Source organism: Salmo trutta, chromosome 17 (assembly GCF_901001165.1).
Source record: "Salmo trutta chromosome 17, fSalTru1.1, whole genome shotgun sequence".
Classification (NCBI taxonomy): Eukaryota; Metazoa; Chordata; class Actinopteri; order Salmoniformes; family Salmonidae; genus Salmo; species Salmo trutta.
The window spans coordinates 1100707-1171634 of NC_042973.1; the positions used below are offsets into that span (position 1 = coordinate 1100707).

Sequence of the window (70928 nt, forward strand, 5' to 3'; positions counted from 1 at the left end):
TGGTCACTAAAGATCCCATGGTACTTATCGTAAGAGTAGGGGTGTTAACCCCCGGTGTCCTGGCTAAATTCCCAATCTGGCCCTCATACCATCACGCCCACCTAATCATCCCCAATTTACAATTGGCTCATTCATCACCTCACCTCTCCCTGTAACTATTCCCCAGGTCGTTGCTGTAAATGAGAATGTGTTCTCAGTTGATTTACCTGGTAAAATAAAGGTAAAATAAAAAATAAAAATCTGTATATTTATATGTACATATTCTCATTCACCCTTTTAGATGTGTGTGTATTAGGTAGTTGTTGTGAAATTGTTAGATTACTTGTTAGATATTACTGTACTGTTGGAACTAGAAGCACAAGCATTTCGCTACACTCGCATTAACATCTGCTAACCACGTGGTGTATGTGACCAATAACATTTAATTTGATGATTTCATTTTACATTTTACCTCAATTACCTCGACTAACCTGTACCCCGCACACTGACTCGGTACCGGTATATATAGCCTTGTTAATTGTCATTCAAAGACTCAATCATGGACACTCTTACTGACAGTTGTGGCTGCTTCCAGTGATGTATTGTTGTCTCTACCTTCTTGCCCTTTGTGCTGTTGCCATGCTGTGGTGTCATGTTGTGTTGCTACCGTGCTGTGGTGTCATGTTGTGCTGCTACCATGCTGTGTTGTCTCTTGGGTCTCTCTTTATGTGGTGTTGTGGTGTCTCTCTTGTCATGTGTGTTTTGTCCGCACAAGTCATGTTGTGCTGCTACCATGCTGTGTTGTCTCTTGGGTCTCTCTTTATGTGGTGTTGTGGTGTCTCTCTTGTCATGTGTGTTTTGTCCGCACAAGTTCTTTTGTATTCTGGTAGGCCGTCATTGTAAATAAGAATTTGTTCTTAACTGAGAATGTGTTCTCAGTTAACTTGCCGAGTTAAATAAAGGATAAAAAAAATGTTTTGCAATACGGGCTTTTATTTTGAAGGTTTCGTCATTACTATAGGACAGTGACGTCATCGTTAGCGTTGCATGGAGACAGCTAGCTATCAAAATACAAAAATGAACGGCGGAGAGCTGAAAAAAAACAAATTCATTCATTGCAACGTGTTCTGATGCATAAATAATGCACGCAAAGATTAATTTCTCTAGTTTAGTATCATAACTTCAAGGGACGTGCCTTTAGATATCCCTTGTTGACGTTTGATTGCTGGAGCTCTTTCCTCGTTGCTAACGCGTAGCTAGCTAGCTAGCTCCCACTGTTTCCACTGAATGAATTTCAACGTTACGGCCAGCTAGTAAGCTGGCTAGCTAATTTGAAAACATTTAGCTAGCACTATCTGACGATACAGCATCAAGTATTCAGCTATCAATACATGCAGTTTCGTCGTTGGTGAATTTACAGCACAGTGAATGTTTTTAGCTTTGCTAACTAGCTAGCTAACGTTAGCCTAAATTGACCACAACAATGTCACAGGCGCACTGGACCAAATTCGAAAAGGAGACCGAGGAAGAGGTGAAGAACCTGGTCAAACAGATCAGTGGGATTCAGGATGAAGAAGACCAGAACTTTCAACTGGCACTGAAATTTACCTGGTCCAATTTCAGGTAAGGATGCCACATTTTTAATGATGATTACACAGCTGTTTTAGAAAAGGTGATATGGTTAAAGATTGACCGTTCTGATGGTCATCGTGGGTTTGTCTCTGTGTCTTGGCAGGTTTCACCGTTTCCTAGATGCCAATAGTCATAAAGTTCAACGCAGTGTGAATGGGTGAGTTGGCAAACATGTTATATGATCTGTGTATGTAGAATGAACGTTTACCTGTTAATTATGAGCATGATGAAATACCGCTGTTTCAGGATCTATGAGAAACTGATGGTGCATTCAGACCTGAGTAAAGCAGAGAGCTGGGTCAGACTGACAGAAGAGTTCCTCAACTCACCTCTACCGAACACAGATGGAATTAAGGTATGGTTGGACAAGAAACATACTGCACACAGACTGTATAATTACAAGTAGAGGGGGGGCAGGTAGCCGAGCGTTGCGCCGGTAACTGAAAGGTCAGTGTAAGTAGTCCAGGTGGCCATTTCATTAGTTTAATTGTTCAGCAGTCTTATGGCTTGGGTGTAGAAGCTGTTAAGGAGCATTTTGGTCTTAGACTTGGCGCTCCGGTACCGCTTGCCGTGCGGTAGTAGAGAGAACAGTCTATGACTTGCGTGACTGGAGTCTTTGACAATTTTTTGGGGCCTTCCTCTGACACCGCCTGGTATAGAGGTCATGGATGTCAAGAAGCTTGGCCCCAGTGATGTACTGGGCCGTACGCACTACACTCTGTAGCGCCTTGCCGAGCAGTTGCCATACCAGGCAGTGATCCAACCAGTCAGGATGCTCTCGATGGTGCAGCTGTAGAACTTTTTGAAGATCTGAGGACCCCATGCCAAATCTTTTCAGTCTCCTGAGGGGGAAACGGTGTTGTCGTGCCCTCTTCACGACTGTCTTGGTGTGTTTGGACCATGATAGTTTGTGGTGTGAAAATGTCAGTGAAGACACTTGCCGGTTGGTCCACGCATGCTCTGAGTACACGTCCTGGTAATCCGTCTGGCCCCGCGGCTTTGTGAATGTTGACCTGTTTAAAGGTCTTGCTCACATCGGCTACGGAGAGCGTGATCACATAGTCGTCCTGAACAGCTAGTGCTCTCATGCATGCTTCAGTGTTTCTTGCTTCAAAGCGAGCATAAAAGGCATTTAGCTCATCTGGCAGACTCGCATATAATCAACATAATCCACACAGCCTGTATCATAAAATGAACCTGTACGCTTAGTTTGCAGTGCAGTGAATGACCTACCTTGTGTCCTCCTGTGTTTTGTTAGTTTGCAGTGCAGTGAATGACCTACCTTGTGTCCTCCTGTGTTTTGTTAGTTTGCAGTGCAGTGAATGACCTACCTTGTGTCCTCCTGTGTTTTGTTACAGACTGACGTTCATCACAGTCTCCTGGACCTTCTCCTACACCTCTCAGATTCTCCCCTTAACTCCAACTACAGCGAGACGCCCAGACTGAAGGAGACTGGTGAGTACATAACCCATTTCATTCCTCTGATAAGTCCTCTTACTCCTGATGTGTTCTCAGTCTGGACTACATGATCCCCGTGTCTGTGTAGAGAAAGAAGACGACTTTGACTGGTTTGGATATTTACAGGAAGGAGAACTAGACACAGGCCCATACCCAGACACCCCAGTGAGTAAAACATGCTTCAACCCTTCTTCTGCTTATTTTCCATTTCAAACATGTTCTGTGATGTTTACCCCTTTTCATTATATTATTACCAGAATATACTGTACTGTTTTGAAACCGTGGTGGCCTCCAAACGCCACCTTGTTGACCAGAGCCATCTCTCTCCAAGCCCGTTCTAATGGGACGGCTGATTTGCTGTAGTCTAGTCCTTCCTCCTGCCTGGCCTTGTTTTGATGTTAACTATTAACTGTCTCTAACAGGAGTCTCTCTCTACTACTACTGAGTGATTAGTGCTTTTTGAGATTGGTTTCGGTTCCATTATTTAAAAAGATTATAGATTATTTCTTTTTTTAAACATCAAATGCATTATAAAATGATGACATTAAAATGATTTCAGAGCTTTTTAATGGAAATTCCAAAGCCAAAAATAGTGAAAGAAAATATTCCTTTGTCTTTGTCAGGTCCACATCAATTGAAAAATAGGAAATTCATATGAAATAATACAATATTTCAGTTGTGTATATTGCTTTTTTTATTTTATTTGATGACTTTAATATTTTTCATTCCTTCAAGTCATCATCTCATCTCTGCTAAGGCAGTAGCAGCCAGCCAGACCATCTAACGTAATGTCTGCTCTCCCCGTGCTGTCTTCAGTCATCCTATTTAGCTAGCCTGCCTAAGTACGCTTCAGAGCTGTTTGACCAAATCATTTGACTCGTTCTTCAAAGTAGATGAGGCATACTCTACCATAGGAGAGGTCTGTTAAACATCTCTACCATAGGAGAGGTCTGTTAAACATCTCTACCATAGGAGAGGTCTGTTAAACATCTCTACAATAGGAGAGGTCTGTTAAACATCTCTACCATAGGAGAGGTCTGTTAAACATCTCTCTACCATAGGAGCGGTCTGTTAAACATCTCTACCATAGGAGCGGTCTGTTAAACATCTCTACCATAGGAGCGGTCTGTTAAACATCTCTACCATAGGAGAGGTCTGTTAAACATCTCTACCATAGGAGCGGTCTGTTAAACATCTCTACCATAGGAGAGGTCTGTTAAACATCTCTACCATAGGAGAGGTCTGTTAAACCTCTCTACCATAGGAGAGGTCTGTTAAACCTCTCTACCATAGGAGAGGTCTGTTAAACCTCTCTACCATAGGAGAGGTCTGTTAAACCTCTCTACCATAGGAGAGGTCTGTTAAACCTCTCTACCATAGGAGAGGTCTGTTAAACATCTCTCTACCATAGGAGAGGTCTGTTAAACATCTCTCTACCATAGGAGAGGTCTGTTAAACATCTCTCTACCATAGGAGAGGTCTGTTAAACATCTCTACCATAGGAGAGGTCTGTTAAACATCTCTACCATAGGAGAGGTCTGTTAAACATCTCTACCATAGGAGAGGTCTGTTAAACATCTCTACCATAGGAGAGGTCTGTTAAACATCTCTACCATAGGAGCGGTCTGTTAAACATCTCTACCATAGGAGCGGTCTGTTAAACCTCTCTACCATAGGAGCGGTCTGTTAAACCTCTCTACCATAGGAGAGGTCTGTTAAACCTCTCTACCATAGGAGAGGTCTGTTAAACATCTCTACCGTAGGAGCGGTCTGTTAAACATCTCTACCGTAGGAGCGGTCTGTTAAACATCTCTCTACCGTAGGAGAGGTCTGTTAAACATCTCTCTACCGTAGGAGAGGTCTGTTAAACATCTCTACCGTAGGAGAGGTCTGTTAAACATCTCTACCGTAGGAGAGGTCTGTTAAACATCTCTACCGTAGGAGAGGTCTGTTAAACATCTCTACCGTAGGAGAGGTCTGTTAAACATCTCTACCGTAGGAGAGGTCTGTTAAACATCTCTCTACCGTAGGAGAGGTCTGTTAAACATCTCTCTACCGTAGGAGAGGTCTGTTAAACATCTCTCTACCATAGGAGAGGTCTGTTAAACATCTCTCTACCATAGGAGAGGTCTGTTAAACATCTCTCTACCATAGGAGAGGTCTGTTAAACATCTCTCTACCATAGGAGAGGTCTGTTAAACATCTCTCTACCATAGGAGAGGTATGTTAAACCACTCTCTACCATAGGAGAGGTCTGTTAAACATCTCTACCGTAGGAGAGGTCTGTTTCAGCCTACCATCCCGTTAGCGGGATCATTTTCCAGCGAAAACTCCTAGCGACATTAGCATAACGAAATTCAATATTTTTTTTTTTTCAAATATAGGGCTGTCTCATATCGTTTTATAGATACACCTCTCTTGAATCGACCCTCGTTGTCCGATTTCAAAAAGGTTTTACAGGAAAAGCACAATATTAGATTATGTTAGAGGAGTACATTGTAAAAGTCGCAACATATGAATTTCCCGAGCAAGCACACCCATCACATATAACCAAAAAACAGCTAAATGCAGCACTAACCTTTTACAAACTTCATCAGATGACACACCTAGGACATCATGTTACACACAGCATGCAATCTTTTGTTCAATAAAGGTCATATTTCTATATAAAAACAGCATTTTACATCGGCACCTGAGGTTGACTAACTATTTTCCCATATAATGCGTCCCGGGAAACAGTGCTACAATTTTATAAATTACTATTCGAAAACGATTTTTTTAATATATATTGTCAATCTAAGATTTATAGATGAATATCTCTTGAAAACACCTGTCAAAACAGATTTTAAATTAACTTTACAGGGTAATCACACTTTGAGATCAAATGGGATGCGATACCCAGAAATTGAGCTCGAAAACCTAGCTCGGCGCCATCTTTGAACATTTGAGCAAGTAACATCTGATATTGTATAATATCGCCAATAATCCCTCACCTTTAGTTGTCTTCATCAGAAAACACTTCCCGATGTCCCAGGTCCATGACAAATGTATTTACGGTCGAAAAAGTCCATGCTTTATGTTCCATTAGCTTCCTGTCGTTAGCGCGTCCTAAGGCTGTAATCAAATGTTGTTCCGTGCGCGGCACCTGTCTAACGCAAAATGACTGTTTACGGTAAGTTAGGGTCGTTCAAACATGTCAAACGTTGTATCAAGTAATCGTCAGGGCCTGTTTCAACAAGAGAGCCAATCAGATTCGAGTGGGACGATGTCATTGTGTTTCAAAAGGCTTCCAAAGGTGGGGGCAGACACGGCCGCCGACGTCACAATGCTCATGGCCCTACTACTCTGACCAATTGCCACATCGTCTCTTTCACTGAGTTTCTACCGCAGAACCCTCAAAACACTTTGTAAAGACTGGGGACATCTAGTGGAAGCACTGGAAAGTGCTCAATTTTCATTTTTTTTACGTTGTGATTTATAGGTAAGGCTGTGAAGTCGAGTCCACAATTCAGATTTCCACTTCCTGGTTCAATCGGTCTCGGGGTTTTGACTGCCATACGAGTTCTGTTATACTCACAGACACCATTCAAACAGTTTTAGAAAATTTAGGGTGTTTTCTATCCATATAAAATAAGTATATGCATGTCTTAGCTTCTGACTTTGATTAGTAGGCCGTTGAAAATGGGAACGATTTTTTTCCAAAATGCGCTGTGGCGCCCCCTATCCTAGGGTAAATCCAACAGGTTAAACATCTCTATCTAGGAGAGGTCTGTTAAACATCTCTATCTAGGAGAGGTCTGTTAAACATCTCTATCTAGGAGAGGTCTGTTAAACATCTCTATCTAGGAGAGGTCTGTTTAACATCTCTACCATAGGAGAGGTCTGTTAAACATCTCTACCGTAGGAGAGGTCTGTTAAACATCTCTACCGTAGGAGCGGTCTGTTTAACATCTCTCTACCATAGGAGAGGTCTGTTTAACATCTCTCTACCATAGGAGAGGTCTGTTTAACATCTCTCTACCATAGGAGAGGTCTGTAAAACATCTCTCTACCATAGGAGAGGTCTGTTAAACATCTCTCTACCATAGGAGCGGTCTGTTAAACATCTCTACCATAGGAGAGGTCTGTTAAACCTCTCTACCATAGGAGAGATCTGTTAAACATCTCTCTACCATAGGAGAGATCTGTTAAACATCTCTCTACCATAGGAGAGGTCTGTTAAACATCTCTCTACCATAGGAGAGGTCTGTTAAACATCTCTCTATCTAGGAGTGGTCTGAGGAGGAGAGCGAGGACGAGGACAGTCAGCAGCCGCTCAGCAGAGAGGATTCTGGGATACAGGTGGACCGTACCCCTCAGGAAGACCAGGAGAAGACTGTCCCTGTTACCTGGACAGGTACAGATCATATCCTCTCAATACCTGAAGTCCAAATGGCACCCGATTCCCTGTATCGTGCACCCATAGGGCTCTGGTCAAAAGTAGTGCACTATGTAGGGAATTAGGGTGTCATTGGGGACGCAAAATACGACGTCAAATATTTCACACCAAAAATCCTCAGACATTTCTTGATGCAAAATATCAAAATATCATGTTTCATTACAGTGGGTTTATTGTGTTGTGGGTTTATTGTGGTTACAGTGGGTTTATTGTGTTTACAGTGGGTTTATTGTGATTACAGTGGGTTTATTGTGTTTACAGTGTGTTTATTGTGATTACAGTGGGTTTATTGTGATTACAGTGGGTTTATTGTGTTTTGGGTTTATTGTGTTTTGGGTTTATTGTGTTTTCGGTTTATTGTCTTGTGGGTTTATTGTGATTACAGTGGGTTTATTGTGTTGTGATTACAGTGGGTTTATTGTCTTGTGATTACAGTGGGTTTATTGTGGTTACAGTGGGTTTATTGTGGTTACAGTGGGTTTATTGTGGTTACAGTGGGTTTATTGTGGTTACAGTGGGTTTATTGTCTTGTGGGTTTATTGTCTTGTGGGTTTATTGTGGTTACAGTGGGTTTATTGTCTTGTGGGTTTATTGTGGTTACAGTGGGTTTATTGTGGTTACAGTGGGTTTATTGTGTTGTGGTTACAGTGGGTTTATTGTCTTGTGGTTACAGTGGGTTTATTGTCTTGTGGGCTTATTGTGGTTACAGTGGGTTTATTGTCTTGTGGGTTTATTGTCTTGTGGTTACAGTGGGTTTATTGTGTTGTGGGTTTATTGTGTTGTGGTTACAGTGGGTTTATTGTGTTGTGGTTACAGTGGGTTTATTGTCTTGTGGTTGCAGTGGGTTTATTGTCTTGTGGGTTTATTGTGGTTACAGTGGGTTTATTGTCTTGTGGTTACAGTGGGTTTATTGTGTTGTGGTTACAGTGGGTGTATTGTCTTGTGGTTACAGTGGGTTTATTGTCTTGTGGTTACAGTGGGTGTATTGTCTTGTGGTTACAGTGGGTGTATTGTCTTGTGGTTACAGTGGGTTTATTGTGTTGTGGTTACAGTGGGTGAGCCTGATGCCAGGACCTGGTTAGAGCAACATGTGGTTACTCCGTACTGGCAGGGCCACACTCCCCGCTTCCCTCACAGCCTCCATCTACACTCCAACCTGCTCAACGTCTGGTATGACCCCTGAACCCACAATGCAACCTGGGTCGAGTCCCAAATAGAACACTATTCCCTATATAGTACACTACTTTTGACCTGGCCCAAAGGGCTCTGGGTAGACCTGGTTATCTGTGCATGCTGTGTTGATATTTTGTGAAGAGATTATAATTGAAATCCTAAAGTCTTATTGCGTTGGTTTTTCTCCACAGGGACCAACACCTGTACAACACTGACCCATTGTATCTGCCTGAAGAGAAAGCCTTTGTCACGGAAACCCAAGTGATCCGAGAGACACTGTGGTAAGATGGGATGGTTGATCTGGGTAGACACTGTGGTTAGATGGGATGGTTGATCCTGTGGTAAGATGGGATGGTTGATCCTGTGGTAAGATGGGATGGTTGATCTGGGTAGACACTGTGGTTAGATGGGATGGTTGATCTGGGTAGACACTGTGGTTAGATGGGATGGTTGATCTGGGTAGACACTGTGGTTAGATGGGATGGTTGATCTGGGTAGACACTGTGGTTAGATGGGATGGTTGATCTGGGTAGACACTGTGGTTAGATGGGATGGTTGATCCGGGGAGACACTGTGGTTAGATGGGATGGTTGATCCGGGGAGACACTGTGGTTAGATGGGATGGTTGATCCGGGTAGACACTGTGGTTAGATGGGATGGTTGATCCGGGTAGACACTGTGGTTAGATGGGATGGTTGATCCGGGTAGACACTGTGGTTAGATGGGATGGTTCTCTTGGTAGTGACTGTTGACATTTCCATGCTGGCAGGTTGTGTAATTCCACTGAGACCTTTTGTTGTCGTCGTGGTCCTATTTCCATGCTGATGCTAGCAGGCAAGACTCAGGACAGTCTTTACCATGGTAACCTTCTGAGACGGTGAGCTGTGGACTCCTTCAGCCTTTATACTGGAGAGCATATTTTCCTTCTGGACTATATGAGCAGGAAAAAACAAATGGTCTGGTGAATGGCCTCTATAGTGGGGACTGGTGAATGGCCTCTATAGTGGGGACTGGTGAATGGCATCTATAGTGGGAGCTGGTGAATGGCCTCTATAGTGGGGGCTGGTGAATGGCCTCTATAGTGGGGGGTGGTGAATGGCCTCTATAGTGGGGGCTGGTGAATGGCCTCTATAGTGGGGGGTGGTGAATGGCCTCTATAGTGGGAGCTGGTGAATGGCCTCTATAGTGGGGACTGGTGAATGGCCTCTATAGTGGGAGCTGGTGAATGGCATCTATAGTGGGAGCTGGTGAATGGCCTCTATAGTGGGGGCTGGTGAATGGCCTCTATAGTGGGGGCTGGTGAATGGCCTCTATAGTGGGGGGTGGTGAATGGCCTCTATAGTGGGGGCTGGTGAATGGCCTCTATAGTGGGGGCTGGTGAATGGCCTCTATAGCGGAGCTGGTGAATGGCTTCTATAGTGGGGACTGGTGAATGGCATCTATAGTGGGGTCTGGTGAATGGCCTCTATAGTGGGAGCTGGTGAATGGCTTCTATAGTGGGGACTGGTGAATGGCCTCTATAGTGGGGGGTGGTGAATGGCCTCTATAGTGGGAGCTGGTGAATGGCTTCTATAGTGGGAGCTGGTGAATGGCCTCTATAGTGGGAGCTGGTGAATGGCTTCTATAGTGGGGACTGGTGAATGGCCTCTATAGTGGGGGGTGGTGAATGGCCTCTATAGTGGGAGCTGGTGAATGGCCTCTATAGTGGGGACTGGTGAATGGCCTCTATAGTGGGGGGTGGTGAATGGCCTCTATAGTGGGAGCTGGTGAATGGCCTCTATAGTGGGGACTGGTGAATGGCATCTATAGTGGGAGCTGGTGAATGGCCTCTATAGTGGGAGCTGGTGAATGGCCTCTATATTGGGGGCTGGTGAATGGCCTCTATAGTGGGGGCTGGTGAATGGCCTCTATAGTGGGGGCTGGTGAATGGCCTCTATAGTGGGAGCTGGTGAATGGCCTCTATATTGGGGGCTGGTGAATGGCCTCTATAGTGGGGGGTGGTGAATGGCCTCTATAGTGGGAGCTGGTGAATGGCTTCTATAGTGGGAGCTGGTGAATGGCCTCTATAGTGGGAGCTGGTGAATGGCTTCTATAGTGGGGACTGGTGAATGGCCTCTATAGTGGGGACTGGTGAATGGCCTCTATAGTGGGGGGTGGTGAATGGCCTCTATAGTGGGAGCTGGTGAATGGCCTCTATAGTGGGGACTGGTGAATGGCATCTATAGTGGGAGCTGGTGAATGGCCTCTATAGTGGGAGCTGGTGAATGGCCTCTATATTGGGGGCTGGTGAATGGCCTCTATAGTGGGGGCTGGTGAATGGCCTCTATAGTGGGGGCTGGTGAATGGCCTCTATAGTGGGAGCTGGTGAATGGCCTCTATATTGGGGGCTGGTGAATGGCCTCTATAGTGGGGGGTGGTGAATGGCCTCTATAGTGGGGGGTGGTGAATGGCCTCTATAGTGGGGGGTGGTGAATGGCCTCTATAGTGGGAGCTGGTGAATGGCCTCTATAGTGGGGGGTGGTGAATGGCCTCTATAGTGGGGACTGGTGAATGGCCTCTATAGTGGGGGGTGGTGAATGGCCTCTATAGTGGGGACTGGTGAATGGCCTCTATAGTGGGAGCTGGTGAATGGCCTCTATAGCGGAGCTGGTGAATGGCCTCTATAGTGGGGACTGGTGAATGGCATCTATAGTGGGAGCTGGTGAATGGCCTCTATAGTGGGAGCTGGTGAATGGCCTCTATAGTGGGGGGTGGTGAATGGCCTCTATAGTGGGGGCTGGTGAATGGCCTCTATAGTGGGAGCTGGTGAATGGCCTCTATAGTGGGGGCTGGTGAATGGCCTCTATAGTGGGAGCTGGTGAATGGCCTCTATAGTGGGAGCTGGTGAATGGCCTCTATAGTGGGAGCTGGTGAATGGCCTCTATAGTGGGAGCTGGTGAATGGCCTCTATAGTGGGGGGTGGTGAATGGCCTCTATAGTGGGGTCTGGTGAATGACCTCTATAGTGGGGACCAGCCTCTATAGTGGGAGCTGGTGAATGGCCTCTATAGTGGGAGCTGGTGAATGGCCTCTATAGTGGGGACCAGCCTCTATAGTGGGAGCTGGTTAATGGCCTCTATAGTGGGAGCTGGTGAATGGCCTCTATAGTGGGGGGTGGTGAATGGCCTCTATAGTGGGAGCTGGTGAATGGCCTCTATAGTGGGGGGTGGTGAATGGCCTCTATAGTGGGGGCTGGTGAATGGCCTCTATAGTGGGAGCTGGTGAATGGCCTCTATAGTGGGAGCTGGTGAATGGCCTCTATAGTGGGGGCCAGCCTCTATAGTGGGGGCTGGTGAATGGCCTCTATAGTGGGGGCTGGTGAATGGCCTCTATAGTGGGGACTGGTGAATGGCCTCTATAGTGGGAGCTGGTGAATGCCCTCTATAGTGGGGGCTGGTGAATGGCCTCTATAGTGGGGCTGGTGAATGGCCTCTATAGTGGGAGCTGGTGAATGGTTTCTATAGTGGGAGCTGGTGAATGGCCTCTATAGTGGGGGCTGGTGAATGGCCTCTATAGTGGGAGCTGGTGAATGGCCTCTATAGTGGGGGCTGGTGAATGGCCTCTATAGTGGGAGCTGGTGAATGGCCTCTATAGTGGGAGCTGGTGAATGGCCTCTATAGTTGGGACCAGCCTCTATAGTGGGGCTGGTGAATGGCCTCTATAGTGGGAGCTGGTGAATGGCCTCTATAGTGGGAGCTGGTGAATGGCCTCTATAGTGGGGGCTGGGGAATGGCCTCTATAGTGGGAGCTGGTGAATGGCCTCTATAGTGGGAGCTGGTGAATGGCCTCTATAGTGGGAGCTGGTGAATGGCCTCTATAGTGGGGACCAGCCTCTATAGTGGGGCTGGTGAATGGCCTCTATAGTGGGAGCTGGTGAATGGCCTCTATAGTGGGAGCTGGTGAATGGCCTCTATAGTGGGGACCAGCCTCTATAGTGGGGCTGGTGAATGGCCTCTATAGTGGGAGCTGGTGAATGGCCTCTATAGTGGGGGCTGGTGAATGGCCTCTATAGTGGGAGCTGGTGAATGGCCTCTATAGCGGAGCTGGTGAATGGCCTCTATAGTGGGAGCTGGTGAATGGTCTCTATAGTGGGGGCTGGTGAATGGCCTCTATAGTGGGAGCTGGTGAATGGCCTCTATAGTGGGGGCTGGTGAATGGCCTCTATAGTGGGGGCTGGTGAATGGCCTCTATAGTGGGAGCTGGTGAATGGCCTCTATAGTGGGAGCTGGTGAATGGCCTCTATAGTGGGAGCTGGTGAATGGCCTCTATAGTGGGGACCAGCCTCTATAGTGGGGCTGGTGAATGGCCTCTATAGTGGGAGCTGGTGAATGGCCTCTATAGTGGGAGCTGGTGAATGGCCTCTATAGTGGGAGCTGGTGAATGGCCTCTATAGTGGGAGCTGGTGTATGGCCTCTATAGTGGGAGCTGGTGAATGGCCTCTATAGTGGGAGCTGGTGAATGGCCTCTATAGTGGGGACCAGCCTCTATAGTGGGAGCTGGTGAATGGCCTCTATAGTGGGGGCTGGTGAATGGCCTCTATAGTGGGGGCTGGTGAATGGCCTCTATAGTGGGGGCTGGTGAATGGCCTCTATAGTGGGAGCTGGTGAATGGCCTCTATAGGGGGAGCTGGTGAATGGCCTCTATAGTGGGGGCTGGTGAATGGCCTCTATAGTGGGAGCTTGTGAATGGCCTCTATAGTGGGGGCTGGTGAATGGCCTCTATAGTGGGAGCTGGTGAATGGCCTCTATAGTGGGAGCTGGTGAATGGCCTCTATAGCGGAGCTGGTGAATGGCCTCTATAGCGGGGCTGGTGAATGGCCTCTATAGTGGGAGCTGGTGAATGGCCTCTATAGCGGAGCTGGTGAATGGCCTCTATAGTGGGGCTGGTGAATGGCCTCTATAGTGGGAGCTGGTGAATGGCCTCTATAGTGGGGACCAGCCTCTATAGTGGGGGGTGGTGAATGGCCTCTAGTGGGAGCTGGTGAATGGCCTCTATAGTGGGGACTGGTGAATGGCCTCTATAGTGGGAGCTGGTGAATGGCCTCTATAGTGGGAGCTGGTGAATGGCCTCTATAGTGGGGGCTGGTGAATGGCCTCTATAGTGGGGGCTGGTGAATGGCCTCTATAGTGGGAGCTGGTGAATGGCCTCTATAGTGGGAGCTGGTGAATGGCCTCTATAGTGGGGACTGGTGAATGGCCTCTATAGTGGGGGCTGGTGAATGGCCTCTATAGTGGGAGCTGGTGAATGGCCTCTATAGTGGGAGCTGGTGAATGGCCTCTATAGTGGGGGCTGGTGAATGGCCTCTATAGTGGGGGCTGGTGAATGGCCTCTATAGTGGGGGCTGGTGAATGGCCTCTATAGTGGGAGCTGGTGAATGGCCTCTATAGTGGGGCTGGTGAATGGCCTCTATAGTGGGCGCTGGTGAATGGCCTCTATAGTGGGGGCTGGTGAATGGCCTCTATAGTGGGGACCAGCCTCTATAGTGGGGGCTGGTGAATGTCCTCTATAGTGGGGGCTGGTGAATGGCCTCTATAGTGGGAGCTGGTGAATGGCCTCTATAGTGGGGAAAAAACCCTGGTCCCTATTGGTGGCAAAGTTCTACACATTTTGCCATGGGGCATAGAGAACATTTGACCGTTTTTTTACAAGGAGCCTTGTGCTGCTAAGTAACATATTTTTTTTTTTATTACTTAAACTGCAGCTAGACATCAGTCAGAGCTGTCTGCCGATCGAATGCCTGTCCTGAATTCTCCTCCAAGTCTAGAAGTGCTACTGAAGAACAATATGAGTCTGATGCCGAACAGAAATTACATTTAAGAAGCTTTTTAGATCTGGGTTTATTAAACACAGCAAGATATTTGTTATGTGTTTTATCTTTATTTTCCTGCTTGAAAAACGCAGAACGTGTTAACACGACCCTTTTTAGTTTAAGTTGCTAAGTAAGTGGCTGAATTAATAAGGTGATGATGGGGCATCGTCTTGTGTTAGCTTTCTGCCATGTTTGAGAAGTCAAAGCCCCTTTGGATCAGTTATCTGTACAATACTATGTAAATAGCCAGGTAAATTACACTTCAATGCCTGTGTGCTTCTAAGAATTCATCGTTCAGCACTTCACTCACAGTTCGCACACATCTATTTTTTGTCGCAAATGCGAGTAAAATGGTCGTACTTTAGAGCCCTGGCTCCAGAACTTTGGCGTCTACTTAAGTATTTTTATTTTTTTTAAACCTCATGCTTTGGTCTGAATGTTTCAATGTGTAGTTCATACATGCGTAATCTATGAGCAGAATTACGGTTTTACCTCAATTAGCCACCAAATCCTTAGTTTGAAAGTGACTGTTTTTTGGAAGCTGTGCAGTGCCACTTTCCCCCTCGTACGCCAGCCCCCGAGTTCCAGCCAATGAGCTTCAGCCCCTCGCCATTTGAGTGACAGTAGGCAAGATGCACACACAGCGGAGAAAGAGGGAGCCAATGACGTGCTGCACAGATATGACACAGTACTCCCATTTTGGCTCTTCAGCGCTACAGTCAAAGCTACTGGTTAAAATTGATGCAAATCTTCCGGAAAAGTCTCTTTTAGGGCTTTAATCCATGATTGTTTGTCCCCAGGCTGCTCTCTGGGGTGAAGAAACACTTTATATTCCAGCATCAGGATGGGAAAGTGGTGGTCAGGAATGATGTGGTGGTCACCCACCTGACTAACGTAAGACTACAGTCTAATCATTACATGTTTATATTAACAATCTGGAACAAATTGGTCTCTAACATTGGAGTTCCCTGTCTAACCCCATCTCTCTCTCTCCTCTCTCTGTCCCTCTCTTTTTCTCTCTCTCTCCTCTCTCTGTCCCTCTCTTTTTCTCTCTCTGTCCCTCTCTCTGTCCCTCTCTTTTTCTCTTTCTCCTCTCTCCTGTCTCTCTCCTCTGTCCCTCTCTTTTTTCTCCTCTTTCTCGTGTCTCTGTCTCTCTTTTTCTCCTCTCTCTCCTGTTTCTCTCCTCTCTCTTTCTCCTCTCTCTCTTTTTCTCCTCTCTCCTTTTTCTCCTCTCTCCTTTTTCTACTCTCTCCTCTCTCTCTCTCTTTCTCCTCTTTCTCCTCTCTCCTTTTTATTCTCTCTCTCCTCTCTCTCTCTTTTTCTCCTCTCTCTCTCCTGTCTCTCTCCCTGCTAGAACTGCCTACGGTCGCTGTTGGAGCACATAGCAGTCTATGGCCAGGCAGTGTTCAGGCTGCAGAGGTTTATAGACGAGGTAACGGGGTACGACACTGAGCCCTGCCCTCCAGGCTCGTACTCCTCTAAGCAGGGCACCGAGCCTCCCTTCAGGACTTACCAGGCTTTTGTCTGGGCCCTCTACAAATACTTCACCTCCTTCAAACAGGAGCTCACCACCATAGAGAGAGACCTCATAGGCAAAGGCAGGTTTACCGTTCATCGTTAATTGTTGATTTGTTTATCCTGTGGCTTTTGTCTGATGTTATTAGAGTTGCAAAATTCTGCTAACTTCCATGTCGTGGTCGGAGGTGACACTGTTATAACCTGTTATAACCTCTAGATGAGTCGGTGACCCCGTTCTAACCTTTAGATGAGACGGTGACCCTGTTATAACCTCTCGATGAGACCGTGACCCTGTTATAACCTCTGTAGATGAGACGGTGACCCTGTTATAACCTCTGTAGATGAGACGGTGACCCTGTTATAACCTGTAGATGAGACGGTGACCCTGTTATAACCTGTAGATGAGACGGTGACCCTGTTATAACCTCTGTAGATGAGACGGTGACCCTGTTATAACCTCTCGATGAGACGGTGACCCTGTTATAACCTCTAGATGAGACGGTGACCCTGTTATAACCTCTAGATGAGACGGTGACCCTGTTATAACCTCTAGATGAGACAGTGACCCTGTTATAACCTGTAGATGAGACGGTGACCCTGTTATAACCTCTCTAGATGAGACGGTGCCCCTGTTATAACCTCTGTAGATGAGACGGTGACCCTGTTATAACCTCTCTAGATGAGACGGTGACCCTGTTATAACCTCTGTAGATGAGACGGTGACCCTGTTATAACCTGTAGATGAGACGGTGACCCTGTTATAACCTGTAGATGAGACGGTGACCCTGTTATAACCTCTAGATGAGACGGTGACCCTGTTATAACCTGTAGATGAGACGGTGACCCTGTTATAACCTCTGTAGATGAGACGGTGACCCTGTTATAACCTCTGTAGATGAGACGGTGACCCTGTTATAACTTCTCGATGAGACGGTGACCCTGTTATAACCTCTAGATGAGACGGTGACCCTGTTATAACCTCTCGATGAGACGGGGACCCTGTTATAACCTCTCGATGAGACGGTGACCCTGTTATAACCTCTGTAGATGAGACGGTGACCCTGTTATAACCTCTGTAGATGAGACGGTGACCCTGTTATAACCTCTCGATGAGACGGTGACCCTGTTATAACCTCTGTAGATGAGACGGTGACCCTGTTATAACCTCTGTAGATGAGACGGTGACCCTGTTATAACCTCTCGATGAGACGGTGACCCTGTTATAACCTCTGTAGATGAGACGGTGACCCTGTTATAACCTCTGTAGATGAGACGGTGACCCTGGCGGGGGTGCTGGACAGACTGAGCCCTCACCTGGCCCAGATCAAGGTGCTCCACAAGGTGTTCTGTACGGGCGTGGCAGAGGTCCCCCCTGAGACTCCTAACGTGGTGAGGGCATCACACCTGCTCAACACACTCTACAAGGCTATCATAGAGTACGACAGCGTGGGAGAGGCATCCCAACAGGCCGTGAGTATTTGTGTTTACGTGTCTGTGAGTGAGAGTTAATGGACTCCGTGTCTGTGACCGTGTCTGTGAGGGAGAGTTAATGGACTCCGTGTCTGTGACCGTGTCTGTGAGGGAGAGTTAATGGACTCCGTGTCTGTGACCGTGTCTGTGAGGGAGAGTTAATGGACTCCGTGTCTGTGACCGTGTCTGTGAGGGAGAGTTAATGGACTCCGTGTCTGTGAGTGTGGCCATGCCTGGTTTTGTGCGTTTCTGTGAGGGAGGGTTAATGGACTCCGTGTCTGTGAGTGTGTCTGGTTTTGTGCGTGTCTGTGAGCGTGTCTGTGAGTGTGTCTGGTTTTGTGCGTGTCTGTGAGGGATGGTTAATGGACTCCAAACCGCCAGGTGTAACTGTCTAACTCCTCTGACCTAGGTGGCTCTGTTATTCTCTCTGTGGACGGAGACAGTCCGACCGTACCTGGAGATCGTGGATGAATGGATCGTTCATGGTCACCTGTTTGACCCCGCTAAAGAGTTCATCATTCAGAGGTATGGAACAAGCCGAGCTTCTGGACGCGTCATGAGCGCACTTAGGCCTGGCGTCCCTCAGGGTACATGGGCCCTTGATGAAGGGTCTCTTCACATGGCCTGACCGTGTTGGGTGTCATCTGTCATCACCCTATTCCCTATGTAGTGCACTACTTTAGACCAGAGCCCATAGGGAATAGTGCACTACTTTAGACCAGAACCCTATTCCCTATGTAGTGCACTACTTTAGACCAGAACCCTATTCCCTATGTAGTGCACTACTTTAGACCAGAGCCCTATTCCCTATATAGTGCACTACTTTAGACCAGAGCCCTGTTCCCTATATAGTGCACTACTTTAGACCAGAGCCCATAGGGAATAGTGCACTACTTTAGACCAGAGCCCATAGGGAATAGTGCACTACTTTAGACCAGAGCCCATAGGGAATAGTGTGCACTACAGGGAATAGGGTGCCATTTTAGAGACGTATATGTTTGTTAGCTGATCCTTGGAAATAATATAGAAATAGACCTATTTTAACACTGAAAAGGCTTTTTCTAAATTAAAACGTCCATGTGACATTGCTACATTAAAGGATATGTCATGCAATTTCAATTTCTGAATTAAACAACCAAGTATTCAATGTGTTTTTTTAATGATATGCACGATTTATATATGAAAGCTCACATAGTATAATGTACAGTATGTATTAAGGTGTCTGTAATAGAATAAACATGGCATAAATGAATGTAGATGTTCATAAAGTGGGGGGGGGGGGGTTCCAAGATGGAGGCGTGCTTCAACACAGCGCCCCCTGTATTAGTCATCTAGTGTGTATATAAATCGATGGTCCTGACCCCTACCTTGTCTGTATCTCCCAACCCAGGAACAAGGACGTACCAGTGAATCACAGAGACTTTTGGTACGCCACCTACACCTTGTACAGTATCTCAGAGACGGTGGAGAGCGAGGAGAAGCTGAGTGACGCGGCCAGCGGCAGCAGCGGAGGGGAGCAGGCATCGAGATCTCAGCTCACCATGGTCTCCTTCCTCAAGCCGGTCCTCAAACAGATCATCATGGCTGGGAAGAGCATGCAGCTCCTCAAGAACCTGGACTGTAAAGAAGCTGAGCAGACTGATGGCTCCACTAGAGGTCAGTGTTGGTCTGTAGAGGCTGAGCAGACCGATGGCTCCACTAGAGGTCAGTGTTGGTCTGTAGAGGCTGAGCAGACCGATGGCTCCTCTAGAGCTCAGTGTTGGTCTGTAGAGGCTGAGCAGACTGATGGCTCCTCTAGAGGTCAGTGTTGGTCTGTAGAGGCTGAGCAGACCGATGGCTCCACTAGAGGTCAGTGTTGGTCTGTAGAGGCTGAGCAGACCGATGGCTCCTCTAGAGGTCAGTGTTGGTCTGTAGAGGCTGAGCAGACCGATGGCTCCACTAGAGGTCAGTGTTGGTCTGTAGAGGCTGAGCAGACCGATGGCTCCTCTAGAGCTCAGTGTTGGTCTGTAGAGGCTGAGCAGACTGATGGCTCCACGAGAGGACAGTGTTGGTCTGTAGAGGCTGAGCAGACCGATGGCTCCACGAGAGGTCAGTGTTGGTCTATAGAGGCTGAGCAGACCGATGGCTCCACGAGAGGTCAGTGTTGGTCTGTAGAGGCTGAGCAGACCGATGGCTCCACGAGAGGTCAGTGTTGGTCTGTAGAGGCTGAGCAGACCGATGGCTCCATGAGAGGTCAGTGTTGGTCTGTAGAGGCTGAGCAGACCGATGGCTCCACGAGAGCTCAGTGTTGGTCTGTAGAGGCTGAGCAGACCGATGGCTCCACGAGAGCTCAGTGTTGGTCTGTAGAGGCTGAGCAGACCGATGGCTCCACGAGAGGTCAGTGTTGGTCTGTAGAGGCTGAGCAGACCGATGGCTCCACTAGAGGTCAGTGTTGGTCTGTAGAGGCTGAGCAGACCGATGGCTCCACTAGAGGTCAGTGTTGGTCTGTAGAGGCTGAGCAGACTGATGGCTCCACGAGAGGTCAGTGTTGGTCTGTAGAGGCTGAGCAGACCGATGGCTCCACGAGAGGTCAGTGTTGGTCTGTAGAGGCTGAGCAGATCGATGGCTCCACGAGAGGTCAGTGTTGGTCTGTAGAGGCTGAGCAGACCGATGGCTCCACGAGAGGTCAGTGTTGGTCTGTAGAGGCTGAGCAGACCGATGGCTCCTCTAGAGGTCTGTAGTTCATCTTTAGCTGGTCTGTTGCTGGTCTTTAGTTGCTCGGTTGCTGGTCTTTAGTTGGTCTGTACTTCATCTTTAGCTGGTCTGTAGCTTTTCTGTAGCTCGTCTATAGCTGTTTGATACTTAATCTTTAGCTGGTGTGTAGCTGGTCTGTAATTGGTCACCAGGCTAGTGTTTCCAGTGCAGAGTGTGGTACAGAGAGATGTGTTTGAGATGGGAGACAGGGGAGTTTGACTACTGCTTATGGCTGTTTATTTGCTCAACTACCGACAGCAAACTGTTTTTCAGAATATACAGTATTATGGAACCATAAGATTGTATTCCTATCTCATCCCCGAGCCTTGAGCTATAATCTAGCGAAGTATGGCCATATGGTACAAAACACCTGCTTACTGCTTGAGTTCCTAATGTTCTCTGTATGTTTTAGATGCAGAAAGGAAGAGCTTGTACACTCTTTTCCTGGAGTCTGTTCAGTCCCGCCTCCGTTGCCGGGACGACTCCCCCACGGATACGGTCACCGAGCAACAGGCCACTAAGCAGAGCCTGATCAAGATGCAGTCGATTGTAGCTCAGCATCTACAGATGGACGACATACATGACCCTCTACTGGCCATCAACTTCGCCAGGTGAGTGGAGGAGAGTACACTTGGACCGAGGCGGAGCGTGGTAGAGACAAAAAAAAATCCAAGATGGCGTAGCAGTGGGGATGTCTGTTTTGATTGTCTTGTCCCGTCCCTTGTATATATCGTTTTTCTTCGTATATATTTTGTATACATTTCTATTCTTTTTTTAAATCTCATTTTCCATCTACGGACTGAACATACTGTCCTGCAACCCGCCTCACCCAATGTGGTATGGATCTGCTATTTATTACACTTTAGAACCGGAACCCCCTTCAGAAGCTAGCCAGCTAACTACCTAGAAGTTAACCTCGAACTAGGCCCATCTCCCGGCTAGCCGAAGAGATTCCATCAAGCGACCCCTGGGCTTCAATTACCTCTTTTGCCAATTGTCCTGGACCCTTTGCTGCCGACACGGAGCCCCGCCGATCCATCACGACTGGTCTACCGAGGTAACCGCCCGAGGGGGATTCTGTCCCGACGCAAGCGCCAATTAGCCTGGAGCTAGCCTGGAGCTAGGCCCTTCTCCCGGCTAGCCAACGAATTCCATAAGATAATTCCTGGGCTTCAATACCTCTTCTGCCAATTGGCCTGGACTCTTTGCTGCCGACACGGAGCCCAGCCGATCCATCACGACTGGTCTGCTGATGTAACCGTCCGAGGGGGTTTCTGTCCCGAAGCAAACGCCAATTAGCCTGGAACAAGCCTCGAGCTAGGCCCTTCTCCCGACTAGCCAAAGAATTCTGTAAGATAATTCCTGGGCTTCAATACCTCTTCTGCCAATTGGCCTGGACTCTTTGCTGCCAACACGGAGCCCCGCCGATCCATCACGACTGATCTGCTGACTTAACCGTCCGAGGGAGTTTCAACAGACTCTCTCATTGCGACGTCCCCTGAGGCCCATCTGTTAGCCTGCTGCTAGCCCCGGCCTGCTAGCTGTCTGAATCGCCGTGCCTCCAGCTCACCTAGGTACTCATTGGACCCTATGATCACTCGGCTACACACGCCTCTCCCAAAAGTCAATATGCCTTGTCTATTTCTGTTTTGGTTAGTAATTTTTGTCGTATTTCACTGTAGAGCCTCCAGCCCTGCTCAATATGCTTTAGCTAGCCCTTATGTTCTACCCCCCACTCATGCGGTGACCTCACCTGGTTTAAATGGTGCCTCTAGAGACAAAACCTCTCTCATCGTCACTCAATGCCGAGGTTTATCTCCACTGTATTCACATCCTAGCATACCCTTGCCTGTACATTATGCCTTGAATCTATTCTTCCGCGCCCAGAAATCTGCTCCTTTTACTCTCCGTTCCAAACGCACCAGACGACAAGTTATTTTAGCCTTTAGCCGTAACCTTATCCTACTCCTCCTCTGTTCCTCTGGTGATGTAGAGGTTAACCCAGGACCTGCAGCCCCCTGCACCACTCCCACTCCCCAGGCGCTCTCATTTGTTGACTTCTGTAACCATAAAAGCCTTGGTTTCATGCATGTTAACATTAGAAGCATCCTCCCTAAGTTTGTTTTATTCACTGCTTTAGCACACTCCGCCAACCCTGATGTCCTTGCCGTGTTTGAATCCTGGCTTAGGAAGGCCACCAAAAATCCTGAAATATCCATCCCTAACTATAACATTTTCCTACAAGATAGAACAGCCAAAGGGGGCGGAGTTGCAATCTACTGCAGAGAGAGCCTGCAGAGTTCTGTCATACTATCCAGGTCTGTGCCCAAACAACACCTGGCTACTCCTACCCTGGCCAACATCTCAGCACCCCCTGCAGCAAGTTGCCCAACCCCCCCCCCCCTCCCCTGCTTCTCCTTCACCCAAATCCAGACAGCTGATGTTCTGAAAGAATTGCAAAATCAGCTGGGCTAGACAATCTGCACCCTCTCTTTCTAGAATTATCCGCCGAAATTGTTGCAACCCTTATTACTTGCCTATTCTCAACCTCTCTTTCGTATGGTCTGAGATTCCCAAAGATTGGAAAGCTGCCTCAGTCATCCCTCTCTTCAAAGGGGGAGACACTCATGACCCAAACTGTTATAGACCTATATCTATCCTACCCTGCCTTTCTAAGGTCTTCGAAATCCAAGTTAACAAACAGATTACCGACCATTTTGAATCCCACCGTACCTTCTCTGCTATGCAATCTGGTTTCAGAGCTGGTCATGGGTGCCCCTCAGCCACGCTCAAGGTCCTAAACGATATCATAACTGCCATCGATAAAAGACAATACTGTGCAGCCATCTTCATCGACCTGGCCAAGGCTTTCGACTCTGTCAATCACCGTATTCTTATCGGCAGACTCAATAGCCTTGGTTTCTCAAATGACTCCTTCGCCTGGTTCACCAACTACTTCTCAGACAGAGTTCAGTGTATCAAATCAGAGGGCCTGTTGTCCGGACCTCTGGCAGTCTCTATGGGGGTGCCACAGGGTTCAATTCTCAGGACGACTCTCTTCTCTGAATATATCAATGATGTCGCTCTTGCTGCTGGTGATTCTCTGATCCACCTCTACGCAGATGACACCATTCTGTATACATCTGGCCCTTCTTTGGACACTGTGCTAACAAACCTCCAGACGAGCTTCAACGCCATACAACTCTCCTTCCTTGGCCTCCAACTGCTTTTAAATGCAAGTAAAACTAAATGCATGCTCTTCAACCGATTGCTGCCCGCACCCGCCCGCCCGACTAGCATCACTACTCTGGACGGCTCTGACCTACAATATGTGGACAACTACAAATACCTAGGTGTCTGGTTAGACTGTAAATTATCCTTCCAGACTCACATTAAGCATCTCCAATCCTAAATTAAATCTAGAATTGGCTTCCTATTTCGCAACAAAGCATCCTTCACTCATGCTGCCAAACATACCCTCGTAAAACTGACCATCCTACCGATCCTTGACTTCGGCAATGTCATTTACAAAATAGCCCCCAACACTCTTCTCAGCAAACTGGATGTAGCCTATCACAGTGCCATCCGTTTTGTCACCAAAGCCCCATATACTACCCACCACTGCGACCTGTATGCTCTCGTTGGCTGGCCCTCACTTCATACTCGTCGCCAAACCCACTGGCTCCAGGTTATCTATAAGTCCCTGCTAGGTAAAGCTCCGCCTTATCTCAGCTCACTGGTCACCATAGCAACACCCACCTGTAGCACGCGCTCCAGCAGGTATATCTCACTGGCCATCCCCAAAGCCAACTCCTTCTTTGGCCGTCTTTCCTTCCAGTTCTCTGCTGCCAATGACTGGAACGAATTGAAAAGAAGCGCTGCAGCTGTACATAGTCCATCTGTAAATAGCCCATCCAATCTACCTACCTCATCCCCATATTGTTTTTGTTTACTTTTCTACTCTTTTGGACACCAGTATTTCTAGTTGCACATCATCATCTGCACATCTATCACTCGTGTTCATTTGCTAAATTGTAATTATTTTGCCTCTATGGCCTATTTATTGCCTACCTCCCTACTCCTCTACATTTGCACACACTGTACATAACTAGAAAAGTCTTTGTTTTCTATTGTATTATTGACTGTACGTTTGTTTATGTGTAACTCTGTTATTTGTGTCGCACTGCTTTGCTTTATCTTGGCCAGGTCGCAGTTGTAAATGAGAACTTGTTCTCACCTGGCCTACCTGGTTAAATAAAGGTGAAATAAAAATAAATAAATAAAAATTCTTCCAAAGACCAATTAGTGGAAAAACTATCATTGAATTAGAATATCTTGATTATGTTAAGTTTTATCTTGGTTGGTCCCTCCAGAAAGAGTAACTCTAACCCCAGCTCTGGTTGGTCCCTCCAGAAAGAGTAACCCTAACCCAGCTCTGGTTGGTCCCTCCAGAAAGAGTAACCCTAACCCAGCTCTGGTTGGTCCCTCCAGAAAGAGTAACTCTAACCCCAGCTCTGGTTGGTCCCTCCAGAAAGAGTAACTCTAACCCCAGCTCTGGTTGGTCCCTCCAGAAAGAGTAACTCTAACCCCAGCTCTGGTTGGTCCCTCCAGAAAGAGTAACCCTAACCCAGCTCTGGTTGGTCCCTCCAGAAAGAGTAACCCTAACCCAGCTCTGGTTGGTCCCTCCAGAAAGAGTAACCCTAACCCAGCTCTGGTTGGTCCCTCCAGAAAGAGTAACCCTAACCCAGCTCTGGTTGGTCCCTCCAGAAAGAGTAACCTGGTAACTCCTCATTTCCATCCCCCTCTCCAGGCTGTACCTGGAGCAGAGTGACTTCCACGAGAGGTTCTCAGGCGGCGACGTGATCGTGGACCGTTCGTCAGAGTCGGTGACGTGTCAGACCTTTGAGCTGACGCTGCGTTCCTGCCTCTACCCACACATCCAGAAGAGGTACATCGAGTGCTGTGGTAACCTCATGACCACCCTGAAGAAAGACTACAGGTAAAGTTACTACGTCTGTCTGTTGTTACTCTATCTCATGTCTCTGGTCCTCCAGGTGTCTCTCTGTCATTACTCCATCTCATGTCTCTGGTCCTCCAGGACCAGGTGTCTCTATCTCATGTCTCTGGTCCTCCAGGTGCCTCTCTGTCATTACTCTATCTCATGTCTCTGGTCCTCCAGGGCCAGGTGTCTCTATCTCATGTCTCTGGTCCTCCAGGACCAGGTGTCTCTATCTCATGTCTCTGGTCCTCCAGGACCAGGTGTCTCTATCTCATGTCTCTGGTCCTCCAGGTGTCTCTCTGTCATTACTCTGTCATGTCTCTGGTCCTCCAGGTGTCTCTCTGTCATTACTCTCTCATGTCTCTGGTCCTCCAGGTGTCTGTCTATCTCATGTCTCTGGTCCTCCAGGTGTCTGTCTATCATTACTCTATCTCATGTCTCTGGTCCTCCAGGTGTCTCTATCTCATGTCTCTGGTCCTCCAGGACCAGGTGTCTCTATCTCATGTCTCTGGTCCTCCAGGACCAGGTGTCTCTATCTCATGTCTCTGGTCCTCCAGGACCAGGTGTCTCTATCATGTCTCTGGTCCTCCAGGTGTCTCTCTGTCATTACTCTGTCATGTCTCTGGTCCTCCAGGTGTCTCTATCTCATGTCTCTGGTCCTCCAGGACCAGGTGTCCCCCTGCAGGTGTTCATTCTTCCCTTGTACTTCATTGATCAATTAAGGTCATTGACCAAGTTCATTGAAACATACCAGGTACAGTATCATTGAGTGGGTATAGGCTTCATCCCAAATGACACACTATTTCCTATATAGTGCACTACTGTTGATAACTGTTTCCTTTATCAGGGCTGCCCAACCCTCTTCCTGGAGATCTACCATCCTGTAGGTTTTCAGTCCAACCCTCTTCCTGGAGATCTACTGTCCTGTAGGTTATCAGTCCAACCCTCTTCCTGGAGATCTACTGTCCTGTAGGTTTTCAGTCCAACCCTCTTCCTGGAGATCTACTGTCCTGTAGGTTTACAGTCCAACCCTCTTCCTGGAGATCTACTGTCCTGTAGGTTATCAGTCCAACCCTCTTCCTGGAGATCTACCATCCTGTAGGTTTTCAGTCCAACCCTCTTCCTGGAGATCTACTGTCCTGTAGGTTTTCAGTCCAACCCTCTTCCTGGAGATCTACCGTCCTGTAGGTTATCAGCCCAATCCTCTTCCTGGAGATCTACTGTCCTGTAGGTTTACAGTCCAACCCTCTTCCTGGAGATCTACTGTCCTGTAGGTTATCAGCCCAATCCTCTTCCTGGAGATCTACCATCCTGTAGGTTTTCAGTCCAACCCTCTTCCTGGAGATCTACTGTCCTGTAGGTTATCAGTCCAACCCTCTTCCTGGAGATCTACTGTCCTGTAGGTTTTCAGTCCAACCCTCTTCCTGGAGATCTACTGTCCTGTAGGTTTTCAGTCCAACCCTCTTCCTGGAGATCTACTGTCCTGTAGGTTTTCAGTCCAACCCTCTTCCTGGAGATCTACTGTCCTGTAGGTTATCAGTCCAACCCTCTTCCTGGAGATCTACTGTCCTGTAGGTTTTCAGTGCCCTATATAGTGCACTAGTATGGATAACTGTTCCCTATATAGTGCACCACAGCCCTATTGGCCTTGGTCAAAAGTAGTGCACTATATAGGGAATATCGTATCATTTGGGACTCATTAATAGTCCCAGTACTGTAGGACTGACTAGCACAGGTGTCCCTGGCCCCTCCCCCAGGCCCTATACTAACCCTAACCTTTAACCCCCAGACTGCTGGAGTACCTCCAGTATGACTTCTACAGCTGTTATAGGCCCTATACTAACCCTAACCTTTAACCCCCAGACTGCTGCGGACCTCCAGTATGACTTCTACAGCTGTTATAGGCCCTATACTAACCCTAACCTTTAACCCCCAGACTTCTACAGCTGTTATAGACCCTATACTAACCCTAACCTTTAACCCCTAGACTGCTGGAGTACCTCCAGTATGACTTCTACAGCTGTTATAGACCCTATACTAACCCTAACCTTTAACTCCTAGACTGCTGGAGTACCTCCAGGCCATGAGGAACTACTTCCTGTTGGAGGCAGGAGACACCATGTATGACTTCTATACAGCCATCTTTGATAAGGTCCTGGAGAAGGAGAGCTGGCAGCAGCTGGCGTTCCTCAACGTTCAACTGCAGGAAGCTGTGGGACAGCGGTGCCCAGAGGACAGCAGCAGGTACTGACTGGGCTCTCGTTGGTTACACCCCACACTGACTCTCATTGGTTACACAGCCACACTGACTGGGCTCTCATTGGTTACACAGCCACACTGACTGGGCTCTCATTGGTTACACAGCCACACTGACTGGGCTCTCATTGGTTACACAGCCACACTGACTGGGCTCTCATTGGTTACACAGCCACACTGACTGGGCTCTCATTGGTTACACAGCCACACTGACTGGGCTCTCATTGGTTACACAGCCACACTGACTGGGCTCTCATTGGTTATACCCCACACTGACTGGGCTCTCATTGGTTACACTCCCACACTGACTGGGCTCTCATTGGTTACACTCCACACTGACTGGGCTCTCATTGGTTACACTCCCACACTGACTGGGCTCTCATTGGTTACACAGCCACACTGACTGGGCTCTCATTGGTTACACAGCCACACTGACTGGGCTCTCATTGGTTACACAGCCACACTGACTGGGCTCTCATTGGTTACACAGCCACACTGACTGGGCTCTCATTGGTTACACAGCCACAGTGACTGGGCTCTCATTGGTTACACAGCCACAATGACTGGGCTCTCATTGGTTACACAGCCACACTGACTGGGCTCTCATTGGTTACACAGCCACACTGACTGGGCTCTCATTGGTTATACCCCACACTGACTGGGCTCTCATTGGTTACACAGCCACACTGACTGGGCTCTCATTGGTTACACTCCACACTGACTGGGCTCTCAGTGGTTACACTCCCACACTGACTGGGCTCTCATTGGTTACACTCCCACACTGACTGGGCTCTCATTGGTTACACCCCACACTGACTGGGCTCTCGTTGGTTACACAGCCACACTGACTGGGCTCTCGTTGGTTACACAGCCACACTGACTGGGCTCTCGTTGGTTACACAGCCACACTGACTGGGCTCTCGTTGGTTACACTCCCACACTGACTGGGCTCTCGTTGGTTACACTCCACACTGACTGGGCTCTCGTTGGTTACACTCCCACACTGACTGGGCTCTCGTTGGTTACACTCCACACTGACTGGGCTCTCATTGGTTACACTCCCACACTGACTGGGCTTTCATTGGTTACACTCCACACTGACTGGGCTCTCATTGGTTACACTCATTGGTTACACCCCACACTGACTGGGCTCTCAGTGGTTATGGTTTGTTATGGTTTTGAGAGATTTCAGTGAGTTGATAGGCTAACTAATCATACAGGATGTAATATCAGCAATAGCGGTAGGCTAATAGTTGTGATGTTTTATCCATTTTGATGGCATAGAATTTATTGTCACAAAGTAAATTACAAAATGTATGTTTTCCAGGTTGTCCATCTTCCTGGAGACGATAGACCCAGTCAGAAAGAAACAGCCTGTTAATAATCTGGACGGTTTGACCCTCAGTTACAAGGTGAGCCACCTACCAACCTTGTCCACATGATAACAGGGTGGCTGCAGATCCGACTTTTCCCTGACCATTTTTTCACCGTATTAAAGGTCCCGAAGCTTCTTCTCATGTGCGGATCATGTTCTGTGTTTCTTTACCTCTACTTTAAACACACGTTTCTGTGGTCTCCTTCCCTACACGTTTCTGTGGTCTCCTTCCCTACACGTTTCTGTGGTCTCCTTCCCTACACGTTTCTGTGGTCTCCTTCCCTACACGTTTCTGTGGTCTCCTTCCCTACACGTTTCTGTGGTCTCCTTCCCTACACGTTTCTGTGGTCTCCTTCCCTACACGTTTCTGTGGTCTCCTTCCCTACACGTTTCTGTGGTCTCCTTCCCTACACGTTTCTGTGGTCTCTTTCCCTACACGTTTCTGTGGTCTCCTTCCCTACACGTTTCTGTGGTCTCCTTCCCTACACGTTTCTGTGGTCTCCTTCCCTACACGTTTCTGTGGTCTCCTTCCCTACACGTTTCTGTGGTCTCCTTCCCTACACGTTTCTGTGGTCTCCTTCCCTTCCCGTTTCTGTGGTCTCCTTCCCTACACGTTTCTGTGGTCTCCTTCCCTTCACGTTTCTGTGGTCTCCTTCCCTACACGTTTCTGTGGTCTCCTTCCCTACACGTTTCTGTGGTCTCCTTCCCTACACGTTTCTGTGGTCTCCTTCCCTACACGTTTCTGTGGTCTCCTTCACGTTTCTGTGGTCTCCTTCACGTTTCTGTGGTCTCCTACACGTTTCTGTGGTCTCCTTCCCTACACGTTTCTGTGGTCTCCTTCACGTTTCTGTGGTCTCCTACACGTTTCTGTGGTCTCCTTCCCTACACGTTTCTGTGGTCTCCTTCCCTACACGTTTCTGTGGTCTCCTTCACGTTTCTGTGGTCTCCTTCCCTACACGTTTCTGTGGTCTCCTTCTCTACACGTTTCTGTGGTCTCCTTCACGTTTCTGTGGTCTCCTTCACGTTTCTGTGGTCTCCTTCACGTTTCTGTGGTTTCCTTCACGTTTCTGTGGTCTCCTACACGTTTCTGTGGTCTCCTTCCCTACACGTTTCTGTGGTCTCCTTCCCGTTTCTGTGGTCTCCTACACGTTTCTGTGGTCTCCTTCCCTACACGTTTCTGTGGTCTCCTTCCCTACACGTTTCTGTGGTCTCCTTCACGTTTCTGTGGTCTCCTTCCCTACACGTTTCTGTGGTCTCCTTCCCTACACGTTTCTGTGGTCTCCTTCCCTACACGTTTCTGTGGTCTCCTTCCCTACACGGTTCTGTGGTCTCCTTCCCGTTTCTGTGGTCTCCTTCACGTTTCTGTGGTCTCCTTCCCTTCGCGTTTCTGTGGTCTCCTACACGTTTCTGTGGTCTCCTTCACGTTTCTGTGGTCTCCTTCACGTTTCTGTGGTCTCCTACACGTTTCTGTGGTCTCCTTCACGTTTCTGTGGTCTCCTACACGTTTCTGTGGTCTCCTACACGTTTCTGTGGTCTCCTTCCCTACACGTTTCTGTGGTCTCCTTCACGTTTCTGTGGTCTCCTTCCCTACACGTTTCTGTGGTCTCCTTCACGTTTCTGTGGTCTCCTTCCCTACACGTTTCTGTGGTGTCCTTCACGTTTCTGTGGTCTCCTTCCCTACACGTTTCTGTGGTCTCCTTCCCTACACGTTTCTGTGGTCTCCTTCACGTTTCTGTGGTCTCCTTCCCTACACGTTTCTGTGGTCTCCTTCACGTTTCTGTGGTCTCCTTCACGTTTCTGTGGTCTCCTTCCCTACACGTTTCTGTGGTCTCCTTCCCTACACGTTTCTGTGGTCTCCTTCCCTACACGTTTCTGTGGTCTCCTACACGTTTCTGTGGTCTCCTTCCCTACACGTTTCTGTGGTCTCCTTCCCTACACGTTTCTGTGGTCTCCTACACGTTTCTGTGGTCTCCTTCCCTACACGTTTCTGTGGTCTCCTTCCCTACACGTTTCTGTGGTCTCCTTCACGTTTCTGTGGTCTCCTTCACGTTTCTGTGGTCTCCTACACGTTTCTGTGGTCTCCTTCCCTACACGTTTCTGTGGTCTCCTTCACGTTTCTGTGGTCTCCTACACGTTTCTGTGGTCTCCTTCCCTACACGTTTCTGTGGTCTCCTTCCCTACACGTTTCTGTGGTCTCCTTCCCTACACGGTTCTGTGGTCTCCTTCCCGTTTCTGTGGTCTCCTACACGTTTTTGTGGTCTCCTTCACGTTTCTGTGGTCTCCTTCCCTTCGCGTTTCTGTGGTCTCCTTCCCTACACGTTTCTGTGGTCTCCTTCACGTTTCTGTGGTCTCCTTCCCTTCGCGTTTCTGTGGTCTCCTTCCCTACACGTTTCTGTGGTCTCCTTCCCTTCGCGTTTCTGTGGTCTCCTTCCCTACACGTTTCTGTGGTCTCCTTCCCTACACGTTTCTGTGGTCTCCTTCCCTACACGTTTCTGTGGTCTCCTTCACGTTTCTGTGGTCTCCTACACGTTTCTGTGGTCTCCTTCACGTTTCTGTGGTCTCCTACACGTTTCTGTGGTCTCCTTCACGTTTCTGTGGTCTCCTACACGTTTCTGTGGTCTCCTACACGTTTCTGTGGTCTCCTTCCCTACACGTTTCTGTGGTCTCCTTCACGTTTCTGTGGTCTCCTTCCCTACACGTTTCTGTGGTCTCCTTCACGTTTCTGTGGTCTCCTTCCCTACACGTTTCTGTGGTGTCCTTCACGTTTCTGTGGTCTCCTTCCCTACACGTTTCTGTGGTCTCCTTCACGTTTCTGTGGTCTCCTTCCCTACACGTTTCTGTGGTCTCCTTCACGTTTCTGTGGTCTCCTTCCCTACACGTTTCTGTGGTCTCCTTCACGTTTCTGTGGTCTCCTTCCCTACACGTTTCTGTGGTCTCCTTCCCTACACGTTTCTGTGGTCTCCTTCCCTACACGTTTCTGTGGTCTCCTACACGTTTCTGTGGTCTCCTTCCCTTCACGTTTCTGTGGTCTCCTTCACGTTTCTGTGGTCTCCTACACGTTTCTGTGGTCTCCTTCCCTACACGGTTCTGTGGTCTCCTTCCCTTCACGTTTCTGTGGTCTCCTTCACGTTTCTGTGGTCTCCTTCCCTACACGTTTCTGTGGTCTCCTTCCCTACACGTTTCTGTGGTCTCCTTCCCTACACGTTTCTGTGGTCTCCTACACGTTTCTGTGGTCTCCTTCCCTACACGTTTCTGTGGTCTCCTTCACGTTTCTGTGGTCTCCTTCCCTACACGTTTCTGTGGTCTCCTTCCCTACACGTTTCTGTGGTCTCCTTCCCTACACGTTTCTGTGGTCTCCTACACGTTTCTGTGGTCTCCTTCCCTTCACGTTTCTGTGGTCTCCTTCACGTTTCTGTGGTCTCCTACACGTTTCTGTGGTCTCCTTCCCTACACGGTTCTGTGGTCTCCTTCCCTTCACGTTTCTGTGGTCTCCTTCACGTTTCTGTGGTCTCCTTCCCTACACGTTTCTGTGGTCTCCTTCCCTACACGTTTCTGTGGTCTCCTTCCCTACACGTTTCTGTGGTCTCCTACACGTTTCTGTGGTCTCCTTCCCTACACGTTTCTGTGGTCTCCTTCACGTTTCTGTGGTCTCCTTCCCTACACGTTTCTGTGGTCTCCTTCCCTACACGTTTCTGTGGTCTCCTTCCCTACACGTTTCTGTGGTCTCCTACACGTTTCTGTGGTCTCCTTCCCTTCACGTTTCTGTGGTCTCCTTCACGTTTCTGTGGTCTCCTACACGTTTCTGTGGTCTCCTTCCCTACACGGTTCTGTGGTCTCCTTCCCTTCACGTTTCTGTGGTCTCCTTCACGTTTCTGTGGTCTCCTACACGTTTCTGTGGTCTCCTTCCCTACACGGTTCTGTGGTCTCCTTCCCTACACGTTTCTGTGGTCTCCTTCCCTACACGTTTCTGTGGTCTCCTTCCCTTCACGTTTCTGTGGTCTCCTTCCCTACACGTTTCTGTGGTCTCCTTCACGTTTCTCACTGTCATTTGTGGAAGTTTTACCGTTTTACTTTTTTTTTGCTCATTTTTTTTTGGTGGGGTATATTCTTTAAACTGCATTGTTGGTTAAGGGCTTGTAATTAAGCATTTCACTCTAAGGTGTACACCTGTTGTATTTGGGGCATGTGACAAATAAAATTAGATTTGAACCATGTAAAAATTGCCAACAAATTAAAAACATTGCAGCCTGCAGGTAGAAAATAGCCTGATTTATTTTTTAAATAAATATCCTTTAAATCACATTGGCTACACATGGCCTGTCTGCAACAAACTGGAAACATTGCATCTACTATTAACTAATAGGTCAAACCTGAAGCTTGTGCTATCGAACCTGCAACATGATATAAAATATTCTGGGCCCTGAGAGTTTCCTGCTCCAGTGAGCTCTGGGACAGACACAGCTGGAGACTATTTGATTAAGGTGGTGAGAAGCAGTGGTTGACTTGGGCAGGAGATCAGCGGACCCGAGTACCGGCACCTCAAAATCTCCTGCTCCTCTTGTAGAATATCAGCTCAAGTTGTTTTGTGGAGCTCCTGAACCTACTGAGGACTGAAACCTATTTCAGTCCAGGTCGAGCATCGATAAGAAGGTAGGCTTATTTTATGATGTTTCCACTGGATCGGAGCAGGACGTGTTTCCCCTTTTTATCGGAAAGAGCGAGTACTGGAATGATTTTACAAATACATTTGAGGAACTATTGTAATTCTCAGTGGATGTGAAAACAGACTTTGTTTGCTTGATGTTTTGAGGTGAACACTTTACTTTGAGAAGCTCCACGGGGTCATGGTGGTGCGTTAAGCCAATCAGAAATACTATCAGATCCCCAAATGGGCACATTGATATGCCAACCTGGCCTTCAGGTAGCCTATAGGACTACTCTTCTATGCGTGCGCGTCTTTACTCAACATTGACAGGAACGCTCCAAACTAAAGACAATGACTAAATTGACAGAACTCGTAAATGGAATGATATTAACCAGAACTATTGTAGATTTTTTTTTTAATTATAGGAGTAAAGGGTAAATGTTGTACTGGTGATATATGTAATTGGGGAATTGATAAACACTAACAATCAAACACAAACAATTCACACAATGAAGTTATGAAACAATGAATGTGCACAAATTGGCAGGAGAGAGGAAGTGTATTGTGCATCTGGTCGCATGGTCAATCTGACGTCTCCATTGGCCCATGCAGCATTTATGGTGACACGGCCTCAGCAGAAGGGCGATCATACTTCTAGCGTTTTGCTGAGCAGTGCAGCGCTGCTAAAAACCAGCCGTTTCCAGCTACAATAGTGATTTACAACATGAACAACGTCTACACTGTATTTCTGACCAAACTGATGTTATTTTAAATGGACAATTTTTATTTTTTTTGCTTTTCTTTCAAAAACACTTGACTTGATTTGATTAAAAGGAGCGCCATTCATTGGTCAGAGCAGCCTGTTCTCCACGTGTAGAGCAGAGACGGTATGCAGAAGCTTCTGGATCTTCAGACCGGGGGAGGAAAGGTCAGGGGACAGATGAATCAGCAGCCACACTATACTCTTACTCTGCAGTAGATGAAATGTGACTAGTGTACCTCCCCAAGCGGCACCCTATTCCCTATATAGTGCACTACTTATGGTCCCTGGTCCAAAGCCCTATGTTCAAAGTTTAATTTGACCATTTGTAGGTATCAGAAAACACAGGAATATGGGACTTAGTGCACGAAACAGTTCAGAGTGCCGTTTGGGATTCATTCTATGTTTGTGTTGTGGATTGTCCTGAAGGTGCCGTTTGGGATTCATTCTATGTTTGTGTTGTGGATTGTCCTGAAGGTGCCGTTTGGGATTCATTCTATGTTTTGTGTTTGTGTTGTCCTGAAGGTGCCATTTGGGATTCATTCTGTGTTTGTGTTGTCCTGAAGGTGCCCTGGCCTGTTGACATTGTGGTCAGCTCAGAGTGCCAGAGGATCTACAACCAGGTGTTCCTGCTGCTGCTGCAGATCAAATGGGCCAAATACAGTCTGGACACGCTGACCTTCAGTGGTAGGTCTAGTATTACTCTGTCTCTGTCGTTCTCTCTCTCGCCCCTCTCTCTTCTCTCTCTCTCTCTCTCTCTCTCTCTTCTCCTCTCTCTCTCCCCTCTCTCTCTCTCTCTCTGTCTCTCTGTCTCTCTGTCTCTCTCTCTCTCTCTGTCTCTCTCCTTGTCTTTCTCTCACTTCGAATCTCAATTCTATAAACTTTATTGGCATGGACACAAGTAAACGTATAACAACATAATGATTTGAAATAGTGAATTGATGTCCGTTCAAGAACAGCACCCTTCTTGACTAGAACATCTCCTGTTTTAAGATGACCTTAGAAAAGTTTACCTACCTGGGAATTGAAATTACAAAACTGTACTGTTCTGTATTTTAAGCTAATTTCCCCCTTCAGATGCATAAATTCAAAGCAAACAGAGTTCTGAAGAACGATCCCCTTATCCCTACTGGGAAGAGCTAATATCTATTCCAGAACGATCCCCTTACCCCTACTGGGAAGAGCTAATATCTATTCCAGAACGATCCCCTTATCCCTACTGGGAAGAGCTAAAGCCATCAGGATGGTTTTCCTCCTCCAACACACATCTATTCCAGAACGATCCTATATTTCTGAACAAATCCATTTATAAGCAACTGGACTCTATTAGAAAACAGTTAATTTGGACTAAAAATCACATGCTAAAAATCAGTATGCGAATTGGTGTGGATCTAGGGTTTCTGGGATGGTGGTGTTGATGTGAACCATGACCAGCCTTTCAAAGCATTTCATGGATACAGATGTTAGAGCTACGGGGCAATGGTCATTTAGACAGGTTACCTTGGCGTTCTTGGGCACAGGGACTATGGTGGTCTGCTTAAAACATGTAGGTATTACAGACTCTGACAGGGAGAGGTTGAAAATGTCAGTGAAGACACTTGGCAGCTTGTCAGCGCATGCTCTGAGTATGCATCCTGGTAATCCGTCTGCTTCACAATAAAATACATTTCAAATACGCTGCTCAAAAAAATAAAGGGAACACTAAAATAACACATCCTAGATCTGAATGAATGAAATAATCTCATTAAATACTTTTTTCTTTACATAGTTGAATGTGCTGACAACAAAATCACACAAAAATAATCAATGGAAATCCAATTTATCAACCCATGGAGGTCTGGATTTGGAGTCGCACTCAAAATTAAAGTGGAAAACCACACTACAGGCTGATCCAACTTTGATGTATTGTCCTTAAAACAAGTCAAAATGAGGCTCAGTAGTGTGTGTGGCCTCCACGTGCCTGTATGACCTCCCTACAACGCCTGGGCATGCTCCTGATGAGGTGGCGGATGGTCTCCTGAGGGATCTCCTCCTAGACCTGGACTAAAGCATCCACCAACTCCTGGACAGTCTGTGGTGCAACGTGGCGTTGGTGGATGGAGCGAGACATGATGTCCCAGATGTGCTCAATTGGATTCAAGTCTGGGGAATGGGCGGGCCAGTCCATAGCATCAATGCCTTCCTCTTGCAGGAACTGCTGACACACTCCAGCCACATGAGGTCTAGCATTGTCTTGCATTAGGAGGAACCCAGGGCCAACCGCACCAGCATATGGTCTCACAAGGGGTCTGAGGATCTCATCTCGGTACCTAATGGCTGTCAGGCTACCTCTGGCGAGCACATGGAGGGCTGTGCGGCCCCCCAAAGAAATGCCACCCCACACCATGACTGACCCACCGCCAAACCGGTCATGCTGGAGGATGTTGCAGGCAGCAGAACGTTCTCCACGGCGTCTCCAGACTCTGTCACATGTGCTCAGTGTGAACCTGCTTTCATCTGTGAAGAGCACAGGGCGCCAGTGGCGAATTTGCCAATCTTGGTGTTCTCTGGCAAATGCCAAACTTCCTGCACGGTGTTGGGCTGTAAGCACAACCCCCACCTGTGGACGTCGGGCCCTCATACCACCCTCATGGAGTCTGTTTCTGACCGTTTGAGCAGACACATGCACATTTGTGGCCTGCTGGATGTCATTTTGCAGGGCTCTGGCAGTGCTCCTCCTGCTCCTCCTTGCACAAAGGCGGAGGTAGCGGTCCTGCTGCTGGGTTGTTGCCCTCCTACGGCCTCCTCCACGTCTCCTGATGTACTGGCCTGTCTCCTGGTAGCGCCTCCATGCTCTGGACACTACGCTGACAGACACAGCAAACCTTCTTGCCACAGCTCGCATTGATGTGCCATCCTGGATGAGCTGCACTACCTGAGCGACTTGTGTGGGTTGTAGACTCCGTCTCATGCTACCACTAGAGTGAAAGCACCGCCAGCATTCAAAAGTGACCAAAACATCAGCCAGGAAGCATAGGAACTGAGAAGTGGTCTGTGGTCACCACCTGCAGAACCACTCCTTTATTGGGGTTGTCTTGCTAATTGCCTATAATTTCCACCTGTTGTCTATTCCATTTGCACAACAGCATGTGAAATTTATTGTCAATCAGTGTTGCTTCCTAAGTGGACTGTTTGATTTCACAGAAGTGTGATTGACTTGGAGTTACATTGTGTTGTTTAAGTGTTCCCTTTATTTTTTTGAGCAGTGTATATCAAACAACAAAGGTCAAATACGATTTTCTCTCTCAAAACATGAGGGATTTCTGAATGTCATGACCACAACACGTGTTAATGCTGGATTGTTTCCTCCTATAGATTTGACATTAGCAGCTAAGCGGTTGGAAGGGACACCAGAGGAGGTGAAGGCTAAGCGGTTGGAAGGGACACCAGAAGAGGTGAAGGCTAAAGAGCCAATCAACCAGCAGATCCACAGGATGTTTCTGCTGAGGGTCAAACTGATGCACTTCGTCAACAGCCTTCACAACTACATTGTGACGAGGGTAAGAGGTTCTCTGACATAGTGAACATGACTAGGGTAAGAGGTTGTCTGAGACATAGTGAACATGACTAGGGTAAGAGGTTCTCTGAGACATAGTGAACATGTATTACTCCTAGTCAAGTTCAAAGGTCATCATTGGAAGAGATAGAAGTAGCCAGTTCTAGTTGTAGTTCTAGGTCTAGTTGTAGTTCTAGGTCTGGTTGTCGTTCTAGGTCTGGTTGTAGTGCTAGTCTAGTTGTAGTGCTAGTCTAGTTGTAGAGCTAGTCTAGTTGTAGTGCTAGTTGTAGTCTAGTTGTAGTGCTAGTCTAGTTGTAGTTGTAGGGCTAGTCTAGTTGTAGTTCTAGTTGTAGTCTAGTTGTAGTGCTAGTCTAGTTGTAGTGTAGTGCTAGTCTAGTTGTAGTGCTAGTCTAGTTGTAGTGCTAGTCTAGTTGTAGTGCTAGTCTAGTTGTAGTGCTAGTTGTAGTGCTAATCTAGTTGTAGTGCTAGTTGTAGTGCTAGTCTAGTTGTAGTGCTAGTTGTAGTCTAGTTGTAGTGCTAGTCTAGTCGTAGTGCTAGTCTAGTTGTAGTGCTAGTTGTAGTGCTAGTCTAGTTGTAGTTCTAGTGCTAGTCTAGTTGTAGTGCTAGTCTCGTTGTAGAGCTAGTCTAGTTGTAGTGCTAGACTAGTTGTAGTGCTAGTCTAGTTGTAGTGCTAGTTGTAGTGCTAGTCTAGTTGTAGTGCTAGTTGTAGTGCTAATCTAGTTGTAGTGCTAGTTGTAGTGCTAGTCTAGTTGTAGTGCTAGTTGTAGTGCTAGTTGTAGGGGTAGTGCTAGTTGTAGTTGTAGTGCTAGTTGTAGTTGTAGTGCTAGTCTAGTTGTAGTGCTAGTCTAGTTGTAGTGCTAGTCTAGTTGTAGTGCTAGTCTAGTTGTAGTGCTAGTTGTAGTGCTAGTCTAGTTGTAGTGCTAGTTGTAGTGCTAGTCTAGTTGTAGTGCTAGTTGTAGTGCTAGTCTAGTTGTAGTTCTAGTGCTAGTCTAGTTGTAGTGCTAGTCTAGTTGTAGTGCTAGTCTAGTTGTAGTGTAGAGCTAGTCTAGTTGTAGTGCTAGTCTAGTTGTAGTGCTAGTCTAGTTGTAGTGCTAGTTGTAGTGCTAATCTATTTGTAGTGCTAGTTGTAGTGCTAGTCTAGTTGTAGTGCTAGTTGTAGTGCTAGTTGTAGGGGTAGTGCTAGTTGTAGTTGTGGTGCTAGTTGTAGTCTAGTTGTAGTGCTAGTCTAGTTGTAGTGCTAGTCTAGTTGTAGTGCTAGTCTAGTTGTAGTGCTAGTTGTAGTGCTAGTCTAGTTGTAGTGCTAGTTGTAGTGCTAGTCTAGTTGTAGTGCTAGTCTAGTTGTAGTGCTAGTTGTAGTTGTAGTGCTAGTCTAGTTGTAGTGTAGTTGTAGTGCTAAACTAGTTGTAGTGCTAATCTAGTTGTAGTGCTAATCTAGTTGTAGTGCTAGTTTAGTTGGAGTGCTAGTCTAGTTGTAGTGCTAGTCTAGTTGTAGTTGTAGTGCTAGTTGTAGTGCTAGTCTAGTTGTAGTGCTAGTCTAGTTGTAGTGCTAGTCTAGTTGTAGTGCTAGTTGTAGTGCTAGTTGTAGTGCTAGTTGTAGTTGTAGTGCTAGTTTTAGTGCTAGTTTTAGTGCTGGTCTAGTTGTAGTGCTGCTAGTCTAGTTGTAGTGCTAGTTGTAGTGCTAGTTGTAGTGCTAGTTGTAGGGGTAGTGCTAGTTGTAGTGCTAGTTGTAGTGCTAGTTGTTGTTGTAGTGCTAGTTGTAGTGCTAGTCTAGTTGTAGTGCTAGTCTAGTTGTAGTGCTAGTCTAGTTGTAGGGGTAGTGCTAGTCTAGTTGTAGTGTAGTTGTAGGGCTAGTCTAGTTGTAGGGCTAGTCTAGTTGTAGTGCTAGTCTAGTTGTAGTTGTAGTGCTAGTTGTAGTTGTAGTGCTAGTCTAGTTGTAGTGCTAGTCTAGTTGTAGTGCTAGTCTAGTTGTAGAGCTAGTCTCGGTGTAGAGCTAGTCTCGGTGTAGAGCTAGTCTCGGTGTAGAGCTAGTCTCGGTGTAGTGCTAGTCTCGGTGTAGTGCTAATCTCGGTGTAGTGCTAGTCTCGGTGTGGTGCTAGTTGTAGGTGTGGTGCTAGTTGTAGGTGTGGTGTTAGTTGTAGGTGTGGTGCTAGGTGTAGTGCTAGGCTAGGTGTAGTGCTAGGCTAGGTGTAGTCTAGTTGTAGTGCTAGTCTAGTTGTAGTGCTAGTCTAGTTGTAGAGCTAGTCTAGTTGTAGAGCTAGTCTAGTTGTAGAGCTAGTCTAGTTGTAGTGCTAGTCTAGTTGTAGTGTAGTTGTAGTGCTAGTCTAGTTGTAGTGCTAGTTGTAGTGCTAATCTAGTTGTAGTGCTAGTTGTAGTGCTAATCTAGTTGTAGTGCTAGTTGTAGGGGAAGTGCTAGTTGTAGGGGTAGTGCTAGTTGTAGTGCTAGTTGTAGTTGTAGTGCTAGTCTAGTTGTAGTGTAGTTGTAGAGCTAATCTAGTTGTAGTGCTAGTTTAGTTGGAGTGCTAGTCTAGTTGGAGTGGTAGTCTAGTTGTAGTGGTAGTCTAGTTGTAGTGCTAGTCTAGTTGTAGTGTATTTGTAGTGCTAGTCTAGTTGTAGTGCTAGTTGTAGTGCTAGTTGTAGTTGTAGTGCTAGTTGTAGTGCTAGTTGTAGTGCTAATCTAGTTGTAGTGCTAGTTGTAGTGCTAGTTGTAGGGGTAGTGCTAGTTGTAGTTGTAGTGCTAGTTGTAGTGCAAGACTAGTTGTAGTGCTAGTCTAGTTGTAGTGCTAGTTGTAGTTGTGCTAGTTGTAGTGCTAGTCTAGTTGTAGTGCTAGTCTAGTTGTAGTGCTAGTCTAGTTGTAGTGCTAGTTGTAGTTGTAGTGCTAGTCTAGTTGTAGTGTAGTTGTAGTGCTAATCTAGTTGTAGTGCTAATCTAGTTGTAGTGCTAGTTTAGTTGGAGTGCTAGTCTAGTTGTAGTGGTAGTCTAGTTGTAGTGCTAGTCTAGTTGTAGTGTATTTGTAGTGCTAGTCTAGTTGTAGTGCTAGTTGTAGTGCTAGTTGTAGTTGTAGTGCTAGTTTTAGTGCTAGTCTAGTTGTAGTGCTAGTCTAGTTGTAGTGCTAGTTGTAGTGCTAGTCTAGTTGTAGTGCTAGTTGTAGGGATAGTGCTAGTTGTAGTCGTAGTGCTAGTTGTAGTTGTAGTGCTAGTTGTAGTTGTAGTGCTAGTCTAGTTGTAGTGCTAGTCTAGTTGTAGTGCTAGTCTAGTTGTAGGGGTAGTGCTAGTCTAGTTGTAGTGCTAGTCTAGTTGTAGTTGTAGTGGAGTTGTAGGGCTAGTCTAGTTGTAGTGCTAGTCTAGTTGTAGTTGTAGTGCTAGTTGTAGTGCTAGTCTAGTTGTAGTGCTAGTTGTAGTTGTAGTGCTAGTCTAGTTGTAGTGCTAGTCTAGTTGTAGTGCTAGTCTAGTTGTAGTGCTAGTCTAGTTGTAGTGCTAGTCTCGGTGTAGTGCTAGTCTCGGTGTAGAGCTAGTCTAGTTGTAGTGCTAGTTGTAGTGCTAGTCTAGTTGTAGTTGTAGTGTAGTTGTAGTGCTAGTCTAGTTGTAGTGCTAGTCTAGTTGTAGTTGTAGTGCTAGTCTCGGTGTAGAGCTAGTCTCGGTGTGGTGCTAGTTGTAGGTGTGGTGCTAGTTGTATGTGTGGTGTTAGTTGTAGGTGTGGTGCTAGGTGTAGTGCTAGGCTAGGTGTAGTGTAGTTGTAGTGCTAGTCTAGTTGTAGTGCTAGGCTAGGTGTAGTGCTAGGCTAGGTTTAGTGTAGTTGTAGTGCTAGTCTAGTTGTAGTGCTAGTTGTAGTGCTAGGCTAGGTGTAGTCTAGTGGTAGTGCTAGTCTAGTTGTAGTGCTAGTCTAGTTGTAGGTCTAGTTGTAGTGCTAGTCTTGTTGTAGTGCTAGTCTAGTTGTAGTGCTTGGCTAGGTGTAGTTGTAGTGCTTGGCTAGGTGTAGTTGTAGTGCTTGGCTAGGTGTAGTACTAGGCTAGGTGTAGTGCTGTTGTAGCGCTAGTTGTAGTTCAGAAGTTTCCCATCAGGCATCTGTATGGAGCTCTAGTCATAATACATGCCTATATAGATTTTTGGTCAATATCTAAACGTTCCATATCGTACTTGGCGATATCCCTGTCTTGTTAGATTCTTCACAGCACTGGTCTGGAGTTCCAGCACCAGGTCCAGGAGGCTAAAGACCTGGACCAGCTGATTAAGATCCACTACAGATACCTGTCCACTATCCACGACCGCTGTCTGTTGCGAGAGAAGGTAAGATGGATACCTGTCTTATAGATACTGATACACTATATTACCCAAACGTATGTGGACACCTGCTCGTCCAACATCTCATTCTAAAGTCATGGGCATTAATATGGAGTTGGTCTCCCCCTTTGCTGCTGTAACAGCCTCCACTCTTCTGGGAAGGCTTTCCACTAGATGTTGGAACATTGCTGCAGGGACTTGCTTCCATTCAGCCACGAGCGTTAGTGAGGTCGGGCACTGATGTTGGACGATTAGGCCTGGCTCGCAGTCGGCGTTCCAATTCATCCCAAAGGTGTTTGATGGGGTTGAAGTCAGGGCTCTGTGCAGGCCAGTCAAGTTCTTCCACACCGATCTCGACAAACCGTTTCTGTACGGACCTGGCTTTGTGCACGGAGGCATTGTCATGCTGAAACAGGAAAGGGCCTTCCCCAAACTGTTGCCACGAAGTTGGAAGCACAGAATCATCTAGAACGTCATTGTATGCTGTATCGTTACGATTTCGCTTCAATGGAACTAAGGGGACTGAACCATAAAAAACAGCCCCAGACCATTATTCCTCCTCCACCAAACTTTACATTTGACATTATGCATTGTGGGAGGTAGCGTTCTCCTGGCTTCCGCCAAACCCAGATTCGTCCAACGGACTGCCAGATGGTGAAGCGTGATTCATCACTCCAGAGAACGTGTTTCCAACTGCTCCAGAGTCCAATGGCAATGGCAACCGAGGTCAGACTGTTTTTAAGTGCTACAGCATTTGGCGGTCCCTTTCTGTGAGCTTGTGTAGCCTACCACTTTGCAGCTTAGCCGTTGATGCTCCTTGACGTTTCCATTTCACAATAACTGCACTTATGGTTGACCTGGGCAGTTCTAGCAGGGCAGAAATGTAATCGAACTGACTTGTTGGAAAGGTAGCATCCTATGACGGTGCTACCCATCTTGAAGGTCACTGAGCTCTTATAAGTGTCCAACATCTAGTGGAAAGCCTTCCTAGACGAGTGGAGACTGTTATAGCAGCAAAGGGGGGACCAACTCCATATTAATGCCCATAATATTGGAATGAGATGTTTGACAATACCTGTCCACTCGATAGCTGTACTACTAGATACCGGTCTACTAGATACCTTTCCTACAGATACCTGTCCACCTAGAGATGTATACCTGTCCACCTAGAGATGTATACCTGTCCATCTAGAGATGTATACCTGTCCATCTAGAGATGTATACCTGTCCACCTAGAGATGTATACCTGTCCACCTAGAGATGTATACCTGTCCACCTAGAGATGTATACCTGTCCACCTAGAGATGTATACCTGTCCACCTAGAGATGTATACCTGTCCACCTAGAGATGTATACCTGTCCACCTAGAGATGTATACCTGTCCACCTAGAGATGTATACCTGTCCACCTAGAGATGTATACCTGTCCACCTAGAGATGTATACCTGTCCACCTAGAGATGTATACCTGTCCACCTAGAGATGTATACCTGTCCACCTAGAGATGTACACCTGTCCACCTAGAGATGTACACCTGTCCACTAGTCCTGCTAGAGATGTACACCTGTCCACCTAGAGATGTATACCTGTCCACTAGTCCTGCTAGAGAAAACACAGAAACCCCCAGCAGAGATCAACACTGGAACGCAACAAAAATATTGAATGTTAGTTTTCATAATGTAACTGGTGATGCTTCGTCTCCAGGTGAGCTTTGTGAAGGAGGCGATCATGAAGGTTCTCAATCTGGTCCTCATCTTCTCAGACCGCTGGCAGGTTGGCTTTGGAGCGTGGAAGTGAGTGGTGTCATTTATTAGAGAAATCCTCACTTATGATTACAATCAATCTCATGTTTCTGTTAAGTCGAGAGTATATCTGCGTCGAAGGACCACTGACTTTCTCATGGTGTTTCCCTTTTCATTTTACAATTAATTTTATTCTGCTAATTAGTGTAAGAATCGTCCTTGTATTCACCTTATGATGCCTGGAAACAACGGCGAGTCCAATTTGTTGCGATTTGTTTTCCTCCTTCCGGCGATTGGAACATAGCTGGTGATTTAAAACTAAAATTAAATTAAAAACTAAATATTAAACTATTAAATAACCTAAACAGAATTTTTACGATATGGTTATCCTCTGGTCAGAATATTTGTTTCGTTAAATTTAAATTGCATTTGTAAAAACTACTAAATAACCTTCACAAAATTTAAGATATGGTCAGGAACTTTTTTTCGTCAAATTTAAATTACATTTGTAAAAACGATTTAAATAACCCTCACAGAATTTAAAAAATAGAAATCCTCTCGTGAGGAAAATGTATTTAAAAAATGTAAATGTTTGTTTTCACGTAGTATACTCACTTGGTTGGCATATTACACTGAACAAAACTGTAAAAGCAACATGCAAAAATGTCTAGGATTTTACTGAGTTACAGTTCATATAAGGAAATTAATTAATTAGGCCCTAATCTATGGATTTCACATGACTGGGAATACAGAGATGCATCTGTTACTCACAGATAAAAAAAATAATGAAAAGGTAGGGTGTGGATCAGAAAACCAGTCAGTGGCTGCTGTGACCACCATTTGCCTCATGCAGCGATCAGGTTGTTGATTGTCGACTGTGGAATGTTGTCCCACTCAATGGCTGTGCGATCAAATGAAATTATATTTGTCACATGCGCCGAATACAACAGGTGTAGACCTTACAGTGAAATGCTGAATACAACAGGTGTAGTAGACCTCACAGTGAAATGCTGAATACAACAGGTGTAGTAGACCTCACAGTGAAATGCTGAATACAACAGGTGTAGTAGACCTTACAGTGAAATGCTGAATACAACAGGTGTAGTAGACCTCACAGTGAAATGCTGAATACAACAGGTGTAGTAGACCTCACAGTGAAATGCTGAATACAACAGGTGTAGTAGACCTCACAGTGAAATGCTGAATACAACAGGTGTAGTAGACCTCACAGTGAAATGCTGAATACAACAGGTGTAGTAGACCTCACAGTGAAATGCTGAATACAACAGGTGTAGTAGACCTTACAGTGAAATGCTGAATACAACAGGTGTAGTAGACCTCACAGTGAAATGCTGAATACAACAGGTGTAGTAGACCTCACAGTGAAATGCTGAATACAACAGGTGTAGTAGACCTTACAGTGAAATGCTGAATACAACAGGTGTAGTAGACCTCACAGTGAAATGCTGAATACAACAGGTGTAGTAGACCTCACAGTGAAATGCTGAATACAACAGGTGTAGTAGACCTCACAGTGAAATGCTGAATACAACAGGTGTAGTAGACCTTACAGTGAAATGCTGAATACAACAGGTGTAGTAGACCTCACAGTGAAATGCTGAATACAACAGGTGTAGTAGACCTCACAGTGAAATGCTGAATACAACAGGTGTAGTAGACCTCACAGTGAAATGCTGAATACAACAGGTGTAGTAGACCTCACAGTGAAATGCTGAATACAACAGGTGTAGTAGACCTTACAGTGAAATGCTGAATACAACAGGTGTAGTAGACCTCACAGTGAAATGCTGAATACAACAGGTGGAGTAGACCTTACAGTGAAATGCTGAATACAACAGGTGTAGTAGACCTTACAGTGAAATGCTGAATACAACAGGTGTAGTAGACCTTACAGTGAAATGCTGAATACAACAGGTGTAGTAGACCTCACAGTGAAACACTTACTGACAAGCCCTTAACCAACAATGCAGTTTTAAGAAATACCCCCCCCCCCCCCAAAAAAGTATGAGATAAGAATAACAAATAATTAAAGAGCAGCAGTAAATAACAGTAACGAGGCTATATACAGGGTGTTACGGTACAGAGTCAATGTGGAGGCTATATACAGGGGGTACCGGTACAGAGTCAATGTGGAGGCTATATACAGGGGCTACCGGTACAGAGTCAATGTGGAGGCTATATACAGGGGGTACCGGTACAGAGTCAATGTGGAGGCTATATACAGGGGGTACCGGTACAGAGTCAATGTGGAGGCTATATACAGGGGGTACCGGTACAGAGTCAATGTGGAGGCTATATACAGGAGGTACCGGTACAGAGTCAATGTGGAGGCTATATACAAGGGGTACCGGTACAGAGTCAATGTGGAGGCTATATACAGGGGGTACCGGTACAGAGTCAATGTGGAGGCTATATACAGGGGGTACCGGTACAGAGTCATTGTGGAGGCTATATACAGGGGGTACCGGTACAGAGTCAATATCAAATCAAATCAAATCAAATTTATTTATATAGCCCTTCGTACATCAGCTGAAATCTCAAAGTGCTGTACAGAAACCCAGCCTAAAACCCCAAACAGCAAGCAATGCATGTGAAAGAAGCACGGTGGCTGGGAAAAACTCCCTAGGAAAAACTCCTGAGAAAGGCCAAAAACCTAGGAAGAAACCTAGAGAGGAACCAGGCTATGAGGGGTGGCCAGTCCTCTTCTGGCTGTGCCGGGTGGATATTATAACAGAACATAGTCAAGATGTTGAAATGTTCGTAAATGACCAGCATGGTCAAATAATAATAATCATAGTAATTGTCGAGGGTGCAACAAGCACGTCCGGTGAACAGGTCAGGGTTCCGTAGCCGCAGGCAGAACAGTTGAAACTGGAGCAGCAGCATGGCCAGGTGGACTGGGGACAGCAAGGAGTCATCATGCCAGGTAGTCCTAGGGCTCAGGTCCTCCGAGAGAAAGAAAGAAAGAAAGAGAGAATTAGAGAGAGCATATTTACATTCACACAGGACACCGGATAAGACAAGAGAATACTCCAGATGTAACAGACTGACCCTAGCCCCCCGACACATAAACTACTGCAGCATAAATACTGGAGGCTGAGACAGGAGGGATCAGAAGACACTGTGGCCCCATCCGATGATACCCCCGGACAGGGCCAAACAGGCAGGATATAACCCCACCCACTTTGCCAAAGCACAGCCCCCCACACCACTAGAGGGATATCTACAACCACCAACTTACCGTCCGAAGACAAGGCCGAGTATAGCCCACAAAGATGTCCGCCACGGCACAACCCAAGGGGGGGCGCCAACCCAGACAGGAAGACCACGTCAGTGGCTCAACCTACTCAAGTGACGCACCCCTCCCATGGACGGCATGGAAGAACACCAGTAAGTCAGTGACTCAGCCCCTGTAAAAGGGTTAGAGGCAGAGAATCCCAGTGGGAAGAGGGGAACCGACAAGGCAGAGACAGCAAGGGCGGTTCGTTGCTCCAGCCTTTCCGTTCACCTTCACACTCCTGGGCCAGACTACACTTAATCATAGGACCTACTGAAGAGATAAGTCTTCAGTAAAGACTTAAAGGTTGAGACTGAGTCTGCGTCTCTCACATGGGTAGGCAGACCATTCCATAAAAATGGAGCTCTATAGGAGAAAGCCCTACCTCCAGCCGTTTGCTTAGAAATTCTAGGGACAATTAGGAGGCCTGCGTCTTGTGACCGTAGCGTACGTGTAGGTATGTACGGCAGGACCAAATCGGAAAGATAGGTAGGAGCAAGCCCATGTAATGCTTTGTAGGTTAGCAGTAAAACCTTGAAATCAGCCCTTGCCTTAACAGGAAGCCAGTGTAGGGAAGCTAGCACTGGAGTAATATGATCAAATTTTTTGGTTCTAGTCAGGATTCTAGCAGCCGTATTTAGCACTAACTGAAGTTTGTTTAGTGCTTTATCCGGGTAGCCGGAAAGTAGAGCATTGCAGTAGTCGAGCCTAGAAGTAACAAAAGCATGGATTAATTTTTCTGCGTCATTTTTGGACAGAAAGTTTCTGATTTTTGCAATGTTACGTAGATGGAAAAAAGCTGTCCTTGAAGCAGTCTTGATATGTTCTTCAAAAGAGAGATCAGGGTCCAGAGTAACGCCGAGGTCCTTCACAGTTTTATTTGAGACGACTGTACAACCATCCAGATTAATTGTCAGATTCAACAGAAGATCTCTTTGTTTCTTGGGACCTAGGACAAGCATCTCTGTTTTGTCCGAGTTTAAAAGTAGAAAATTTGCAGCCATCCACTTCCTTATGTCTGAAACACAGGCTTCTAGCGAGAGCAATTTTGGGGCTTCACCATGTTTCATTGAAATGTACAGCTGTGTGTCGTCCGCATAGCAGTGAAATTTAACATTATGTTTTCGAATGACATCCCCAAGAGGTAAAATATATAGTGAAAACAATAGTGGTCCTAGAACGGAACCTTGAGGAACACCGAAATTTACAATTGATTTGTCAGAGGACGAACCATTCACAGAGACAAACTGATATCTTTCCGACAGATAAGATCTAAACCAGGCCAGAACTTGTCCATGTAGACCAATTTGGGTTTCCAATCTCTCCAAAAGAATGTGGTGATCGATGGTATCAAAAGCGGCACTAAGATCTAGGAGCATGAGGACAGATGCAGAGCCTCGGTCTGACGTCATTAAAAGGTCATTTACCACCTTCACAAGTGCAGTCTCAGTGCTATGATGGGGTCTAAAACCAGACTGAAGCGTTTCGTATACATTGTTTGTCTTCAGGAAGGCAGTGAGTTGCTGCGCAACAACTTTTTCTAAAATTTTTGAGAGGAATGGAAGATTCGATATAGGCCGATAGTTTTTTATAATTTCTGGGTCAAGATTCGGCTTTTTCAAGAGAGGCTTTATTACTGCCACTTTTAGTGAGCTTGGTACACATCCGGTGGATAGAGAGCCGTTTATTATGTTCAACATAGGAGGGCCAAGCACAGGAAGCAGCTCTTTCAGTAGTTTAGTTGGAATAGGGTCCAGTATGCAGCTTGAGGGTTTGGAGGCCATGATTATTTTCATCATTGTGTCAAGAGATATAGTACTAAAACACTTTAGTATCTCCCTTGAGCCAAGGTCCTGGCAGAGTTGTGCAGACTCTGGACAATGAAGCCCTGGAGGAATACCCAGATTTAAAGAGGAGTCCGTAATTTGCTTTCTAATGATCATGATCTTTTCCTCAAAAAAGTTCATAAATTTATTACTGCTGAAGTGAAAGCCATCCTCCATTTGCGAATGCTGCTTTTTAGTTAGCTTTGCGACAGTGTCAAAGAGAAATTTCGGATTGTTCTTATTTTCCTCAATTAAGTTGGAAAAATAGGATGATCGTGCAGCAGTGAGGGCTCTTCGATACTGCACGGTACTGTCTTTCCAAGCTAGTCGGAAGACTTCCAGTTTAGTGTGGCGCCATTTCCGTTCCAATTTTCTGGAAGCTTGCTTCAGAGCTCGTGTATTTTCTGTATACCAGGGAGCTAGTTTCTTATGACAGATGTTTTTAATTTTTAGGGGTGCAACTGCATCTAGGGTATTGCGCAAGGTTGAATTGAGTTCCTCGGTTAGGTGGTTAACTGATTCTTGTCCTCTGACGTCCTTGGGTAGGCAGAGGGAGTCTGGAAGGGCATCAAGGAATCTTTGGGTTGTCTGAGAATTTATAGCACGACTTTTAATCTTCCTTGGTTGGGGTCTGAGCAGATTATTTGTTGCAATTGTAAACGCAATAAAATGGTGGTCCGATAATCCAGGATTATGAGGAAAAACATTAAGATCCACAACATTTATTCCATGGGACAAAACTAGGTCCAGAGTATGACTGTGGCAGTGAGTAGGTCCAGAAACATGTTGGACAAAACCCACTGAGTCGATGATGGCTCCGAAAGCCTTTTGGAGTGGGTCTGTGGACTTTTCCATGTGAATGTTAAAGTCACCAAAAATTAGAATATTATCTGCTATGACTACAAGATCCGATAGGAATTCAGGGAACTCAGTAAGGAACACTGCATATGGCCCAGGAGGCCTGTAAACAGTAGCTATAAAAAGTGATTGAGTAGGCTGCATAGATTTCATGACTAGAAGCTCAAAAGACGAAAACGTCATTGTTTTTTTTTTTGTAAATTGAAATTTGCTATCGTAAATGTTAGCAACACCTCCGCCTTTGCCGGATGCACGGGGGGTTTGGTCACTAGTGTAACCAGGGGGTGAGGCCTCATTTAACACAGTAAATTCATCAGGCTTAAGCCATGTTTCAGTCAGGCCAATCACATCAAGATTATGATCAGTGATTAGTTCATTGACTATAACTGCCTTGGAAGTGAGGGATCTAACATTAAGTAACCCAATTTTGAGATGTGAAGTATCACAATCTCTTTCAATAATGGCAGGAATGGAGGAGGTCTTTATACTAGTAAGATTACTGAAGCGAACACCGCCATTTTTAATTTTGCCCAACCAAGATCGAGGCACAGACACGGTCTCAATGGGGAAAGCTGAGCTGACTACGCTGACTGTGCTAATGGCAGACTCCACTAAGCTGGCAGGCTGGCTAACAGCCTGCTGCCTGGCCTGCACCCTATTTCATTGTGGAGCTAGAGGAGTTAGAGCCCTGTCTATGTTCGTAGATAAGATGAGAGCACCCCTCCAGCTAGGATGGAGTCCGTCACTCCTCAGCAGGCCAGGCTTGGTCCTGTTTGTGGGTGAATCCCAGAAAGAGGGCCAGTTATCTACAAATTCTATCTTTTGGGAGGGGCAGAAAACAGTTTTCATCCAGCGATTGAGTTGTGAGACTCTGCTGTAGAGCTCATCACTCCCCCTAACTGGGAGGGGGCCAGAGACAATTACTCGATGCCGACACATCTTTCTAGCTGATTTACACGCTGAAGCTATATTGCGCTTGGTGACCTCTGACTGTTTCATCCTAACATCGTTGGTGCCGACGTGGATAACAATATCTCTATACTCTCTACACTCGCCAGTTTTAGCTTTAGCCAGCACCGTCTTTAGATTAGCCTTAACGTCGGTAGCCCTGCCCCCTGGTAAACAGTGTATGATCGCTGGATGATTAGTTTTAAGTCTAATACTGCGGGTAATGGAGTCGCCAATGACTAGGGTTTTCAATTTGTCAGAGCTAATGGTGGGAGCCGTCGGCGTCTCAGACCCCACAGCGGGAGGAGCAGAGACCAGAGAAGTCTCGGCCTCCGACTCCGACTCGCTTAACGGGGAGAACCGGTTGAAAGTTTCTGTCGGCTGAATAAGCGACACCGGTTGAGCATTCCTACAGCGTTTCCCTCCAGACGCCATGAGAAAGATGTCCGGCTGCGGGGACCGTGCGAGGGGGTTTATACTAACGTTACTATCTGTACTTGTTGGTGGCACAGACGCTGTTTCATCCTTTCCTACACTGAAATGACCCTTGCCTAACGATTGCGTCTGAAGCTGGTCTTGCAGCACAGCTATCCTTGCCGTAAGGCGATCGTTCTCCTGTATATTATGAGTACAACGACTGCAATTAGAAGGCATCATGTTAATGTTACTTAGCTTCGGCTGTTTGAAGTCCTGACGAACCATGTCCAGATAAAACCTCCGGGGTAGGAAAGTTGAAAAAAAAAGTTGAGTGAGGGAAAAAGTAAAAATATACGGTAATGAAAAAGTAAAAACCGTCAGGTAGCAAAGTAAAAACGCACAACAGCGTAAACAAGTCTGCAAGTTGTGACCGGAAGCAGGAAAAACCTTTGTTTTTGAAATTAAATCGGATAACTAACTAGACGACAGAAGTGGGTTTAAAACACAGTGGCTAATATACACGAAAGCGTATAAATAGCTTGAATCTTTGGAGGCTATATACAGGGGGTACCGGTACAGAGTCAATGTGGAGGCTATATACAAGGGGGTACCGGTACAGAGTCAATGTGGAGGCTATATACAGGGGGTACCGGTACAGAGTCAATGTGGAGGCTATATACAGGGGGTACCGGTACAGAGTCAATGTGAAGGCTATATACAGGGGGTACCGGTACAGAGTCAATGTGGAGGCTATATACAGGGGGTACCGGTACAGAGTCAATGTGGAGGCTATATACAGGGGGTACCGGTACAGAGTCAATGTGGAGGCTATATACAGGGGGTACCGGTACAGAGTCAATGTGGAGGCTATATACAGGGGGTACCGGTACAGAGTCAATGTGGAGGCTATATACAGGGTGTACCGGTACAGAGTCAATGTGCGGGGGCACCGGTGTCGAGGTAATATGTACATGTAGGTAGAGTTAGTGATTTTTCTTAGATAATAACGAGTATCAGCAGCAGCAAGCTTCCTCTGACACCACCTGGTATAGAGGTCCTGGATGGCAGGAAGCTTGGCCCCGGTGATGTACTGGGCCATACGCACTACCCTCTGTAGCGCCTTGCTGTCGGAGGCCAAGCAGTTGCCATAACCAGTCAGTGATGCAACCCGTCAGGATGCTCTCGATGGTGCAGCTGTAGAACCTTTTGAGGATCTGAGGACCCATGCTAAATCTTTTCTCCAGATATGGGTGACATGTCTGCTGAGTATGCAGGCCAAGAAGAATTGGGAAATGTTCAGCTTCCAGGAATTGTGTACAGATCCTTGCGACATGGGGCTGTGCATTATCACGCTGAAACATGAGGTGATGAATGGTACGACAGTAGGCCTCAGGATTACATCACGGAATCCTACTACGCTGGCTCTGACACTCGTCGGATGTGGCAGGGCTTGAAAAATATTATGGTCTACAAAGTGAAACCCAGCCGCTAACTTTCCAGTGACGCGAGCCTACCAGACGAACTGAATGTCTTTTATGCTCGCTTTGAGGCAAGCAACACTGAAGCATGCATGAGAGCACCAGCTGTTCCCGGATGACTGTGTGATCACGCTCTCCATAGCCGTTGTGAGCAAGACCTTTAAACAGGTCAACATTCACAAGGCCGTAGTGCCAGACTGATTACCAGGACGTGTACTCAAAGCATGCGCGGACCAACTGGCAAGTGTCTAAACTGACCTTTTCAACCTCTCCCTGACCCAGTCTGTAATACCAACATGTTTCAAGCAGACCACCATAGTCCCTGTGCCCAAGAACACTAAGGTAACCTGCCTAAATGATTACCGCCCCGTAGCACTCACATCGGTAGCCATGAGATGCTTTGAAAGGCTGGTCATGGCTCACATCAACACCATCATGCCGGAAACCCTAGACCCACTCCAATTTGTATACTTCCCCAACAGGTCCACAGATGACGCAATCTCTATTGCACTCCACACTGCCCTTTCTCACCTGCCCTTTCCCACCTGGACAAAAGGAATACCTATGTGAGAATGCTGTTCATTGACTAAAGCTCAGCGTTCAACACCATAGTGCCCTCAAAGCTCATTAATAAGCTAAGGACCCTGGGACTAAACACCTCCCTCTGCAACTGGATCCTGGACTTCCTGATGGGTCACCCCATCAGGAAGTAAATATTTTCTTAACTCTATTTCTTGAACTGCATTGTTGGTTAAGGGCTTGTAAGTAAGCATTTCACTGTGAGGTGAAATGAGCGAATTGCAAAAATGAGTCTCCAGCTTCAGTGATATCTCCCTCACTAACTTTAAGCATCAGCTGTCAGAGCAGCTTACCGATCACTGTACCTGTACACAGCCCATCTGTAAATAGCCCATCTGTAAATAGCCCATCTGTAAATAGCCCATCTGTAAATAGCCCATCTGTAAATAGCCCATCTGTAAATAGCCCATCTGTAAATAGCCCATCTGTAAATAGCCCATCTGTAAATAGCCCATCTGTAAATAGCCCATCCAACTACCTCATCCCCATATTGTTATTTATTTTTGTTCTTTTGCACCCCAGTATTTCTACTTGCACATTCATCTGCTCATCTATCACTTAAGTGTTTAATTGCTAAATTAATTATTTCACCATGGCCTATTTATTACCTCCCTTATCTCACCTCATTTGCACACACTGTATATATACTTTTTCTATTGTATTATTGACTCTACGTTTGTCCCATGTGTAACTCTGTGTTGTTTGTGTCGAACTGCTTTGCTTTATCTTGGCCAGGTCGCAGTTGTAAATGAGAACTTGTTCTCAACTGGTCTACCTGGTTAAATAAAGGGTCAGGGTTATATATATAATATATAAATACCTGGTTAAATAAAGGTGAAATAAATAAATTAAGGTCTACACCTGTTGTATTCGGCGCATGTGACAAATAAAATTGGATTTGATTTAACATTGATAACTGTGTTCCTCTGTCGTTTCCAGGATCGGATCCATTGATAACTGTGTTCCTCTTGTCGTTTCCAGGATCGGATCCATTGATAAGATGGAATCTGATTTCAAAAACTGCCACATGTTTCTGGTGACTATACTAAACAAAGCTGTCTGCCGCGGGTCATTTCCACACTGTAAGTTACACGCTGATCTGTTCAATTAGGATCTGTGTGTGAGGGGTGTCTGCTGTGAGGGAGGGGTGTCTGCTGTGAGGGAGGGGGTGTCTGCTGTGAGGGAGGGGTGTCTGCTGTGAGGGAGGGGTGTCTGCTGTGAGGGAGGGGTGTCTGCTGTGAGGGAGGGGTGTCTGCTGTGAGGGAGGGGTGTCTGCTGTGAGGGGAGGGGTGTCTGCTGTGAGGGAGGGGGTGTCTGCTGTGAGGGGAGGGGTGTCTGCTGTGAGGGAGGGGTGTCTGCTGTGAGGGAGGGGGTGTCTGCTGTGAGGGAGGGGTGTCCTGACGGTCTTTTCTCTGTTCTCTCTTATAGTGGAGTCCCTTGCCCTGTCTCTGATGGCTGGCTTTGAACAGTGTTGAGAGAAGAACATCTCTTTCTGCTCGCCCACGCGACCCCCGGACCCACGCGACCCCCGGACCCACGCGACCCCCAGACCCTTCGCGACCCCTCCGACCCTTCGCGACCCTCAGACCCCCGCGACCCCCAGACCCACCAGACCACCAGACCCCCTGACTTCATAGCACACAAGATTGGTGAATAATGATGTCACACTCTCTCCCAGTTGCTAGTGCTACTGGTGAAACATAGAGCCTTCACAAACGGTCTGACTTCTGGACTCCTGAATCATGGATGCTCCTCGTCAACACAATACAGAGTCTCAGAAGTATTACAAATGTGTGACTGCTTGTAAATACTGTTGATTTTGAAGCTGTTTTATGGTGTTGTCATCCATGTGTAGTGCTTCCTGCACAATCCTGTGCTGCTGTTACATTACATTACATTTACGTCATTTAGCAGACGCTCTTATCCAGAGCGACTTACAAATTAGTTAGTTAGTGTTAGTTACTGTTAGTGTTTCACAACTACGGATTTACATTTGTTTGGGTTTTATTGGATTTTGATTTCTGGTGAGATTATTTTAGAATTTTTTGCATTTCTACATTTGTTAATTGAACAACCGTCAATCCAGAATATGATTATAATGCGTGTTTAAATGTATAATATTTATATCTCCCTGGTGTTAGTTTAGTTCATTGAAATGTATGGGTTAATAATAAACATAACTAAATATTCAATCAAACCTGGTCACATTATTACACATTATCATATTACAGTGGAACTATTCAGAATTTACATTGCAGCCTTATTCTAAAATGGATTGCATAATTTGTTTTCCTCATCAATCTACCCACAATACCCCATAATGACATCACAATACCCCATAATGACATCACAATACCCCATAATGACATCACAATAACAGGTCTAAAAATGTTAGCCAATTTTTTTTTAAATAAAAAATAGAAATACCTTATTTACATAAATATTCAGACCCTTTGCGATGAGACTCAGAATTTAGTCTCAGGTGCATCCTGTTTCCATTGATCATCCTTGATGTTTCTACAACTTGATTGGAGTCCAACTGTGGTAAATTCAATTGATTGGACATGATTTGGAAAGGCACACACCTGTCTATATAAGGTCCTTGATGAAAACCTGTTTAAGAGCGCTCAGAACCTCAGACTGGGGCAAAGGTTCACCTTCCAGCAGGACAATGACCCTAAGCACACAGCCAAGACAACACAGGAGTGGCTTTGGTACAAATCTCTGAATGTCCTTGAGTGGCCCAGCCAGAGCCCGGACTTGAACCCGATCGAACATCTCTGGAGAGACTTAAAAATAGCTGTGCAGCAACGCTCCCCATCCAACCTGACAGAGCTTGAGAAGATCTGCAGAGAAGAATGGGAGAAACTCCCCATCCAACCTGACAGAGCTTGAGAGGATCTGCAGAGAAGAATGGGAGAAACTCCCCAAATACAGGTGTGCCAAGCTTGTAGTGTCATACCCAAGAAGACTTGAGGCTGTAATCGCTGACAAAGGTGCTTCCACAAAGTACAGAGTAAAAGGTCTGAATACTAATGTAAATGTGTTATTTAATTTAAATGTATATACATTTGCAAACATTTCTGAAAAACCTGTTTTTGCTTTGTCATTGGCTATTGTATGTAGATTGATGAGGGGGGAAAAAACAATTTAATCACTTTTAGAATAAGGCTGTAACATATACTGATGTCATTCATTGAGGAGTGTGTTTACAGTCCTTCCCTGGGAAGTTGTTGCCTGCCATCCCTAGTGGATGAAGTCAAAGATTGTCTGTTATATTGACAACATATTCAAGTGACCGCTCTTAACAATGAAAATTACATTTCCTCAAAGATGGAAGGCAGAAGAGATCAGGTGGAACCATTCTAGCCAATGAGAGGGCAGATATGCATTTGAAGAACAGGCAAATGAGGCAATAGAGACCCAGGACTCATCTTGGTATGTGTGTCATTAAGTATGTGACAGCATGGGCAGCGCCATTGAGGGCATCTCCATTTTAAAGTAGTATATTTTCTTTATTGGCAGATTGCTCCCAGCTCTTAAGAATCCCCACCCAGTTGACAACTTTAAAATGGTGCAAGCCCTCAGTTTTAGAACACCTAATCATTCAAGGGTTTTTCTTTATTTTTTACTATTTTCTACATTGTAGAATAATAGTGAAGACATTAAAACTATGAAATAACACATATGGAATCATGTAGTAACCCAAAAAATGTTTAAACAAACAAAATATTATTTAGATTCTTCAAATCAAATAAGTCAAATCAGATGTTATTGGTACCATACACATTACATTTACATTTTAGTCATTTAGCAGACACTCTTATCCAGAGCGACTTACAGTAGTGAATGCATACATTTCATACATTTTTTTCCCCCCGTACTGGTCCCCCGTGGGAATCGAACCCACAACCCTGGCGTTGCAAACACCATGCTCTACCAACTGAGCCACAGGGGATCTATGGTTAGCAGATGTTATTGGTCACATGGTTAGCAGATGTTATTGGTCCATACACATGGTTAACAGATGTTATTGGTCCATACACATGGTTAGCAGATGTTATTGGTCCATACACATGGTTAGCAGTCGGACGTTTACCTACACTTTAGCCAAATACATTTAAACTCAGTTTTTCACAATTCCTGACATTTAATCCTAGTAAAAATTCCCTGTTTTAGGTCAATTATGATCACCACTTTATTTTAAGAATGTGAAATGTCAGAATAATAGTAGAGAGAATGATTTATTTCAGCTTTTATTTCTTTCATCACATTCCCAGTGGGTCAGAAGTTTACATACACTCAATTAGTATTTGGTAGCATTGCCTTTAAATTGTTTAACTTGGGTCAAACGTTTCGGGTTGCCTTCCACAAGCTTCTCGCAATAAGTTGGGTGAATTTTGGCCTATTCCTCCTGACAGAGATGGTGTAACTGAGTCAGGTTTGTAGGCCTCCTTGCTCGCACATGCTTTTTCAGTTCTGCCCACAAATTTCTATAGCATTGAGGTCAGGGCTTTGTGATGGCCACTCCAATACCTTGACTTTGATGTCCTTAAGCCATTTTGCCACAACTTTGGAAGTATGCTTGGGGTCATTGTCCATTTGGAAGACCCATTTGCGACCAAGCTTTAACTTCCTGACTGATGTCTTGAGATATTGCTTCAATATATCCACATAACTTTCCATCCTCATGATGCCATCTATTTTATGAAGTGCACCAGTCCCTCCTTCAGCAAAGCACCCCCACAATATGATGCTGCCACCCCTGTGCTTCACGGTTGGGATGGTGTTCTTCGGCTTGCAAGCTTCCCCCGTTTTCCTCCAAACAGTGGTATAATAGTGGTATATAGTGGTATATAGATGGTGGTGTGTAATAGTGGTATATAGATGGTGGTGTGTAATAGTGGTATATAGATGGTGGTGTGTAATAGTGGTATATAGATGGTGGTGTGTAATAGTGGTATATAGATGGTGGTGTGTAATAGTGGTATATAGATGGTGGTGTGTAATAGTGGTATATAGATGGTGGTGTGTAATAGTGGTATATAGATGGTGGTGTGTAATAGTGGTATATAGATGGTGGTGTGTAATAGTGGTGTATAGATGGTGGTGTGTAATAGTGGTGTATAGATGGTGGTGTGTAATAGTGGTGTATAGATGGTGGTGTGTAATAGTGGTATAGTTGGTGGTGTGTAATAGTGATATATAGATGGTGGTGTGGTATAGTGATATATAGATGGTGGTGTGGTATATAGATGGTGGTATGTAATAGTGGTATATAGATGGTGGTGTGTAATAGTGGTATATAGTTGGTGGTGTGTAATAGTGATATATAGATGGTGGTGTGGTATATAGATGGTGGTATGTAATAGTGGTATATAGATGGTGGTGTGTAATAGTGGTATATAGATGGTGGTGTGTAATAGTGGTATGGTTGGTGGTGTGTAATAGTGGTATAGTTGGTGGTGTGTAATAGTGGTATATAGATGGTGGTGTGTAATAGTGGTATATAGATGGTGGTGTGTAATAGTGGTGTATAGATGGTGGTGTGTAATAGTGGTATATAGATGGTGGTGTGTAATAGTGGTATGGTTGGTGGTGTGTAATAGTGGTATAGTTGGTGGTGTGTAATAGTGGTATATAGATGGTGGTATATAGATGGTGGTGTGTAATAGTGGTATATAGATGGTGGTGTGTAATAGTGGTGTATAGATGGTGGTGTGTAATAGTGGTATATAGATGGTGGTGTGTAATAGTGGTATATAGATGGTGGTGTGTAATAGTGGTATATAGATGGTGGTGTGTAATAGTGGTGTATAGATGGTGGTGTGTAATAGTGGTGTATAGATGGTGGTGTGTAATAGTGGTATAGTTGGTGGTGTGTAATAGTGATATATAGATGGTGGTGTGGTATAGTGATATATAGATGGTGGTGTGGTATATAGATGGTGGTATGTAATAGTGGTATATAGATGGTGGTGTGTAATAGTGGTATATAGTTGGTGGTGTGTAATAGTGATATATAGATGGTGGTGTGGTATATAGATGGTGGTATGTAATAGTGGTATATAGATGGTGGTGTGTAATAGTGGTATATAGATGGTGGTGTGTAATAGTGGTATGGTTGGTGGTGTGTAATAGTGGTATAGTTGGTGGTGTGTAATAGTGGTATATAGATGGTGGTGTGTAATAGTGGTATATAGATGGTGGTGTGTAATAGTGGTGTATAGATGGTGGTGTGTAATAGTGGTATATAGATGGTGGTGTGTAATAGTGGTATGGTTGGTGGTGTGTAATAGTGGTATAGTTGGTGGTGTGTAATAGTGGTATATAGATGGTGGTATATAGATGGTGGTGTGTAATAGTGGTATATAGATGGTGGTGTGTAATAGTGGTGTATAGATGGTGGTGTGTAATAGTGGTATATAGATGGTGGTGTGTAATAGTGGTATATAGATGGTGGTGTGTAATAGTGGTATATAGATGGTGGTGTGTAATAGTGGTGTATAGATGGTGGTGTGTAATAGTGGTATATAGATGGTGCTGTGTAATAGTGGTATATAGGTGGTGGTGTGTAATAGTGGTATATAGGTGGTGGTGTGTAATAGTGGTATATAGGTGGTGGTGTGTAATAGTGGTATATAGGTGGTGGTGTGTAATAGTGGTATATAGGTGGTGGTGTGTAATAGTGGTATAGGTGGTGGTGTGTAATAGTGGTATAGGTGGTGGTGTGTAATAGTGGTATATAGGTGGTGGTGTGTAATAGTGGTATATAGGTGGTGGTGTGTAATAGTGGTATATAGGTGGTGGTGTGTAATAGTGGTATATAGGTGGTGGTGTGTAATAGTGGTATATAGGTGGTGGTGTGTAATAGTGGTATATAGGTGGTGGTGTGTAATAGTGGTATATAGGTGGTGGTGTGTAATAGTGGTATATAGATGGTGGTGTGTAATAGTGGTATATAGATGGTGGTGTGTAATAGTGGTATATAGACGTTAGTTGGTGGTGTGTAATAGTGGTATAGTTGGTGGTGTGTAATAGTGGTGTATAGATGGTGGTGTGTAATAGTGGTATATAGGTGGTGGTGTGTAATAGTGGTATATAGGTGGTGGTGTGTAATAGTGGTATATAGGTGGTGGTGTGTAATAGTGGTATATAGATGGTGGTGTGTAATAGTGGTATATAGGTGGTGGTGTGTAATAGTGGTATAGGTGGTGGTGTGTAATAGTGGTATATAGATGGTGGTGTGTAATAGTGGTATATAGATGGTGGTGTGTAATAGTGGTGTGTAATAGTGGTATATAGATGTTAGTTGGTGGTGTGTAATAGTGGTATATAGATGGTGGTATGTAATAGTGGTATATAGATGGTGGTGTGTAATAGTGGTGTATAGATGGTGGTGTGTAATAGTGGTGTATAGATGGTGGTGTGTAATAGTGGTGTATAGATGGTGGTGTGTAATAGTGGTATATAGATGGTGGTGTGTAATAGTGGTGTATAGGTGGTGGTGTGTAATAGTGGTGTATAGATGGTGGTGTGTAATAGTGGTGTAGATGGGGGTGTGTAATAGTGGTGTATAGATGGTGGTGTGTAATAGTGGTATATAGATGGTGGTGTGTAATAGTGGTACATAGATGGTGGTGTGTAATAGTGGTATATAGATGGTGGTGTGTAATAGTGGTATATAGATGGTGGTGTGTAATAGTGGTATATAGTTGGTGGTGTGTAATAGTGGTATATAGATGGTGGTGTGTAATAGTGGTATATAGATGGTGGTGTGTAATAGTGGTGTATAGATGGTGGTGTGTAATAGTGGTATATAGATGGTGGTGTGTAATGGTGGTATATGGATGGTGGTGTGTAATAGTGGTATAGTTTGTGGTGTGTAATAGTGGTGTATAGATGGTGGTGTGTAATGGTGGTGTGTAATAGTGGTATATAGATGTTAGTTGGTGGTGTGTAATAGTGGTGTATAGATGGTGGTGTGTAATAGTGGTATGTAGATGGTGGTGTGTAATAGTGGTATATAGATGGTGGTGTGTAATAGTGGTATATGGATGGTGGTGTGTAATAGTGGTATATGGATGGTGGTGTGTAATAGTGGTATATGGATGGTGGTGTGTAATAGTGGTATATAGATGGTGGTGTGTAATAGTGGTATATAGATGGTGGTGTGTAATAGTGGTATATAGATGGTGGTGTGTAATAGTGGTATATAGATATTAGTTGGTGGTATGTAATAGTGGTGTATCACAAACTGTAACGTGATTAACCCCACACTCCCGCACAGTAGGTGGCAGCAAGCAGAAACAGATATAGGAATGCCACGATACCAAAGAAGAAGAACAATATCTTTATTTCAGTCAGTGGGACAGAAACTCCCATGTCTGCGCAAATCCTCGCCTGCTTCCTCTGTAACATCGGCAAGGGAAGGTTTCACTGACTACAAACTGGGATCTCTGTGCTTTTCTACTACCATTGCGTTCCAAGGAGCGTCCAGATTGTGAATAGTAGTTTTAAAGAAGGGTTTTTAATCTGGTTAAGAGGACCACATTCCCAGGGAGATAAGGTGGGGTGAGTAACTAGTTCCTTTACTATAGTCAGCTGGGAACGTTGTCCTGACTAACTTCCTGGGATCTTTCTTTCTGGTTTAGTGTTTCTCCATGGGTGTTGTCGTTTGTTTATTCGCCTTGTTTTATTACTTATGGGTTTTGTGCACAAGAAAAGTAAAGTTTTATCGACTTTACACGGCATAATAAATGAGTTGTGTGTTTATTGTGTTGATTGATGAAAGAAACGGGCGTGTAGATTAACCGCAGCTACATTGTCCTTGTCTAAAGCTGTTCTGTAGGCCTGATTTACTGAGCGACTAATCAGACTAGTTAGGATGTTGGCACACGCAACAGGCTGCTCTCCGTATATCCGCCCTTAGAGAGTCAATCTTTCTATTTATTTATTTATTCCACCTTTATTTAACCAGGTATTTATATATTATATATATATATAACCCTGAACCTTTATTTAACCAGGTAGGCTAGTTGAGAACAAGATCTCATTTACAATTGTGACCTGGCCAAGATAAAGCAAAGCAGTTCGACAACATACAACACAGAGTTACACATGGAGTAAAACAAACATACAGTCAATAATACAATAAACAAGTCGATGATACAGTAGAAAAATAAGTCTATATACAGTCTGTGCAGACGGACAGGAATCATTTTCAAACAAATCATGGTTGTTGACTGACAAACCAATGACAAAAGACAACGTTAATCCAGTGCTCCAAATAATTGACTTTTATATTGAGGAATAGAGATTTCAAAGTCGACATTTGATCATTATTTCTGAACTAAAGTCATGCACATTGCTCTGCGAAATGAGATGTTTTTTTAAAAGGGGGAGGGGAATGTATTTGAACCAGATCTCTGTTAGGTAAATACAAATTGGTGCATTCATGGATATCATAAGGTGAATGCACCAATTTGTTAGTCGCTTTGGATAAGAGCGTCTGCTAAATGACGTAAATGATGGAACTAAATGTCTTTGTTGATGTGTGTTGACAAGGGATGTGCAGTAGGCTAGATCAGTTTCTAATGACTCGTATCAGATGTTTTGGGTGAAGTTCGGGCTGCATGTCCCAGGTTTCTGTAAAAACCCATGCTGTTGTTCCTTGGCATACATCCACAATGCTGGATCCATTCGGCGATTTACTCGCCACAAGCACTTCAAAGGAAAGCTTCTCTTCAAGCTCAACACTTCCGTATTGAGACCAGATAAGTCTAGTGACCCTTCAGCAAGGATCTCAGTTTGCTCAGCTGTCTTCCTTCCTAGTATGATCAGGCAAAGCACAGTAGAGAGAGAGAGGGGAGAGTTTCTGTTTTAGGAGAAGTGAAAGAGTGCATCTGTAGATGGGGGAGGGTGCCGACAGGGCCCCTGTATATCTGGGCCCCGGTATATCTGGACCCCTGTACATCTGGGCCCCGGTATATCTGGTGTATCTGGGCCCTGCTGTATCTGGGCCCTGCTGTATCTGGGCCCTGCTGTATCTGGGCCCTGGTATATCTGGGCCCCGGTATATCTGGATTTGTTGTGGTGGTAGGTAGGATATATCCATTCATTTACAGGGGTTTCATTCCGGTTATACCGGTTATTACCGGTTATACCGGTTATTTTGACAGAAGGAGTTTATTGTGATTTCACACCTTGTATATGTCTGACATGGGGGTTCCTCCACTGCTAACTTATTGCAGCTGCACCAGTTCTGTTGTAAAGAAGTGACATGGTTCTCTTTGCTTCTGGTCAAGACAAATCTACAATGCCAAAAACACTTGATTTGAGTAAGCTGCTTAGTCTACCAGACCAAGCTGCAGTCTGTCAGTGTAACCCAGAACCAGGCTTCACCAGAACCAGACCAAGCTGCAGTCTGTCAATATAACCCAGAACCAGGCTTCACCAGAACCAGACCAAGTCAGTATAACCCAGAACCAGGCTTCACCAGAACCAGACCAAGCTGCAGTCTGTCAGTGTAACCCAGAACCAGGCTTCACCAGAACCAGACCAAGCTGCAGTCTGTCAGTATAACCCAGAACCAGGCTTCACCAGAACCAGACCAAGTCAGTATAACCCAGAACCAGGCTTCACCAGAACCAGACCAAGCTGCAGTCTGTCAGTGTAACCCAGAACCAGGCTTCACCAGAACCAGACCAAGCTGCAGTCTGTCATTATAACCCAGAACCAGGCTTCACCAGAACCAGACCAAGCTGCAGTCTGTCATTATAACCCAGAACCAGGCTTCACCAGAACCAGACCAAGCTGCAGTCTGTCAGTGTAACCCAGAACCAGGCTTCACCAGAACCAGACCAAGCTGCAGTCTGTCATTATAACCCAGAACCAGGCTTCACCAGAACCAGACCAAGCTGCAGTCTGTCAGTATAACCCAGAACCAGGCTTCACCAGAACCAGACCAAGCTGCAGTCTGTCAGTGTAACCCAGAACCAGGCTTCACCAGAACCAGACCAAGCTGCAGTCTGTCATTATAACCCAGAACCAGGCTTGGACAGTTCGGAAGAGTTTGTGCATTTATGATGATGACATTTTGTGAAGTTTTTGTTGGATTATTTTTTTGAAGGGGGTGGGGGGTGTTCGGAGACAAGCTGAAGTCAGTAGTGGAAAGTCTACTCCCCTTCGTCTGTGATTGGTCAACAGTAGGGATTCTTCAATAAAGTCTTTGTCATTCAACGAGAGACGACTCATTTTCATGAACATGTTTTCATTGAGAAATACTGAACCTGTCACGCCCTGACCAGGGGAACTCTGCTATTTTGGTCAGGGTGTGGTATTTCTATGGTTTATTTTCTATGTTTTGTTATAGCCTTTCTTTGTGGTTTATTTCTATGTTGGGCTCGGGGTGATTTCCAATCAGACAGCTGTCGCTAGTTATGTCTGATTGGGAATCACATTTAAGTTCCTTTCCCCACACGATGTTTGTGGGTTGTTGTCTCTTTTTGTTGAGCAGTTAATGATCAGGCATTTTCTTGGTTTTGTGTACGTGTTTTATTCAGTGTAAGAATAAACATGTGTTCGCTCCCAGCTGCGTTTTGGTCCGCTTCTTCATCACCCGACGCCAATCGTTACAGAACCAAACATTACTAGTTACATTACTAGTTAGATGTAAAACTGAGCAACTAAGACCTCCTTGGCAAAAAGTTTTAAATGAATGGCAAATTTCTTGAGTTATCTTAGATTAGTTCTGACTATTTTGGCTATGGCGTCTCAAAATGGACAAACAGCTTGAAAAACAACAATATAACTAAGGTCTTTTAAGGTAGTATGCAAGCACATTCGTTCAGTTCGCCAGCCGAACTGAAGCATGAGGACGCCTTTACTGTGCTCTGGGGTTGCATTCCAAACTGCACCCTATTGCCTATATAGTGCACTAGTTTAGACCAGAGCCCTCTGTGTCCCCAGCCTGTCTGTCTCAGTTAGGGCTAGCTGTGTCCCCAGAGCCTGTCTGTCTCAGTTAGGCTCTGGGGACACAGCTAGCTCTAACTGAGAAAGACAGGCTCTGGGGACACAGCTAGCTCTGTCTTTCTCAGTTAGGGCTAGCTGTGTCCCCAGAGCCTGTCTGTCTCAGAGCTAGCTGTGTCCCCAGCCTGTCTGTCTCAGTTAGGGCTAGCTGTGTCCCCAGAGCCTGTCTGTCTCAGAGCTAGCTGTGTCCCCAGAGCCTGTCTTTCTCAGTTAGGGCTAGCTGTGTCCCCAGAGCCTGTCTGTCTCAGTTAGAGCTAGCTGTGTCCCCAGAGCCTGTCTTTCTCAGTTAGAGCTAGCTGTGTCCCCAGCCTGTCTGTCTCAGTTAGGGCTAGCTGTGTCCCCAGCCTGTCTGTCTCAGTTAGAGCTAGCTGTGTCCCCAGCCTGTCTGTCTCAGTTAGGGCTAGCTGTGTCCCCAGCCTGTCTGTCTCAGTTAGGGCTAGCTGTGTCCCCAGCCTGTCTGTCTCAGTTAGGGCTAGCTGTGTCCCCAGCCTGTCTGTCTCAGTTAGAGCTAGCTGTGTCCCCAGCCTGTCTGTCTCAGTTAGAGCTAGCTGTGTCCCCAGAGCCTGTCTGTCTCAGTTAGACCTAGCTGTGTCCCCAGCCTGTCTGTCTGTCTCAGTTAGGGCTAGCTGTGTCCCCAGAGCCGGTCTGTCACAGTTAGAGCTAGCTGTGTCTCCAGCCTGTCTGTCTCAGTTAGAGCTAGCTGTGTCCCCAGCCTGTCTGTCTCAGTTAGGGCTAGCTGTGTCCCCAGCCTGTCTGTCTCAGTTAGGGCTAGCTGTGTCCCCAGCCTGTCTGTCTCAGTTAGGGCTAGCTGTGTCCCCAGCCTGTCTGTCTCAGTTAGGGCTAGCTGTGTCCCCAGCCTGTCTGTCTCAGTTAGGGCTAGCTGTGTCCCCAGAGCCTGTCTGTCTCAGTTAGAGCTAGCTGTGTCCCCAGAGCCTGTCTGTCTCAGTTAGGGCTATCCCCAGCCTGTCTGTCTCAGTTAGAGCTAGCTGTGTCCCCAGCCTGTCTGTCTCAGTTAGAGCTAGCTGTGTCCCCAGAGCCTGTCTGTCTCAGTTAGAGCTAGCTGTGTCCCCAGCCTGTCTGTCTCAGTTAGAGCTAGCTGTGTCTCCAGCCTGTCTGTCTCAGTTAGAGCTAGCTGTGTCCCCAGCCTGTTTGTCTGTCTCAGTTAGAGCTAGCTGTGTCCCCAGCCTGTCTGTCTGTCTCAGTTAGAGCTAGCTGTGTCCCCAGCCTGTCTGTCTCAGTTAGGGCTAGCTGTGTCTCCAGAGCCTGTCTGTCTCAGTTAGGGCTAGCTGTGTCTCCAGAGCCTGTCTGTCTCAGTTAGGCTCTGGGGACACAGCTAGCTCTAACTGAGACAGACAGGCTGGGGACACAGCTAGCTCTAACTGAGCCAGACAGGCTCTGGGGACACAGCTAGCTCTAACTGAGCCAGACAGGCTCTGGGGACACAGCTAGCTCTGTCTGTCTCAGTTAGAGCTAGCTGTGTCCCCAGCCTGTCTGTCTCAGTTAGGGCTAGCTGTGTCCCCAGCCTGTCTGTCTCAGTTAGGGCTAGCTGTGTCCCCAGCCTGTCTGTCTCAGTTAGGGCTAGCTGTGTCCCCAGCCTGCCTGTCTCAGTTAGGGCTAGCTGTGCCAGAGCCTGCCTGTCTCAGTTAGATTAAATAATGCAAAAACAGTGTTGGAGAAGGAAGTAAAAGTGCAATATGTGCCATGTAAAAAGCTAACGTTTAAGTTTCTTGCTCAGAACATATGAAAGCTGGTGGTTCAATATTCCCAGTTAAGAAGTTTTAGGTTGTAGTTATTAGAGGAATTATAGGACTATTTCTCTCTATACCATTTGTATTTCATATACCTTTGACTATGTGATTTTCTTATAGGCGCTTTAGTATTGCCAGCCTAAGCTTGGGAGTTGATAGGCTTGAAGTCATAAGCAGGAGACTCATATCTCTCTCACTAACTTTAAGCATCAGCTGTCAGAACAGCTTACCGATCACTGTACCTGTACATAGCCCATCTGTAAACAGCCCATCCAACTACCTCATCCCCATATTGCTATTTATTTTATTTGTTGCTCCTTTGCACCCCAGTATCTCTACTTGCACATTCATCTTCTGCACATCTATCACTCCAGTGTTTAATTGCTATATTGTAATTATTTCGCCACTATGGCCTATTTATTACCTTACCTCCCTAATCTTACCTCATTTGCACATACTGTATATATACTTTTCTATTGTGTTATTGACTGTATGTTTGTTTACTCCATGTGAAACTCTGTGTTGTTTGTGTCGCACTGCTTTGCTTTATCTTGGCCAGGTCGCAGTTGTAAGCTTGGCTAGGAGCTGCTCGCAAACGCAGTAAAGTGCTGTTTGAATGAATGCTTACGAGCCTGCTGCTGCTGCCTACCACCGCTTAGTCAGACTGCTCTATGAAATATCAAATCATAGACTTAATTATAATGAACACACAGAAATATGAGCCTTTGGTCATTAATATGGTCAAATCCGGAAACTATCATTTCGAAAACAAAACATTTATTCTTATAGTGAAATAAGGAACCATTCTGTATTTTATCTAACGGGTGGCATCCCTAAGTCTAAATATTTCTGTTACATTGCACAACCTTCAATGTTATGTCATTGGCAAATTAATTACGGTCTTTGTTAGGCAGAAACACAGTTCGCAACGAGCCAGGCGGCCCAAACTGCTGCATATACCCTGACTCTGCTTGTACTGAACACAAGAGAAGTGACACAATTTCCCTAGTTAATATTGCCTGCTAACATGAATTTCTTCTAACTAAATATGCAGGTTTAAAAATATATACTTCTGTGTACTGATTTTAAGAAAGGCATTGATGTTTATGGTTAGGTACATTTGTGCAACGACAGTGCTTTTTTCGTGAATGTGCTTTTGTTAAATCATCACCCGTTTAGCAAAGTTGAAGTAGGCTGTGATTCGATGATAAATTAACAGGCACCGCTTTGATTATATGCAACGCAGGACAAGCAAGTTAAACTAGTAATATCATCAACCATGTGTAGTTAACTAGTAATTATGTGAAGATTGATTGTTTTTTATAAGATAAGTTTAATGCTAGCTAGCAACTTACCTTGGCTCATTGCAGTCACAAGGTCATTTTGACGCTGCACTCGCGTAACAGGTGGTCAGTCTGCCATGCAGTTTCCTCATGGATTGCAAGGTAATCAGCCATAATTGGCGTCCAAAAAGGCAGATTTCCGATTGTTATGAAAACTTGAAATCGTCCGTAATTAATTGGTTCTGTCGTGCCCTCTTCACGACATTCTTGGTGTGCTTGGACTATGTTAGTTTGTTGGGGATGTGGACACCAAGGAACTTGAAGCTCTCAACCTGCTCCACTACAGCCCCGTCGTTGAGAATGGGGGCGTGCTCAGTCCTCTGTTTCCTGTAGTCCACAATCATCTCATTTGTTTTGATCACGTTGAGGGAGAGGTTGTTGTCCTGGCACCACACGGCCAGGTCTCTGACCTCCTCCCTATAGGCTGTCTCATCGTGATCAGGCCTACCACTGTTGTGTCATCAGCAAATGTAATGATGGTGTTGGAGTCGTGCCTGGCCATGCAGTCATGAGTGAACAGGGAGTACAGGAGGGGACTGAGCACGCACCCCTGAAGGACCCCTGTGTTGAGGATCAGCATGGCGGATGTGTTGTCATCTACCCTTACCACCTGGGGGCGACCCATCAGGAAGTCCAGGATCCAGTTGCAGAGGGAGGTGTTTAGTCCCAGGATCCTTAGCTTAGTGATGAGCTTTGAGGGCACTATGGTGTTGAACGCTGAGCTGTAGTCAATGAATAGCATTCTCACATAGGTGTTCCTTTTGTCCAGGTGGGATAGGGCAGTGTGGAGTGCAATAGAAATTGCATCATCTGTGGATCTGTTGACGCGGTATGCAAATTGGAGTGGGTCTAGGGTTTCTGGGATAATGGTGTTGATGTGAGCCAGGACCAGCCTTTCAAAGCATTTCATGGCTACAGACGTGAGTGCTACGGGTCGGTAGTCATTTAGGCAGGTCACCTTAATGATCTTGGGCACAGGGACTATGGTGGTCTGCTTAAAACATGTTGGTATTACAGACTCCGACAGGGAGAGGTTGAAAATGTCGGTGAAGACACTTCCCAGTTGGTCAGTGCATGCTCACAGTACACGTCCTGGTAATCCGTCTGGCCCTGCGGCCTTGTGAATGTTGACCTGGTCTTACTCACATCGGCGGTGGAGAGCGTGATGACACAGTCTTCCGGAACAGCTGGTGCTCTCATGCATGTTTCAGTGTTATTTGCCTCGAAGCGAGCATAGAAGTAGTTTAGCTCGTCTGATATGCTCATGTCACTGGGCAGCTCTCGGCTGTGCTTCCCTTTGTAGTCTGTAATGGTTTGTAAGCCCTGCCACATCCGCCGAGCGTCAGAGCCGGTGTAGTACGATTCGATCTTAGTCCTGTATTGATGCTTTGTCTGTTTGATGGTTCGTCGCAGGGCATAGCAGGATTTCTTATAAGCTTCCCGGTTAGAGTCCCGCACCTTGAAAGCGGCAGCTCTACCCTTTAGCTCAGTGCAAATGTTGCCTGAAATCCATGGCTTCTGGTTGGGGTAAGTACGTACAGTCACTGTGGGGACGACGTCATCAATGCACTTATTGATGAAGCCAAATACTGATGTGGTGTACTCCTCAATGCCATCGGAAGAATCCCGGAACATGTTCCAGTCTGATAGCAAAACAGTCCTGTAGTTTAGCATCTGCTTCATCTGACCACTTTTTTTTTAATCACTGCACATTTAACATGTTGATAGAAATTTGGTAAAGGGATTTAAGTTTCCCTGCATTAAAGTCCCCGGCTACTAGGAGCGCCGCCTCTGGGTGAGTGTTATCTTGTTTGCTTATGGCGGAATACAGCTCATTCAATGCGGTCTTAGTGCCAGCATCAGTCTGTGGTGGTATGTAAACAGCTACGAAAACTACAGATGAAAACTCTCTAGGTTGATTGTGTGGTCTACAGCTTATCATGAGATACTCTACCTTAGGCGAGCAATAACTCGAGACTTCCTTAGATATCGTGCACCAGCTGTTATTTACAAAACTACATAGTCCACCGCCCCTTGTCTTACCAGACGCTGCTGTTCTATCCTGCCAGTATAGCGTGTAACTAGCCACCCTGGCGGCAGGGTAGCCTAGTGGTTAGAGCGTTGGGTTAGTAACTGAAAGGTTGCAAGTTCGAATCCCCGAGCTGACAAGGTACAGATCTGTCATTCTGCCCCTGAACAAGGCAGTTAACCCACTGTTCCCCGGGCGCCGAAGATGTGGATGTTGATTAAGGCAGCCCCCCGCACCTCTATGATTTAGAGGGGTTGGGTTAAATGAGGAAGACACATTTCAGTTGAAGGCATTCAGTTGTACAACTGACTAGGTATCCCCCTTTCCTTACTTACTGATAGTGTCGTCGTTCAGCCACGACTCCGTGAAGCATAAGATGTAACAGTTTTTAATGTCCAGTTGGTAGTTTAATCTTCCGCGAGAAAGCAGTATATCCTTTGCGTCGGTCAGAGTCGTGAAAGGAAAACAAAGGATTCTACTTGTCCGTGGTGAGTAATCGCAGCCCTGATGTCTAGAA

At 45.9% G+C, this 70928-nt stretch overlaps 2 protein-coding genes and 1 long non-coding RNA gene across 7 annotated transcripts in view; 2 read left to right on the forward strand and 1 right to left on the reverse strand.

The window, feature by feature from the left end:
• Positions 1 to 987: 987 nt before the first annotated feature.
• On the forward strand, positions 988 to 55453 carry tubgcp5 (tubulin gamma complex component 5). Of its 2 annotated transcripts, none has more exons than XM_029695338.1 (23): positions 988 to 1602; positions 1715 to 1768; positions 1858 to 1966; positions 2970 to 3066; positions 3158 to 3234; positions 7339 to 7465; positions 8560 to 8677; positions 8872 to 8961; positions 15328 to 15421; positions 15882 to 16125; positions 17313 to 17515; positions 17925 to 18040; positions 18906 to 19171; positions 20661 to 20859; positions 25059 to 25247; positions 27309 to 27491; positions 28831 to 28915; positions 34850 to 34970; positions 37638 to 37822; positions 41998 to 42123; positions 43820 to 43908; positions 54201 to 54343; positions 54690 to 55453. In XM_029695338.1, the coding sequence occupies exons 1-23, from the start codon at positions 1463 to 1465 to the stop codon at positions 54734 to 54736; spliced, it is 3102 nt and encodes a 1033-aa protein (XP_029551198.1). In that variant the 5' UTR covers positions 988 to 1462; the 3' UTR covers positions 54737 to 55453. The 2 variants fall into 2 exon arrangements, with proteins under 2 accessions (XP_029551198.1, XP_029551199.1); XM_029695339.1 differs by having other exon boundaries at positions 989 to 1602; positions 54243 to 54343.
• LOC115151421 (uncharacterized) lies at positions 27017 to 27367 on the reverse strand. The gene is made up of 3 exons (XR_003867287.1): positions 27322 to 27367; positions 27171 to 27247; positions 27017 to 27097 (listed from the first exon to the last, which is right to left on the reverse strand). It is a non-coding gene; the product is annotated as an uncharacterized LOC115151421 (long non-coding RNA).
• Positions 55454 to 61619: 6166 nt separating the features above from the next.
• cyfip1 (cytoplasmic FMR1 interacting protein 1) overlaps positions 61620 to 70928 on the forward strand; it is an 85876-nt gene continuing 76567 nt past the window's right edge. For 2 of the 4 annotated variants that reach the window (XM_029695341.1, XM_029695342.1), the window contains exon 1: positions 61620 to 61835. The gene's annotated coding sequence lies outside the window, so the exon portion shown is untranslated. The remainder of the gene's footprint in view (positions 61836 to 70928) is intronic. The other 2 variants (XM_029695343.1, XM_029695344.1) reach the window with 1 other exon arrangement.

Bases quoted from the DNA above. Each gene is read 5' to 3' on its own strand.
- tubgcp5 (XM_029695338.1), top strand. From the start codon at position 1,463: ATGTCACAGGCGCACTGGACCAAATTCGAAAAGGAGACCGAGGAAGAG. The intron at 1,769-1,857 runs GTGAGTTGGCAA...CCGCTGTTTCAG, and splicing joins GTTCAACGCAGTGTGAATGG to GATCTATGAGAAACTGATGG. The intron at 3,235-7,338 runs GTGAGTAAAACA...CTCTCTATCTAG, and splicing joins GCCCATACCCAGACACCCCA to GAGTGGTCTGAGGAGGAGAG.